Here is a 70,546-nt window from a genome sequence, read left to right on the forward strand (position 1 = left end):
TGTGTCGGAGGAGCTGCAGCTGCCCAGGACAGGAATGTGACCGAGATCCAGCTTGACCAGCCACAGGAAAAAAACATCCCAGGTGGAAAACAGCAGCCACCTGCCACCTTTGGGGATTTCTGAGGGTCATCTTCCTCTCCAGCCCTTTTGCTGAGGACCCAGCAATGCTCCATCAGTTCATCCATGAGGCGCTGCAGGGCTGCAGGCAACAGCATGGTGCCCAGAGCGAGCCCACCACGGCCAGCAGCAGGCCCTGGAAATTCATCCTGTCCCCTCAGCTCTTCTCTGTTTCTTTGCTGCAGTGTTTTTAACTCACCTGCTTCCCAGCACCATAATGCAAATAAAAAGTCCTGAAGGGAGGCCAGTGAAGCAACCCACACCCAGACTGATCAGTTCAACCTGCTTCTCTCTTGGCTTGCTTAACCACCTCTGGCATCTGTCCCCATCTCCCCTGGCCACTGAAAGCCACTGTGGAGAACACTCAGATGAGAGAGCACAGACACAGTGCCCCAGCAGAGCAAGCCAGCCAAAGCCAGGCAGAAGGTAGTTCAGTTCAGAGGTACCTCAGGAAAAACAGAAATCTCAGGAATCCCAGCAGGCTGTCCCTTGGGACTGTCCATCCTGGTGGCACATGGCCTCTGTAGAGGGGATTCCCCAAGGCACTGCAGTACAGTAGTGCAGAAGTAACAGGCAGGAGATGGCTGAAATGGGGCATGGCAGAACTGGGAAGTCCCTCTGGAAGATCACTGTGCATGGAAGTAGATAGGCTTGACTTTTCCAGACAGGATCTTGGGAACCTGCACAGAGATGATCTCAGCCATCATTTCAGGGTAGTCCACGCTCACCATGTGTGCCTTAATTAAAAGGTCAAATGTAAACTGATGCAGGTCCTTGGCAATCTGGGAAAGGAAGAAAGTTTGTTAAAGGAGAAGTCTCTGGGCAGCAAAGCCTCAGGGAAGACAGCAAGCAGGCACAGCAGGTCAGGGCTGGACCTTGCTGCAGTGGGAGCTGCCCTGCTCTGCAGCCATCGCTGCCCTGCTGGCAGCTCTCAGATGGCATCTTTGGGAATGGACCAGGGAACCAACCAGCCTGGAAGCATGGTGCCTATTTTGCCACAGTCCCTCCCACTCAGACATTACCAAGTAGCCAGGTGGGAGCTGGTCTCGTCTCCCAGGCAGCCAGCACCAGAACAAGAGGACACAGTCTCAAGCTGCGCCAGGGGAAGTTTAGGCCGGATGTTAGGAAGAAGTTCTTCCCAGCAAGAGAGATTGGCCATTGGAAGGTGCAGTCCAGGGAGGTGGTGGAGTCACCATCCCTGAAGGTGTTCAAAAAAGGACTGGATATGGCACTTGGAGCCATGGTTTAGTTGATTAGATGGTGTTGGACTCAATGATCTCAAAGGTCTTTTCCAACCTGGGTAATTCTATTCCATTCTATTCTATTCTAAAACTGGGGCTGCACAAAAGCAGCACCTTCTTACTCCTGCAGCACCTTGCCTTGCTGTCTGCAGGTGCTGCTGGCTGCACTTAGCAGGGATTACTTTTTGCTTGGAGACACTTAACTGTGTGGGCAGGGAGCTGAGGAGCGAGGCAAGGTCTAGCTCATGCTGCACCACTACAGCTTTAAGTCACAAGCAGGAAATGTGTTTTCACTGCAGTAATCAGAGAAGATTCATTTGGAGCACTGGGACTTTGAGCTGCTCTGCTAGGGCCAGTGATGGAAAAGCATCCTCTACAAAGAGCTTTTCATGGCTAAAAAAGGAAGGCCACAAGCCCCAGGAGGAGGCTGCTCACTGCGGGGACTGACAGACACAGAGAACTTTTGCTCCCTCAGCAGAGATCACGTCTGGCTTTTCTGTCACCTAATCTGGGAGCACTCTGCAACACTGTCCCTGCAGAGGTCCTCCAGCAGTTAAGAAACAAAACACAAAGAGTCAAGGAATCACCCAGCAGCCCAGGTTGGAAGGGACTTTGCAAGGCCACCCAGTCCAGCTTCTCTGGGAAGAGGAGCATGGCTGAGGCTACCCAGAGGCTGGAAAACCTCCCGTGGCAAGGGACTGCCATGACTCTGGGGAGGTGGCTCCAGTGACTGCTTGCTCTCAGTGTGGAAAGTTTGTTTCCTGTGTGAACAGACAGACATCTGAGTGTCCTCTTACAGGATGCACGGAGTCCAGGACCTTGGTGAGCTGGTAGAAGCGGCGGGAGCAGGAGGTGGGGTTCTTCCTCTTGCAAGCGATGATCCGGTCAAGCTCCTTAATGTAGTTCATTCGGAGCTCATCGAAGAGCTTCTGGTTCTTCAGGCCATCCACTGGAACTGGGTGGAAGATGGGAAGCAATCCATAAGGGTTGGCCAGAGAGCACGAAAGGAGCGTGAGGAAGGCCGAAGCAGCGGTCAGTGCGGATCTCTCGGGCCGCTGCCCATCGCTCCGATCAGCTTGCTGGTTACTGCTAACCCAAGGGCCCTTCATCAGCTCCCCAGAGGCGGTGTGCCACACAGCAGTGCTGTGCTCCTGCTCAGCAGCCAGTGCTTGGAGGTGCTCATGATGTGACAGCAGTCAGGCTGAGGAGCAGCCTCTGGCATGAGCTGCAATGGGACAAGGGCTGCATGGCACTACAGCAGGGTGGGCTGGCTAAGGGGGGCTGTGGAGGGGGGGAACCCTTGTGCTCAGCAGCTCGCTGTCTCAGCAGCTCAGGAACATCCACAGCCAACCCTTGGGGAGCAGGAGTACATGCATGGGGGAAGCACCCATGAGCTCTAGGGTGGCAGAGCATGCAGCAGCTGGAGGTGAGCTGAGGAGGGGTGTGAGTACTCACTAATACTGAAGAAGAGCAGAGCCTTCATGCAGAGGAACTCCTGGGGCGTGATCTGCAGCCAGCCGAACTCCTGCGAGAGGTGCCGCATCCTGACGCACTGGCTGTACATCCTGGACTTGTGCATCCGGTACCTGGCAGGGCAAGGCGTGGGGCAGGGAGATCAAAGCCCTGTCTGCAGGGTGTGGGGTGGGCATGCCCTGCCCGGCCCCGCAGCTCCCACCCCGCCTGGCGCATCCCCGCTGCGTGCAGGAGCGTGTGCAAGCCTCTCTGTCTGCACAGGGATGACCGCCTGGCGTCTGCAGGGCTCCCCTGAGCCTCTCTCTGCCTTCCCGGACAACCACTGCAACCATGCCCCAAACGTGGTGGCTGTGAGGGCTTCCAAGTGGCTCTCACAGGGCTGTGGGGTTGTGCACTGCTGTGCTCAGTTGTTGCCTTTAAGCTCCTCTACCTCAGTGTCAACAAACCCTCCCCACCTCTAAGCTGACAGAACCCATCAGGAACTCACAGTAAATGTCTGTTTCTGCTCACTCAAGCTGACCCACCAAGCTGTAAAGAGCAACTCCAATCCCTCAGAGAAAGGGCAGGTCTGTAAGGACCAGCCCCCCACCCCACAGCCAGCACCAGCACTTGCTGCTGCCCTGATCAAAGCTGAACCCAAAGTAAGGTTGAGGGGCAGGGAGGGAGGAGCACAAGGGGCATTACAGCTGACCTTACTGCTCCTGGGGATCACTGCAGAGTAACCAGAGGGGAAAATCAGGGCCCTCCTGTGCTCTGAAAGCAGGGTTACTTGGGCTGCACCGTACAAGCAGCTGGGAAAGCAAGCTGTGTGTCTTGCTCTCAACTCTCACCTAGCCTACCTAGCAAAGCACAGCAGAGGATTGCTGCTATTTAGCACTCACTCGTTGAAGACCAGATCCGGAGCGAAGTAAAGCATCCTGGAATTTACATTGGTGAAGGATCTCCAACCCATGGCAAAAACCATGAGGCCCATCCAGGAGTACTGGATTATGGACATCTGGTCATCCACGTGCAGGTTGCGAAATCCTATGGAGGAAGAAGGAGAGAGGGATGCCAGAGCTGAGGATTGGCTCCCTGCACTTACTGTTCTGTGCAGGCTTCAGCTCTCCTGATGTGATAAAGTGGTCCCCAGCCTAACCTCAGCTGGTCCTAAGACACTGGCATGTGGCTGGGTGACACAACCTGATGTGCTTCACAGCCTGATGTGCCATCACAAACAGCCAAACCAGAGCACTCAGCTGGGAGGGGAGAAAGGGGTTCCCCGGACACCCAGGGGGAATAATGCGAAGCACAAGCAGCAAAGTGCTCTCAAGGAAGGCAGGGACAAGTGGCAGCAAAAGGCATCTTCCCCCTGTGAGTCTCAAAGATCTTCACAGTCTGCATTTGAAGGCTTGGCTTGAGGTGAACAAGCATCACTCTGCAACAGACTGGACAAAAAGAAAAGACAAAGCAGGATGGGATTCAGTGAATTCCCTTGGGACATCCATCCAGGTAGGAGCGCTGAGCAGGTCAAGCCCCCCAGCACCAGCTCACCTGGGCACAGCTCTCACTCCTGGCACTAATCAGACACCCAGCTTGGCTGAACTCTCCTGTGCCACGTGTTCTGCAGCCACCTCCTAACTCTCAAAGCCTCTGCTGCAAAACATTCACCATTACCCTGTTCTGAGACTGGAGGTGAGCTGTGAGGATGGATTTGCTTTGTGCTGCTGACAGGGATTGATCAGCCAAAGGAGAACGGGACCCCCAGCAGCAACACTGCACTCCCCAGGCACCAGGGCAGGAACAAGCCCCCATTAACCAATTGCTGCTAGTGGTCACAGGACCACAGGATGTCAGGGGTTGGAAGGGACCCAAAGAGATCATCCAGTCCAACCCCTTTGCAAGGGCAGGACCATACAATCTAGCACAGGTCACAGAGGAACACATCCAGACAGGCCTTGAAAGCCTCCAGAGAAGGAGACTCCACAGCCTCTCTGGGCAGCCTGTTCCAGTGCTCTGTGAGCCTTACAGTAAAGAAGTTCCGCCTTGTGTTGAGGTGGAACCTCCTGTGCTGCAGCTTACATCCACTGCTCCTTGTGCTGGTGCACACAAGGAAACAAGAGGAGAATCTTCCTCTGCTCTCAACCCGTTAGGACTTCACCAAGTTTCAGCGAGGGGATTTTGTCGTCCAGCACCTCAGAGGCAGGCAGGTAACCCCAAGGCCTCATCACACAGCTCACAGGCTGCTCTGTGCCTCTGTCAGCTGCACAGGGCATTCGCCTCATGGCTGTGCCCACGATGCTGCAGACCTCTGCAGACCCACAAGCCAAACAGCCATCCCAATTAAACTCCACTCAGGGCTCCCAGATGGCGGCTCGCAGTTAAACCCCAGGCGTGTTTACAACACATCACCTCCAGCACTGTGCTGCCTCTCCAGATGCTTGCAGTTAGTCAAGTGTAGTCTGGTTTCAAGAAAATCATATGTTATTTCCACCAAATATTAAAGCAATTCCAACACCTCCAGTGGATAATTATAATCCACTGAGGCAGGCATTTGTCTCTTGCTTGGGAAGCTGTCAGCTGCAAACAAGCACGCCACTGTACCGATGACTAAACTTGCTTTGCCTTTGTACATTTGCCTTTCAGAGTTCATTAAAAAACTGAAGGCTGTGCAACAGCACTGTCCTACCAAACCCAGAGAGGTGATTCCCATCCAGGGAGGCTCTCAGATACCAGCTGAACGTGAGCCTCTGGGCAGCCAGAGAGGGACTCCTCAACAGCATGGAAGTACGGACGAGGCATCTGGGCAGCTGAAGACTTCAAACCAGAGATCAGTCACACCACCTCTGGGATGTGTCTAAGTTAGAGCTTCGTATCTCATCACACTACTGCATGCTATAAAAGCCCTTCTATTTATCCAGCAGATTTGGTCAGAGCTGAATTTACCACCAGGTAAAACCAAAGCCACTCACAATGACTGCTTGCCTGAACTTCCTCCTGCTCCATGCTTCTCTTTCCTTGCCCAGACATTCTAAAAAGCCAGGAAGAACTTGAGTTAGTTGAAGAGGAGCCATGCTCATGGCCCAGTAGTAGAGGCTTTGCAGCGAGTAGGCAGTGAGATGGTGCAGGGAACACTTCCACACTGGCAGTGAGCAACAAGGATGAAGATTTCTGTCAGTCTGCTACACTCTTTCCTCCTCAAACCCATAAGGTTGGGTTTTATTCCTTTTTAAATTGCTCTTTGAAGGAAAGACTTTTGGTGTCCTCTAAAGGAATTTACAGGCAATGCTCTACTAAAAAGCAGAGTGAACATGGAAGAGCAGATCAGACTGAAGACTGATGGCCAGAACTCCCACAGTTTGAAGGCAGCTCTCTGCAGCACACCTGACAGCACCCTGAATTGCAAGCTTGGTGAAATACAACCCTAATTCTCCCAGTGATCCACCCCTTCTTTTGCTGGGTCCAGCATCAACAGGACAAAGCCACTGGAATTACCTACAGCAGAACCTTCAGATCCCACCTGCCCCATGGTGATGCCATGAGCACCACTGTGCCCCTGCAGCCCTGCACCCAAGTCAACTCTATGGGCAGCAGGCTCTCAGCCAGGACCAGCTTTCCCTCAGCCACCATGGACCAGCTTTTTCAGCCCATCTGTGGAAGTGTTTATTGCTCCTCATCCATGCTGTGAGAAGGCCTCTGGTGAGCTCCTTCATTACCTTGTAATTACCTTCACTAGCAATAAACCAAACATTTGTGCAATGTTTATCAGTGTTTCAGGAAAGGCATTTGAACACAACAGGTTTGTTGTTGTAGGACTGGAAGTCTGCTTTCTGCTTGTCCACAAAAACAAGTTCTCTCTGTCATCTCACCTGATCCCTGGGCACCAAGTGGCTCAAACCACAAAGGGGTTTGGGGTTCTTCTGCCTCGGTGGGAGCCACGCTGCAGTCTGGCCTTGCTTCCCTGCCCAGCTCTGAGGCAGCCCTGCCCCACACACCACACACCAGTTTACCTTATGCACTGATTCCTGACAGTGTGGGGAACAAACTGGAGGCTTCTCATCTGCTGCTAGATAAAATGATGTTCACCCCAATGTAGTCTGAGTGCTGTTAACTCTAACACCTTCACTGGACTTATGTATATGGAAAAGGGAAAACACATTTTCCTTCCACTTCCCTTGAAGTGGGCAGGTTTTATGGGTTTAATCAGGCTGCTTAGTTCTGTTTTTCAGCAGCTCTCTCAGCAAACTGTGGTTACTTAATCTTTCCTTTCTGGGCAAACCACAGTTTGATTCCACCTTCTCCTACGCAGAATTTCAATTGCAGAGGGTCCAAAGGGTCACCCATCACATTCTCTCCACCAAAGAGAGGCTGCTACAGCTACTGCAGGCAAGCAGAACTCGGAAATGCTCCAACCTGATGCAGTCTCGTTTCAAGGGTATCACTGAAACCTCGCTGGAATCGCTCTTGGTGTCCAGGGGAAGTTCCATGCAGGGTGCAAGGTTAATCATCATCTATTAATCAGTATTAATCTATGGCCAGGATTCTCAGGCCGAGGCTACCTCTCTTACAGGTTGGGTTCCCCCTCCTCCCACGAGCAGCAGCCATTGGCAAGCAAAAGTTTTGCCCCTTTGCTCTGCTGTGTCCTGCCCGGCCAGGCTGCGTACACCTAGCTAAGCCAATGCTTGTGCCAGAGGTGCTCTGCTGCTGGGGGAGAGGGAAGCTGGCATAGCATTTGCATCCTCACTGCACGCCACTGAGGACCAGCAGCACTTCCAGCAGGGAGCTGAGGCCGCTGCTGGGGCAGGGCAGAGAGCAGGGTTTGCCTGCTTGGCACCAGGGACACCAGCTGAGATGCTCTGCTTCGGCTGGCAGCCTCGGGCTCTGTTCCGCCGCACGGCTGAGCCCTCTGGCCTGCTCTCACCGCTCCTCGCCAGCAATGCTGCTCATTAGCCAGCCCCAGCCTCCCAACAGAGCCTCTGAAGGGCTTTCTGTTCTGATGTAAACAACTGCATCCCACTCTTTGAAGCCGCACCACCCCTCTCCTGAGCCGCCGTGTGCCAGGCTGCCCAGCCAAGCCACGGAGCCAGGAGCTGCAAACACCTTTGCTTTGCTGAGCCAAACAGAGCTCAGATAAATTACAGACAGCAAACTGCCTCTGGCTATGGGGCAGGACTCTGCACACCTACCCAAGAAGAGAGGCGGCTGCAGCGTGCGCAGGGCAGGGCAGTGCCTGGGTACAGCCACCCGTGCTGGCGCTGCCAGCTCTGCCCATCCCTTGCCCAGCTCCTCTGGGAGCCCCAGAGCTGGCAGTAATCAGCAGTGGGTGAGATCCACCTCCCTGCTATGACAGCTGTTGTGATGGGGCTGCAGAACCACAGCCCCGAGCATCGGTACAGCAACAGCACTGCCCTTGTTTATTCCTCCACTGGAAGACATCAGCAGGGTGACTGAGTGATGGAAGTGTGGTTACTGCTGTTGATCTCCAGCACTGGCACAAGTCAGGGAACTGCTGGAGAAAGCTGGGGAAAACAAACTGGCTTTGCCTCTTACTCTGGGTGTGACATTGCTAACAGCGAGGCCAGGATCAGCTCCAGGGCTTGGGGATGGGGAGGGCAGCCAGCAGCATCCCTCCACAGATGGTGTGTCCAGACAGGGGAGCTGGGCTCAAGGATCCCAGGCCTGTTGATGATGCTGATCTGCCCCAAGAGCAAGGACTGCTCAGATCTAAGAAGATCAGCATTAATTTTCCTCCTTTGTCATTGCTGGCACTGGGGGCACCAGCCCCAGGGGAGGCAGCAGTGCAGCAGCTGGCACCACCATGCTGCCATGCACCATGGGGCTGGAGAGCAGGTACAGCATGAGAGTAAAAGCCTTTGATAAGGAGGTGGTTACAATGGAGATGGTTTTTCAAAGCACTTTCCCTTTCCATTAGCACTGCTGCTATTTTACAGCCTCAGCCCCAGACTGCCAGTGGGGTTTGGTGTTGTCTCCATGTACCTTGCTGAAGAAATCTTGATGTCTGAGGTAGATAAGGTGGAAGAGAGAGCACCTTTTGTCCCTGGTGTTACAAGGGTAAACCAGGTGAATCTCTTCTAAGAAACAGAATGGGCTGCTCTGCATTTAAGCACACTCAAAGTAGCCCCTCCAGGACCACTGAGACTTACAGGGGGCCTGCCAGAGCTCTGGGAACATCAAGCATTTGCTACAGCTCACCACTAGGTTTTGGCACACAGAGGCAAGCTTGGTTTACCTCAGTTTCCTCCTTTGCTCACACTGCCCTGCACATCGAGAGCAGGATCCCTGTGTTCAGAGGCATTTCCTGAGGAGCAGGGCCAGGGAAGCAGCTCAGTATCATCCCCATGTCCCCAGCCTCAGGGATGCTGGAAGGATCCCACTGCAGCCAGAGAGATCTCAGTCTCACTCATTCAGCTGGCAGGACCATGACATGCAACGGGCAGCCTGCTACAGCCTGCTAACCTCCAAGCCCAGACCCAAGAAGCATGTTCAGTGGAACACACACAGCACCAGAGGGTTTTCCTTTACAGCTCCTGCTAACAACATCTGGGAAGGTCTGAGAAGTTCTGCAGTTTCACAGTTCTGAATGCATCACACAGGAGCAACCTGACAGCCAGGAAAAAGCCCTTTGGGATTCCCTGTCTTTTGCTATTTTACTATCAATTTGCTTATGGAACACAAGACTGTTGAGGAATGATGTCTCTCTTCAGCTCCTTTCAGCCCACTTCCCCCTCCTCCCCCATTTTCACATCATGAAGTGGCACACTTCTGATTCTCCTGGGAAATTTACCCTTTTCACTGCTTCATGAGGGTTACTGGAGGAGGCTAATGTTTGTTTAGGAAAGACTTCTGCAGGTCTAGTAGAACAGCATAGCATAGCATAGCATAGCATAGCATAGCATAGCATAGCATAGCATAGCATAGCATAGCACAGAATACAACAGAGGAGAACAGAACAGAATAGAATAATAGAACAAACCAGGTTGGAAAAGACCTTTGAGATCATTGAGTCCAACCTATCACCCAACACCATCTAATCAACTAAACCATGGCACCAAGCACCCCATCCAGTCTCTTCCTAAACACCTCCAGTGATGGGGACTCCACCACCTCCCTGGGCAGCACATCCCAATGGTGAATGACTCTCTCAGTGAAGAACTTCCTCCTCACCTCCAGCCTAAACTTCCCCTGGCACAGCTTGAGACTGTGTCCTCTTGTTCTGGTGCTGGTTGCTAGAGAGAAGAGACCAACCCCCACCTGGCTACAACCTCCCTTCAGGTAGTTGTAAAGAGCAAGAAGGTCTCCCCTGAGCCTCCCCTTCTCCAGGCTAAGCAACCCCAGCTCCCTCAGCCGCTCCTCACAGGGCTGTGCTCCAGACCCCTCCCCAGCTTTGTTGCCCTTCTCTGGACACCTTCCAGCACCTCAACATCTTTCCTAAACTGAGGGGCCCAGAACTGGACACAGGGCTCAAGGTGTGGCCTAACCAGTGCTGAGTACAGGGGCACAATGACCTCCCTGCTCCCTGGAGTGAGAGCACAAGCCCCTGAAGCTCTGACCAGCAGCAACCCTTCCCACGTGTGGAATCAGATGCAGGGTGCCACAGCAAAGCGTGATCAGAACCCAAAGAGCAGCTTTCCACAGACTTTGTCAGCCCCTAGCCTCTTCCATCAACCAGCCACCCCAAGGAGCCAAACCTGAGCCTGCTGCAGCCCGCTTTGAGGTGCCCTGTGAAGATGCTCCCCCAAGGATCTGTGTGATGGTGGGACACAGCCACCCCCCTTGAACCCGCCCCAGGCGACGGAGGCAGAGGGGCTTCAGGGGCATGCCAGGGAAGGGATCTGTTTGTTCTCTTCCTTACCTGGCAAAGCCTTTGCCCATTTGACCACGTAGACCAGCTGCCTCTCGCCGAGCTCGTTGAGGCTGCTCAGCAGGTTGGAGAAGGAGTCTGGCTGGCTGTTGTCGTGGCCAGCACACACCACGCCGGGCTCGATGGCCTCCAGGACGTTGAGGAAGATGGGCTGGCACTCGTACCCGTCGATGCGCGTCATCACCATCTTGGGGGCTTGCTCCTCCGTGGGGCTGGAGGAGCTGGCTGCCTCCACGTCATCTGCTGTCTTCAGGTTACCCAGCTTCTTCAGCTTGCGGGCTGTGGCAAGGACAGGAGCCCGTGTGACACTTACAGACGCACTCCTGAGGTTTCCTGGCCTCCAGCCCCACCACTCTCATAAGGCAAAAGGAAGCTGATGACCAGCAGCAGCTACTCCTTCAGTGCACATCACCCAAGGAGTGCCCTGGCACTGCAGACCTCAGGTGAGGGCAGAAGGGAGCACACAGTGCCCAGGTCAATCCATTTACTCCTTCATCTTACAGGGAAAAGACCAAGCATCGTTTATGTCTCCAGCTGTGACTGGTCTCAGATTAACCCCCACTTAGAAACAGAGAGGAATGGCCAAGGAAAAAGAGAGAGACAGACTCACAGACTGCTTTAGGCTGGAAGGGACCTTTAAAGCTCACCTACTTCAGTCCCCCTGCAGGGACATCTTCAACTACAGCCATCTGCTCAGAGCTCCAACCAACCTGACCTAGAATGTTTCCAGGGATGGGGCATCTACCACCTCTCTGAGCAACCTGGGCCAGTGTCTCAACACCCTCTGCACTCCTTATACCTAGTCAAAATCTTCCTCTCTCAGTTTAAAATCATTGTGTTCAACAGGTCCTGCTAAAAACTCTGTCCCCAGCTTTCTCAGAGGCCTCCTTTAAGCACAGAAAGGCCACAAGAAGGTCTTCCTGAAGCCTTCTCTTCTCCAGGCTGAGCAACCACAACTCTCACAGCCTGTCCTCTAGCCCTGGGATTATTTCTGTGCCCTCCTCTGGATCTGCTCAAACAGGTCCCTATCTCTCCCTTGCTAAAGACTCCAGAGCCAGAGGTGACTTGATTCAAACAAGCACTCACATGCAGCTAAAAAGGGAAGTAATGCAAGCAAGTAAGCTCAGTAGATGGTCAAGTTCCAGGGGAAAAAGCCACTGCACTCAGAAGCTCAAGTGCAATTGTTCCAGCCCAGGCTGGAGTGGGAGCAGGCTGGAACCAAGAGCTGCCTTCTCCCTGCCAGGGCTCCTGCGCTGCCTGCTGCCCCGTAACCAAGCTCTCCCAGCTGGGTCACTACTAATGAAATACATCATGGAAAATACATTCTAAAGCTAATCAATGGTTGCATGGCTGTTCCCCTGGAGTGTCCTCAGCTAACCCACTGATGAGGGCAAGGCTTGAGCAGGGGTGCTCCCTGTTCTGCTGGCCAGCTTCAGGCGCAATACGCGCGGAGCGGGCTCGCGGGGCTGGGACCTCAGGCAGCCCACGCCTGCGCCCATGTCACCCTGAGGAAGTGACTCTCCTGTGCATCCAGCTCTTCATCACACAGGCTTCAACATGCACCAGGAGCTTCAGCTACGTGACTCCAGAGCTCTTCAAGAGCCAGTGCTCACCTCACCTGCCTGATGGTGTTCAGCACAAGGCAGGCTGCAGCCTTCGCCCATTATCGACTCCAAACCCCTAATTCATGGGAGGGAAAAACCCACCCTATTGTTTAATTCAATCAGAGAATGTAACATCAAACCAATTGCCCTTGGGGGTTTGGCTCCTTCATTACATGATACTTATCTCCAGTTTCCTCTCAGCTGTAATTAGAAAAACAAGCAGCAAACCCCATAAAAACGTCAAGTTAAGGCACAGCTTTGTAAATCAACCCAAAGGGTTGATCTTTAAGTAATGGACTTTGGATGATCTACTGTGTGAGCAATTAAGAGAGGCTGCTCTGCAAAAAAAAGGAGGAGGAAAGGGTAATAAAATGAGAAGAGAGCAACAAGAGAACCAGGCTGCAGTACAGGGTGATGTCCTTCAGCCAGCGCTGGCTCCAGTGCCAGCCAAACCCACGCTCTACAACACACATATGGTTTGCTTTAAATGTTCTCTTTTTTTTCCCCTGGTACTGAAATATCAGAGAGTTAGAGGATGGTTTGGGTTGGAAGGGACCTTTAAGTTCACCTACTTCCACCCCCCTGCCATGGGCAGGGACAACCTTCCACCAAGACCAGGTTTCTCAAGGCTCATCCAGCATGGCCTGAACACATCCACAGTTGGAGCCTCTCCCTGGGCAACCTGTTCCAGTGCCTCATCACCCTCATGGGGAAGAACTGCTTCCTAATTTAAATCCAGCTTCTTCCAGTTTGAAGGCATTATCCCTCCTCCTGTCATTACATGACTGTAAAAAGTCCCTCTCAAGCTGTCCTGTAGTCCCCATCAAATCATGAAAGGCTGCTACAAGGACTCCCCAGAGCCTTCTCTTCTCCCCACTCTCTCAGCCTGTCCTCACAGCAGAGGTGCTCCAGCCCTCTGATCATCTTTGTGGACTCCTCTGAGTGAAGCAAGAAGAGTGAATACTGAGTGAAGTAAGAAAAGAGCAAGCAACCAGCCACACTGGCTCTGAGACCGCAGCTGTAAACCAAAGCCAGCCATGCTGGAGGGCAGTGAAGCTGCCCCTCTCAGAGGAGTCCATGCTGTTCCACTGGTGTTACCAGGTGGAGAAAAGCCCAGAAGGAAAGAGGCACTCACTCCCAGGACTCTGTGCACACTGACTTCAGCTGCAGGCAAAACCAGAGAGCAGCTGAAACCAGACCTGATCTCTGTCCTGTTCTTCATATTTGTTATTAACTTCATAGAATCACAGAACTGTCAGCATTGGAAGGGACCTCAAGGCTCAGCCAGTTCCAACCCCACTGCCATGGGCAGAGACACCTCACACTGCAGCAGGTTACTCAGAGCCACATCCAGCCTGGCTGCAAAAACCTCCAGGGATGAGGCTGCCACCCTGGGCACCCTCATGTTGAAGAATTTCTTCCTAACATCCACTCTGAATCTACCCATTTCTAATTGTGTTCCATTCCCCCCACTCCTATCCCTCCCTGACACCCTCAAAAGTCCCTCCCCAGCTTTCTTGTAGCCTACTTCAGATACTGGAAGGCCACAGGAAGGTCTCCTTGGAGTCTTCTCTTCTGCAGACTGAACAGCCCCAGCTCCCTCAGTCTGTCCTCACAGCAGAGCAGCTCCAGCCCTCTGCTCATCCTCGTGGCCCTTCTCTGGACACCTTCCAGCACCTCCAGATCCTTCCTGTGCTAGGGGCTCCAGAACTGGACTCAGTGCTCCAGGTGGGGTCTCAGCAGAGCAGAGTAGAGGGGGTGAATCACCTCCCTTGACCTGCTGGCTCTGCTTCTCTTGCTGCAGCCCAGGATGTGATTTGCTCTCTGGGCTGCAAGTGCTCACTGATGGCTCCTGTTGAGCTTCTCCTCCACCAGCACCCCCAAGTCCTTTTCTTCAGGGCTGCTCTGAAGCCAGTCCCTGCCCAGCCTATATCAGTGCCTGGGATTGCCCTGACCCACCTGCAGGACCTTGCACTTGGTCTTGTTGAGCCTCATGAGGCTGTCATGGGCCCAGCTCTCAACATGTGGCTTGTCAAAACCAGACCCTGCCACACCACCAATCTCTTCTGGCACAACAGATTTAAGTTGATAACTATAATAGTACTGCTTCAGCAGACATCTTGAAGACCTCTGAGTCATTCTGGCCCACAGGAATTAAAACTCAATGCTGTAAAATCAGATGGTAGTGCTCAATGGTTCCCAATCACCCAGGTAACACACCTCAGGAGTAACTGCAGATGTTGGAACAACATCAGACAGCTCTGCTCCTTAGGAGGGCTCTTCACAGCCCTTCACTAGTCAATGCCTACATTCATTCCAAACAGGAGAACGAGCCAGTTCTGCCAGGAAAATCTGTGCAAAGATGGGAAGCCTGTATTGAGCACAAGGACTGATCACTGAACAGCCTGATCAAGGTCTGCTGAGTGCTCTGCAGAGCACACATCCCCTCTAAGGAGACAGACCACACACATCACATGAGCACTGTCCAGTGAGCTCCATCCTTGGCTGCCTGAACTCACACCAAAAGCTGGCAGACAGAGACAGGGAGCTGGGCTGATGGGGTGGTTCAGTGGCCACATGGCAAACAGGATACCAGGCCACAGGGAGGAGGGAAGTACTGGCCTGGAGAGCACCTTACTGCTGCCTGGAAGCACTGATGCTGCTGACACTGTGGTTAGACATTCATGCAATCACAGAATGGTCTGAGTTGGAAGGGACCTTAAAGATCATCTAATTCCAACCCCCTGCCATGTGCAGGGACACCTCCTACTAGATGAGTTTCCTCAAGGTCCCATCCAACCTGGCTTTAAACACCTCCAGGTTTAGAGCCTCCACAACTCTGGGCAACCTCTTCCAGGACCTCATGGGGAGAGTTTCCTCCTGATGTCTAATCTAAATCCAGCTCTGTCCAGCTTGAAGCCATTACCCTTCATGCTCACCATACAAAAGAGGGGATGGCAAAGTGCAGAAGCCACACCCCCACTAGAGACCTGACACATTGGGAGCAAGAAATGTTGGCAAGGTTGCCACGCAGGAGACTGAAGGGTTATGAAGCCACAGCCAACAAATATCCATGGCAGAGACAGAAAATCAATGAAAGCAGGGTTTGTTTTTTTCAGTCCAGCAAGGAAAGCTGTAATGAAGATACAGCTGCTGGAAATCGAGGGCAGACAGGGTGGGAAATAAGGCACAACCCTGAGTCTAATTAACTGCTGCAACTGCAGGGCAAAGCTGGGGTTGAGTCTCCACTGCTGGCAATGCCACATCAACACCAGAGGCTTCTGTAGGACCTGAGCTCTGCTCAGCCACAGCAGCTGGACCTCAGTCAGGACCATGCACAGATGTAGCTCATGCCTTGGGCTATCAGCAGTTACTGCAGTAGGTCTCTAGTCCTGCCAGCAATGAACTGAACTTTACATGTCAAGGAGGTTTTGCCCCCAGGAGAGGACCCACATGGAGCACAGGCATGAGCCTGAAGGTGCACAGCACAGGCTGAGGTGCTTGCTGCTCACAGTGAGAGAGCCCATGGGACCTCCTATGCCGTGGCTAAACTTCACTGGCCATAAATCCAGGGCAGATTGGCAGAAATGAGTGGTGTGCAGGGGCTGGGCTAGAGCAGGACAGAGGCACCTGGCTGCTCACAGCTGGAGCAGGATGGAGGGCTCTGGTTACCCATGGCTGGAGCAGAATGGAAGGGTCTGGTTACCCATGGCTGGAGCAGGATGGAAGGGTCTGGTTACCCATGGCTGGAGAAGGATGGAAGGGTCTGGTTACCCATGGCTGGAGCAGGATGGAAGGGTCTGGTTGCCCATGGCTGGAGCAGAATGGAAGGGTTTGGTTACCCGTGGCTGGAGCAGGATGGAAGGGTCTGGTTGCCCATGGCTGGAGCAGAATAGAAGGGTCTGGTTGCCCACAGGACAGAGGGTGCAGGTGGCCCTGTGTGCAGGGCCCTGGCAGGATCCATGCAGCAACATGTGCAGGGACATGCTACCCATACACAGGGCTGGCACAGCCACCTGTGCTCACAGGAGGAGCTGGTGTGGTGGGAGAGGCACCAGCAGGACTGAGCACACAAAGCCAGCATTATCACTTCTTCTTTTGATATATTTTTACTTTCCCCCCACCCTTTTTTCAAAAGTCTTTTCCTTCTCTGGGCCTTTTCAGTGCTGATCAGGAGAGAAGATTCTGTTTAATGGATTTCAGTGTGCAGGTCAGAGTGATCTCAATCAATAATGAAGTGCTTCGACATCTTGCCATCCTGTGCCAAAGCAGAGAGCCCTAAATAAGGGATGCAGGGTGTCACCTCCTCCTCCTCCCACCCAGCACTGAAAGCTGCAGGTCTGCTGGTCACAGGCAGCTCTATTAAAGCCTCCAAGGGACTGGTAATTAACAGGCAGTTAAAAAACAACTGTGTGGAGCCTTTTCACATGCTCTGCCTCTCTACTGTGGCAGAAATAACTGTGGACAAACTCATAGCATGCATGTTTCTAACAATTGCCTTTAAACCCACATTCAAAACAAATGTAAAACAGACCAGGCAGAACAGGTCAGGGTGACCCAAAGAGCTTAAGAGAGAAAATAAAGGGGGGGAGGGGGGGATGGGCTGGGGGCTATCAGTATTAGCATTAATTTTGTCAGTGTGTCCTGCAGAAGGTTATATTGATGGATGCCCTCTCTCACTTAAGGGAGATTCACCAGAAAGAAAAAAAGCCCTGAGAAACAAGAGCATGCTTGTTCTGGATGGCATTACCAAACCCTCCTGCTGGCTGCAGACCAGGAAGCTGGGTTTGGCTTCTCATCCCTGTCCTCCAGCTCTGGAGCCCAGCAATCCCATGGGCAGGGCGGTGGCAGCGTCCCAGTCCCAACCCTCCCAGGCAGAGAAGGGAAGGGTCCCTGAGGAGCCTCCCTCCTTCCTCGGGAAGCCATGGCTACAAACAGCCACCAGCAGCTGGCACAGGAGCTCCTGCCACATGCTGTGTGGATGGGCACAGCACCAGGACGAGCTGCTCCGCTCTCGCTCCCTCCTGGCTGGCCTGGATGACCAGGGCTGAGGGCAGAGCTGGTGCAGGAGATATTGGGAAGCTGTAACTGAGAGACCACCTGGAAACCCCAGCAAGCAAACTGCCTGCTTGGTGGCATCAGGTGGGCTGGGCACCTCTCTGGTGCTCCCAAACTGTGGTGTGCCTTCAGGTGTGCCATGCAAGCGCATCGGTGCTGTGAGCCAACAACTCACCTGAGATGCACACAGGAGCATGAGGGAAGAGCCACCACAGCCTGCCCAGGAGGCTGACCTCACCAGGCTTCAGGACTGCATTACCTTCAGAAACATTTGTCTTTCCTTCTTGCTACCAGGAGGAAAGGAGCACACTGAACACCTCTGTAGCCCCCCAAAGAATTGTGTGCCCACTGCTCAAACTGACTACCTGCTGCTGCAGAAGGGCAGAGGCTGCCCTGCCCTGCCCTGCCCTGCTCTCTGGACATGGCTGCTGGTGCCTGAGCTGTAAGAACTGTTCTGGGGAGAAAATTAAAACCACTGCTCCTCAATGAGCAATAAACCAGAAGCAGCTTGGTAGGAAGCTCTTCAAGACAACATTCCAGCAGCCCAGCAGCTCCAGGAGGCATCCAGCAGCCCCAGGAGGCGTCCAGCAGCTCCAGGAGGCGTCCAGCAGCTCCAGGAGGCGTCCAGCAGCCCCAGGAGGCGCCCAGCAGCTCCAGGAGGTGTCCAGCAGCCCCAGGAGGCACCCAGCAGCTGTGGAAGTTTTAAAACTAAACTGTTGGCACATCAAACCAGCCAGAGCTGCCCACCTCCCTTTGTGCTGTGTCTGACCATGCCTGGGGCTCTCTTCTCTGTTACCTCCCTGACTCCCCTCCACTCCACTCCACTGCCAGAAGGCTTTTCATTGAGGGTCAAGTCTGTCAGCCCCATTTTCAGAGGATTTTCTTTCTCCCTCTCACATGAAATGAACTCAAAGGTTGAGCCACTCAGTGCTCTACATTGTAGGGTTTAGACTTTGAGCAGAAAAGCTCAGGTTTTGGACAGGGACAGGCTTTGACAGAGCTGCAGGGTTTTGGAACTGAGACAAACTGTAACAGGGACCTTTACCAGGAGCAACTTCCATTCAGTGAAGAACACCACTGGGGCTGTGGCTTTCTACAGGAAGATGAAAGAGGAGTGCTCTGCTCAGAGGAGCTTTGGTGTGACTGAGAAGCCAGCTGGTCTGATTTCCTCAGATGAACAAGGTGTTCAATTAAAAACCAGAATGCTTTCCCAAAACTCAAACAAATGCTCAATGAAATTCATAGTTTTGGGATTAGAAACCTGCAAACGCCTCCTGAAGCTCTTCATGCTCCACCAGCCTCGTTTTTGCAGCCATTTGCTGACTACTAACTGGCCAAGGACATCCTTTATCTGCAGGATTAGCCCAGCTGCCCCAGACTCAGGGGACATCATCCAGACTGGAGGGACCTTGGAGCTGCCTTCCAGTACCTGAAGGAATCCTACAGAAAGGCTGCAGGGGGACTTTTACCTAAGGGTCTTGAGCAATAGGACAAGGAGGAATGGTTTTAAGCTGAGGGAGAGTAGGAATGGAATGGAATGGAATGGAATGGAATGGAATGGAATGGAATGGAATGGAATGGAATGGAATGGAATGGAATGGGATGGAACGGAATGGAATGGAATGGGATGGAATGGAATGGAATGGAACGGAACGGAATGGAACGGAATGGAATGAACCAGGTTGGAAGAGACCTTTGAGATCATCAAGTCCAACCTATCACCCAACACCATCTGATCAACTAAACTATGGCACCAAGTGCCCCATCCAGGCTCTTCCTAAACACCTCCAGGGATGGTGACTCCACCACCTCCCTGGGCAGCACATCCCAATGGCCAATCTCTCTTGCTGGGAAGAACTTCTTCCTAACATCCAGCCTAAACCTCCCCTGGCACAGCTTGAGTCTGTGTCCTCTTGTTCTGGTGCTGGTTGCCTGGGAGAAGAGCCCAACCCCCACCTGGCTACAACCTCCCTTCAGGTAGTTGTAGACAGCAAGAAGGTCTCCCCTGAGGAAGAAGTTCTGCAGTACAAGGGTGGTGAGGCTCTGGCACAGGCTGCCCAGGGAGGCTGTAGATGCCTCCTGCCTGGGGGTGTGCAAGGCCAGGGTGGAGGCAGCCTTGAGCAGCCGAGACTAGCTGAGAGGCGTCCCTGCCCAGGGAGGGGAGGCTGGAGTAGATGATCTCTGAGGTGCCCTCCAACCCAAGGCATTGTGACTCTCTGGCTCCACGGGGCTGTACCTCCAAGAGTCATGCCGGCCTCGTAGCACTTGCGCAGGCGGCACGAGGGGCAGTTTTTCCTCCGGAACTTGTCGATGGTGCAGTCGTTCCGGCTGGCACAGAGGTACTTCTGTTTACCTGCAAGAAAAGCCAGAGCAAATGGCAGATGGATAGTGGGCACCCATCAGAGAAGGTTTGGTTTCCCAGTTCAACCCCCCCCCGCCCCCCAGCAGAAGGTTTGTGTTGGAAGCTGCCATCTCCTGGGAGAACAGCACAGCAAAGGACAAGACCACAGCAGTGCTGACTTCCCAGTTCAACCCCCCCCAACAGAAGGCTTAAGCTGGAAGTTGGTGTCTTTGAGGGGAACAAAGCACAGCTCTTCCTCTGCTGCTCCAGAAGTGGCTCATCTCTAGATACACACACTGTAGGGCAGCTGGCTGCCCAAAATGCAACCCTGGTCACTGCTGTCTCACCACATCCCAGCACCTTCCTCTCCCTGCCTGCCTGCGAGCGGGCAGCAGAGCTCCTCTTCACCCACACACTGGCAGAGATCTTCAAGCACAAAACCACTCTGCACCTTGCAGCACAGCAGGGTTAGTCAACAAACAGCAATTACAAAGCAATGAAATTCGGCTGGGGTGGCTCTCCCTTTCAAATGCCACCTGTCTGTGGCTGCCTTTTGGCTGTGAGGAGCCTTCCTCTCCCGGAACACCTCCAAAACGCCTCCTGCTGTGGCATTTACCTACAGCTTACTGAACGTGGCTCCCAGACAGTGACCCTCCCTCCACGACCACGACTCTTTGCAGTGCTTCTTGGGGCTGAATTAATTGTTGTGCCACTCAGCAGTGCCCATTTGCTGCCTGCGGGTTAGAGACACAGAGGTTCGGGGGACTGTTTGCATGGGGAGCTGCTGCCTCATCAGCTCAGCTCACTGCTTGCCCTGATCCTGGGCTGCACAGAGGGCCAGCCAGGAGGGGACTGGGACCAGCAGCTCCCAGTGTGGGAGGTCCTTTGCTGTAGCCAGTTCAGGGGGGGTTGCAGAAAACCCAGAAGCTGCTGCTCACCAGGCTCACTGGTATCTCAGACTCACCTTCACTCCACACTTCAGCTCTGTTTTTCTGTCCCCTGCCTCATTTGCCAGACATGCCAAAAATGAACTTTCCTTCCTGACTCACCATTTGTTTTCTTGTCAAGCCTAAACACATTTATTGGATCAGGAGTTATCTGATGTTCTCCAGAGCATTCCAAACGAAACCAGTCTCGGTCAATACCAGAGCTGTGCACCAGCAGCCCTGCCTGAGAATCACTCTATACCCAGCCCAACCTTTATTTACCATCCTGCAAGGGTTTGCCTTCTATATTCCTTACAGGAATAGCCCCTTGGAATGACCAGAGATCATTAAAAGCAGGAGGTTGGCTATAACTGCTCAGTGTCCCAGTTTTAGCTGGAAGAGATGCATGACTGTGCAGTGATTTAGCAGTTCCCCACCTCCCATGCTCACCCCCACAACTTCTGAAGATAGCAGAACCAGAAAGAAAGACAAACTTTTAGCAACCCAGTGTCACAGACCTCGCTGGTGCCGGCTGTGGCTTCCCCACTGCCCTCCCAGCTCCAGAGAGCACTTTGTTTCCCACACCCTGGGGAGGATGGAGTCCACCTAGGGTCCCACTGCTCCTTCCTGGCTCTGCTAGCAGTGCCCAGATGGGGCTTCATTGCACTGTCAGTGCCAGCTGCAAACTCCACCACAGCTTCTCCTCACAGGGCTGCAGGAAAGGCACCGTGAAGCTCGGCATAAACCCAGCTCCTCAGTGTGCAGGCACCAGGCAACACCCAGGGGCTGCAAAAATAGCACATGCCTGAACTTCTTGGAATCCTCCCCATTAAAAGCCGATCATTACACCACCTCCAGCTGTAGCTGAGAGGACTGGAGACATAATGGGGCAAGAGAGCAGCACAGGATACCTCGCTAAACCCTTTTAACACCGTTCTCTTCAGCACCTCTTCTCCCTCCCCACCCCCTTGCTCATTACCAGCATTAAGGACACTCAGACAAGCCTCAGAAGCAGCTATTACACCAAAGCCCAGAGAGCACAAGCACCATCCTCTCTTTCAACAGTTCATTGAGAAGGATGAGTAATAAACAACTTCAGCTGAAACTGGGTTACTTGGAGCTATTTCTGTGCTATGGGAAATGAGTGTGCCCAGGCCATACTCTCTCCACTTGACCTCCTTACGTGCACGCATCAAACAAGAGTGGACGTCCTACTTTCTCAGGCATGGGCACGGGGAGCTGCCAGATGATTGTGCTCTCCTTCCTCTCCAGCTGCAGCACAGCAGTCACTAGGATGCTCCAGAGCACAGTATAAAGTGGCTGGGTTGAGACCACCAGGACCACAGGGCCAACTCTGCCTCTGTCTGAGGCTGTTGGGCTGCCGTGAGCAGAGATACCACCCCCCTCTACCCTTGGCTCCTGCTCCTTCCCTATCTCCCCTCCCTAGTCTAAACTATGGCATTTTTGCAACAATAATAGCTCAAAATCTTTAAAAAGGTCAAGTGCCTCCAGTGGCTGGCTGCAGCCAGGGAAGGCAGCACAGCCACTGCCCCAGCCCCACAAGGACGCTCCAGGGTCAGGCACAGCTTTATCTCAGTTCCTCTACCAAGAGGAGGGACGTCCCCAGCCCCCTTCTCTGCCCTGAGCTCCAGGCACTGTCCCCACATGTGGGCTCATCCCCTACCCCCCCACTGTCCCCACCAGGCACCCACAGGAGGAGAGCAAGGGGACTGGGTCCCAGCCTGGCTCAGTGAGGCAGCCATGCCGCTTCTCATCAGTTCTTCAGCTGCATCCACCACCTCTGGCACTGCTGGGGAGGAAGAGGGAGAGGAAGATCCCTGGCTGGGTGCACCCCCAGGCACAAACTGGGCACATTAGGGGAGTCTCTGAGACAACATCACCTCCCTGCCGAGGGGCTGGGATGAGCACAAGGCTTTAAGCTGCAGTCCCCAACTCACCCCCACAGTGATTGTGCTGAAACATCAAAGCCTGCTTCCTGGTTCACCAAAGAAACTCTCAGGGGCAGGGATGGAGTTTCTGTTAACTCTACATGCAGAGCCTGGCTGCCAGCCATTGATGCAAAGGGGAACACATGGCCATGCAATGCTTCTGCTCAGAACGAGAACGAGTCACTTGCTCACCTCATCCAAAATCCACACAGAGGTTCCCCTGGAGAAACCTGGCACCCTCATCACTGCCATCCCCAGCTGTAGACATGGTTTGTGAAGCAAACCCATCACCTGGGAGAAGGACCTCATCGTGTCACTGCCCCAGGGAAGCCAAACCACCCTGAGCCACCTGTGCTCACCACATCAGCCACCCAGACCCACAGCAGCCAGGACACTCGTCACCTCCAGCAGCCACTGACACACTGCCAGGCCAGCTGGCTCTGGTGGATGCTGCAGCAAGAGCAGCTCCTCTGCTCCATCCATGTTGGTGTAGTGTCCCTTCCCTCCAAGCTAGAGGCATGCACTGTGTAACACAGAGGAGAGGATAGGATAGGATAGGATAGGATAGGATAGGATAGGATAGGATAGGATAGGATAGGATAGGATAGAAGCAGAAGAGAAGTAGAAGTAGAAGATAAGTAGAAGTGGAAAGTAGAAGGTAGAAGAGAAGTAGAAGGTAGAAGAGAAGTAGAAGTAGAAAGTAGAAGATAAGTAGAAAGTAGAAGAGAAGTAGAAAGTAGAGGAGAAGTAGAAAGTAGAAGTAGAAAGTAGAAGTAGAAAGTAGAAGTAAAAAGTAGAAGTAGAAAGTAGAAGGTAGAAGTAGAAAGTAGAAGTAGAAGAGACCAGGTTGGAAAAGACCTTTGAGATCATTGAGTCCAACCTAGCATCCAACACCATCTAATCAACTAAACCATGTGCCACCTCAGTACAAACACACAAATGTCTGTGCCATCTGAGCATAGGGACACAAGCAGCTGTGCCACCTAGGCACCAGCACAGACTTGCAGAGAAGAAGGGGCCCCTGGCCCCAGAGAGCAAGGAAAGGTGGCTGGGATACAGCTGAGTTCCATTTGTCTTAAGTAACTTCTCCCATACAGAGATTTGATTTTCATTTCAGAATAACTCAGTCTCTTCATCTTGGCACAAGATGAGACCTTGGCAAGGAGCTGCTCTTTATGCAGAGATAAATGAGCTGAGTTTGCCTTTCCTCTGCCTTTGCTTTGGTTTAACACTGGAATGATTTCTGTTCTCCTTTTCTATCCTGCAAACAACTGAGACCCTCTCCTGTGTTGCTCCACACCAGAGGCTCCAACTTTGCAAACCTATAGGCACAGGTCTCAGCTTTGGACTTCCAGTCCTGCTTTGCCCAGTGGCCCTGCTCTCTGCAAAGCCAATCACCCTGCTGTCCTTACAAGAGGGCCATTGGCAAGGCAGCAGCCTCAGATCTAATTACCCACTTGGTGTTGCATGCCTGGAGCAGACACCCCTCCTCCAGTGCTTGACTTCTGTGTTAGTGAGAAGTGGAAGTCAGAAGGTCCTCAGCACTCCTCTGCTATTTCCAAGCAGCCCAGGATCCCCAGAGATCAGCCTAGACCTGGCAGGCTGCTGCAGGTCCCAGCTCAGCTGCTGTGGTAGTGCCCTTCAACCAAGTCCTCCTGCTCAGCCCCTGGGACTGTGACAGGAGTCAGGAGCAGAAGGAAGAGCAGCTCTGCAGTCTCAACTGAGAGCAAAGATTTATGGAGAAAGCTCCATTGCTCAATCCCAAGGAGCTATTTGACTAACAGCCTGTTGGCACACAACTTGCTGTGCCCAGAGCAACTTTCTCTTCCAAAATGCAATCTATGCAAATGTCTGGAGGAAGATTTAGCACTGTGGATGTGAAAACCCACTAAATGCCTTTTGAAAGAGAGATCCACCCTTGTACTTCAGGGCATGAAGCAAATTCTGACTGTGGGGGCTGAGAGCAGGGTTTCTGAGAAGGTGAATCCCCAGGGTCTTGCATAACCAAAGGGGTTCCAGCGCTCCTCTGCAAAAACTCTGGTCCCCATCCCTTCCACCAGCTGGGCTGGGGCAAGAGCTGAGCCTGTGAGTTTGGTGCTGGGAACACTCCAAAGTTCCCACTCTTTGTTCCTGTCAGAAAAAAAACCCTAAGAGGGCACAGCTGCAAAGTTCTCAGGAGCCAACACTAAGCCTCTATTAATAAACCATCTTTGCAAAGTAGTTTCCTTAGTAGCCACCAGCATTTAGCAGGAGATGAAAGAAAACAGATGAAAGAACCCAGCCCCAGAGACACAGCGCAGGCTCCAGCAGCAGCTTCCTCCTCAGGGCAGGGATCTCAGCAGCCCAGTGGCCAGGAGGGCTGGGAAGGAGGGTAGCTCTAAGGGAAGGGCAGGGGAAAGCTCTCCAGGGAAGCAGAAATAAGAAAACATGAGCAGCCAGAGACATGCAGGCATGGAAGTTACAGATGATGGCAAACTAAGAGCATGGGCAGGTAGCACCTCTGTACAGGAGGTACCCATGAGGGTAGGGGAACACTGGGACAGGTTGCCCAGGGAGGTGTTTGAGGCCCCATCCCTGGAGATATTCAAGGTGAGGCTCAGCTGGGCTCTGGGCAACTTGCTCTAGTTGAGGATGTCCCTGCTGACTGCAGTGGGGGGGTGGGATGAGATGACTTATTGATTCTATGACCTTTGGAGGTCCCTTCCAACCAGCACCATTCTATGCTTCTATGACACATTCCAGCAAGAAGCCTGGAGCAAGCCAAGGCTAAACAATGAGCTTTAAAATTAGACAACTGTTGGACTGTGCAAATTGAAAAGGCTTTAAAGATGCTGAAATCCCCCAGGCAGAAACGTTTTTAATTGCTCATCTCTCTGGCAACAAGACAAAACTGCAAACTCTTTACCTCCTGAGCCTGCCTGAAGTCAAACTGTCTGCTTCAGAGCCCAGCCAGTGTCATGTCCAACTGTTTGCTGACTGATGGCTTGCTGAGCATGGGCTGAGGCAGTGAGCAGCTGCCCATCAGCAGCACAGCACAGGCAGTTGCTACCCCTCCAGGCAGCCAGCAAGGCAGGTGCTGACAGACCAGGCTTGGGGAGCTGAGCTGGGGGTGCCAAGGGGAGAGGAAAGCAATCCCACCTAGCTGGCAGCACAGAAGACAGGCAGCAGGCTGTGCCAGGAGGGTCTCAGCTTCCACAGAATTACAGAATGTTCAGAGATCATCCAGTCCAAGCCCCCTGCCAAAGGAGGATCACCCAGGGCAGGCTGCACAGGAACACATCCAGGCAGGTTTTGAAAGCCTCCACAGAAGGAGGCTCCACAGCCTCTCTGGGCAGCCTGCTCCACTGCTCCAGCAGCCTCCCCATAAAGAAGTGTCTCCTCATGTTGAGATGGAACCTCCTCCAGCCTGTAACCTTTGTCCCTTGTCCTATCACTGGGTACCACCCACAAGAGAGCATCACCTTCAGATATTGATACACTGAGCAGATCCCCTCTCAGCCTTCTCTTCCCCAGACTAAACAGCCCCAGGTCCCTCAGCCTTTCTTCACAGGAGAGATGTTCAAGCTTCTCAACCCAAAACCCCCACCCCAAATAGAAAACACTCAAGTCTGTCAAACATTTAATCAGAGCAGGAGTTATCTGCTGGAAACCACAGAAATCCCTCAGCATGCTTCCAAAGGGGAGAAGAATCAATGGCTAACTTGATTTTCAGTAAGTCTTTTCCCTTTCTTAGCCCTTCCAAGGCAGGGCATGTCTATAAAACCTTCTCAAAACAGCCCTGAGTCACTGCCAAGTAAATTCAGTATCATATTAGGCAAAGAATAAGAGAAAAGTGAAAGCTTTGTGTCCAGCTGCTCCCTCCGAGGTGATCTGTTTGTGCTGCTCCTCAGCTCCCTGTCCACTGCAGCTGCTGCCCAACAGAGGCAGCCAGTTCACACCAGTCAAGGGAAGGTAACAAGAGTAGAAGAAAAGGTTGCTCTGCTCCCTGGGGAAGCTTTCTGATCAGCTGATGTGAAGAGTCTCCAAAGGTGACCTCAGGTTTTGCAGAGAAGCACTTTATGGACTTTCAAACATGAGAACAGCCTGAAATATCAGCTTGCCATACTGCTCCTCAGCTTGACCAGGGAAAGGTCTCGCTGGAAACCCACCAAGAGGCAGAGCAGTAATCATCACCTAGCACTGCCCTGCATTCAGTATTTATAAAGGACTATGATTTATTGCCTCTTCCCCAAAATAGCCTCTGTCCCTGTCCCTCAGGGTAACATAAGGTGAAACCTCAGCACCAGGCAAGTCCACCCTGCTGCTGCTGCTGCTGCTGCTCCTCACCGCAGGCACATTTTCACCACTCGCTCCTCCAAGGGAGAGGCAAAGGGCTGCTGCTGCCTGAGCCTAACACAACCAAACACCTCCAACCCTCTGCCACACTTTGAGGCTTAACAGCTGAGAGGAGGCATCAATACCACTTAAATTAACACAGTGAGGAGCGGGAACACCACTGGGGCACATGATGAAGGGCAGCGCGAGCAGCCCGGGCTGCCTCGTCTCCCCAGCAGCCACTCACCCACTCACCACGCTGGACAGAGCCAGTGGCATCACCTCAGGACCTACCACTAGATACAGAGCATTTAATCAGCAGTTTGTCTGACAGAGAGAGCCAAGATCCACTTACTATGAATCAACAATAACTTGCTGACTTAAATAAGCATCTGTTATTTACCCTGGCTGCACAAGCCCCATCCCTCTGGCCTCACTCAGCCCTGCTGCACACCAGAGACAGGTCTGTAAATGATTTACTTGGGAAAAACAAACCAAGCTTATTAGCTATTAATACTACCTGACTGCCCTATCGTGGCACCAGGATGCTGTGGTCCTGTGGCACAACATCAATTCTTCCTTGAAATGTTGCTGCCAGCTCCACTCCTGGCATGCACAATGAGAGGGGGGAAAAATCCAGCCTGAGAATGTGCAGGATGCTGCTAGAGTTAATCAAGAAAGTGCTGGAGCTCACCTAGAAAGTGCTGGGATTAATCTAGAACGTGCCTGGGGTCATCTAGAAAGTGCCAGAGTTGACCTAGAAAGTGCTAGGGTTAAGCTAGTGTGTGTCAAAATTGGCCCAGAAAGTGCCAGAACTGATCTAGAAAGTGCCAGGGTTAAGCTAGTGTGTGTCAAAATTGGCCCAGAAAGTGCCAGAACTGATCTAGAAAGTGCCAGGGTTAAGCTAGTGTGTGTCAAAATTGACCTAGGAAGTACCAGAATTGCTCCAGAAAGTGCCAGGGTTACTCTAGAGAGCTGCAGAATCAATCTAGAGCATGCCAGGGTTAATATAGAGCGTGACAAAATCAATCTAGAAAGTGCCAGGGTCAAGCTAGAGAGCACCAGATTTAATCCAGACCCTGCCAGAGTTTACACAGAGAATGACAAAATCAATCTAGAAAGTGCCAGGGTCAAGCTAGAGAGAACCAGAATTAATCTAGACCCTGCTAGGGTTAATCCAGAGAGCACCACACTTAATCCTGAGGCAGTACTCTGACACTGGCAGCTGAGTCTGGGACCTCTGACCAAGGCACGACAGGGGAAGGTCACAGTAAGACAAGACAGAGCCAGAAGCCTTCTCCATCATCCTTCACCACTGGCCACCAGGAGGGACCATGGTGTCTGCCTCTCCAGGCAGGCCACAGCCTGTGGCAGCAATTGTCAACAGTGTGCCCTGAATAAACGATGTCACTCAGGTTTGCACTGGTTCATTGCTCCAGTCAGATGCATGCTTCATTACCAGACAGTCAGGTTTCCTCAACAGAGACTCTCACTCTGCTGCCAAGGAATCACCACCCTTAACTGCAGACCTTGCTGACCCACAGCCCAGTCTGCTGGGCTCTGTCCTGCCACATGCTAATTCCCAAGATGGTGCAAAGACCTTGATGTTGACAGCTAACATCTAGGCTCAACACTTACATCTGCAGAGCCTCAAACTACAGAGCTGTAGATGGAGAAGTTGCTTTCTCAAGGGCTGGAGAGAAGGGTCATGGACACTGAGGTCAGAGCATGGCTCTCAATGGACAGCCAGTTCAGCTGGTTTGCAGGCATTGAGAGCAGTGACCCTCTGAATGGGATGCAAGAGAAGAAAGGCATCTCCTCAATGTGGAGTTGTGGGTCTGAGGTCACAGGAGGGCTGGGAATCAAGAGGAGAGGCAGGAACTGACCACTCCAAGGCCTCACTGGGTCACTAAGACAATCAGGCATTGCCAAGGACTGTGTTTTGGCAAACTGGTTTGGCTGCTTTTTGAGGGCAATCTGTCATGTGGAATGCCAAAGACAGGACAAAGAAATCAACCTGCCCTTGAATCCTCTCCTTAGAAACCCACCACGTTTTGCCCCACCTCTTCTGCCTCAGCCCCCTTGGCTTGGCAGCTCCCTGAAGCAGGGCTGCTTCACCTCTTCCAACAAGAGCAAAGCACATCCTGATGTTGCAGATGCCTTCAGCACTGAGATGTTAATGGCTGGACTGCCACAGGACCTGTGGCAGCAGGATTTGACTCTGGCTGCTTTGGAAGTCAGCAGCTGGAGGTGGGAGTGGTTTCCCCTCCTCTCCCTGCATGCATTACCTTCAGCAGCCCGCTTGAAGAAGACTTTGCAGCTACCACAAGTGAGGGCTCCATAGTGGCACCCAGATGCTTCATCTCCACAGATCAGGCAAGTCTTTTGAGGTGGAAAGTAATAGTCAATGGGCAAGACATGCTCCCGGCCAGCCTCCAACCTGCAGCAGAAAACAGAGAGGGAAGAAGAGCAAAAGGGTCAGCAGATGTGGTTAGCACAAGTGGGTGAGGAGCTGGCAGAACATTCATGGCAAACCCCAGCATCTTGGTGATGGGACAAACCAAGCTCTGATCAGCAAACAGTGACTGAGCCAAGCCTCACTCTGCTCAGACAGAAGACCAAGCTGGGATAGCGCTCCTGACACGGCACCTAGACACAAGGGGTGACAATGCGTGACAGGCTTGGTGACAGCACAGCCTGGGAGCAGAAGACGACTCAGACTGGCTGTTGATGGAATTTTGGCTTCTAAATCAAAACCCAGCCTTGCTTGTTCATCAAGCACCATCATCCCACTACACTGAGGCCACTGTCACTTTACTACAGGATCAATCCATCCCTTTGATTCTTAAGTTAAACAAATTGAGTTCTCCTGAACTCTCAAAACTCTCTTAAGCTATTATTTCCTTCCTTCCTTTCTACCTATTTTCCCCTTCCAAGACCCAGCAACAGCTGGATGGAAGCTTCTTCTCAGATGCCTTACTCATCCACATGACTACTAAATCCAGCCAGAAGCCCCTGGTGAAAACATAAAGCATTTGCTGTGCATGTGTCCCAGCAATCCCATGGCTGAAGGCACTGCCTTTGCTTCTCCCAGTGACAGGGAGCACGCTGGGACAGTGCCACCGAGGTCCCTGCCCTGGGAGATGTGTCCCATGGGCAGTGCACAGCCCTGCCAACCACAGAAGAGTGAAAACAAGCCTCAGAGTTAAAGTTGCAGGGTCTGCCAGATAAGGATGACTGAATGCTGGAAGTGGGTCAGTGCAGATCATGGAGCTTTAACCTTTTCCATTTGCCAGCTCAGCACTCAGAAAAACTTGTTCAGGGGGTTCACTCTGGGTAGCTGGAAGCAGGAATGGGGATGGAAACCCTCTGGAAGCAGGGGCAGAGTGTGAGCTCCACGAAGCTCTGGGGCCACCTTTGCCTGTTGCTGCTTTCCTCAACCTCCAGGTTTGACATAACCACTTCCAAGCTCCGCTGGGGAGGCAGGAGGAGCCTCCTGCAAGCCTGGCACACCCCATGCAGGTGCTAAGCATAAGAAGATGCAGCAGTTGTGGGGTGCTCAGGAGGCAGAGGTCCACCCCTCCACCCCTCCTGTCTCTCCCCAACCAGCAGAGCCTGCAGCCCACTTGGGACTGCGTCCCGAGGAGCCAGCACCCCGGGGGAGAATGTCACCCCTGCATGCCAGGCTGACATTGTGCCAACCACCCACATTAACCCCAGCACTGAGACGCTCTGAGAGCCAGCCCTCCTCTCCAGCTGCACCCTCCTCACGCTTCCCTCCACCCATCTGCCCCAATCCTTCCTCCCTGGTCGGTGCCCATCCTGCCACCTCCCTCCCGCCACAGGCAGCCACAGGCCTGTCTGATCAGATCTGTGGAGGAGCTGCTTTTGGGGAAGGGAGGGCAGCAAGGGTGGCACTTCTCAGAATCCCCAGGCAGCACAGATCCAGGCAGCACGAGGAGCAATAAGCAGCATTTCAAGTTCTTTGGTAAGCTCTGCTCTTTGTCAAAGCACCAGATGGGGCAATTAGCTTCTAACAGTCAGCAGCAGGTCACTGCAACTTTTTGGTCCAAATTAGATCTGCTTTTGGTTTCTGGTACTGCTCTGAATGCTTGCAGGTGAGCTCTTAGAAAGTAAATTATATTAAAAGCAAATGTGACAATTGTGGGACTTCTAGGGAAAAAAAAAGGGGGGGGGGGGGGAGGGAAAAAGAAAGAGTGTTTATACTCAGAAAAGCCTCATTTGGGATCAGGAGTAAAGCCAAAGTCCACTGAAACAGAGAACAGCTCTGGGAGAGGTGGCAGCCAGAACCCACACTGTGAATCTTCTGCAAGGTCTGGCAGCTCCTAGGATAAGGGGTCAAAGACAGACCCCAGGGGGCAAGGGTCCTCTACCCCAAGAGGCCAGCACCTCTTCTCCCCTGGGTGCACAGGCAGCTCTGCTCAGCCGGCTACGACACACACCAGAGGATATCTGAACACCAAGAGAGCAGCTGGCAACATCAAGGTTTAACTAAGTGAAGGTCTGTGTGCTGTCTGTGCTAGCCACGAGCTTTCCCATTGGGGTTTCCATGCTACCATGCCAGGTATGGCTGCCTGCACTTGCCAGGCTGTGACTGCTGCAGGCACCTGGGCAGTTAGCTCCCACACCATCCTTCACCTCTCCCAGCTCCTCTCCCCCACGTCCCTTCACTGCTTCCAGGCAGAGGAACAGGCTGCCCAGAAAAGCTGTGGAGATTCCAAACCTGTAAGTGTTTAAAGCCAGGTTGGATGGGCCTGGAGAAACTTGGGAGGTGTCCCTGCCCATGGTTTGAACTAGATGATCTTTAAGGTCCCTTCCAACCCAAACCATTCTACAGTTCTGTGAGTCTGTGTTGCTGGGATGCCTCATGCCAAGCAAAGCCTAACTGTCATCAGAGCACCAGTCTGCTTTTCACACAGGTCAGGGCTGCCCTGGCTTTTCTAAGCCACTCACACCTTGAGAGTAAAGCATGAGATGGGACAATTCCTGGTGAGATCAAAACCCAGGCTCACCTCTCTGCTCTCACCTTGCTGTCAGTTGCAGCCTTCAGTTCCTGACATGAGAGCTATGCAGGTCCCACCTAAACTGCAGGTTAGTAACTGGAGCAGGATTTCTAATCTCTCTTCTTAAGGCAAGAAACATTCTGAATGATTTCTCATCTTTTCAGCAGCAGCAATTGGCATCAATGACTCATCTGTAGGTGCTGCTCAACCACTCTTCCCAGACAATCTCACATTCCAAGGCTCTTCTTGAATCACTGATTAAGGGGAGGAGATGCAGTCTGCTGCAATCTATCTGCCACGGCTAAGCCCTGATGGAGCACACAGCTCCCTGTACTGCCCTCCCCACCACCCTGCCCATCCTCCCAGTGCCATCCCACTGAGAGCTGGGGTCTGAGAGCTGGGGTAGAGCAGGCACTGCTAAGAAACAGCCAGCAGCAGATATGAAAGCATGGCTAGAAATGCTTCAGTTATCCCACAGCTCCCTAGGTCCCAGCAGAACCAGACCTCCAGACCCTAACCACCTCTCACATTTTTTCTCCTCTCTGTGTGATCAGAAAGCCAAAAAAAGGTTTGATTTATCTTTTTTTCCCCCCATAGGACTTCCCACGCTGTGCTTTCCCTTCTCTTTGCACTGTTTCATGCTGGAAATAAACACAAGTGGCTCTTGCAGCAGCAGAGAGCCTGTTGTGAGGAGAGAAGCAGGACCTCCAGAAGACCTTGGAGTGGTTTTGAGGCTTAATTATTTAAAGTTGCAAAGCAGCTTAGCAATGAATGCTGCAGTGGCATTTAAATAGCTGTTTGTCCAGCAGAAGAGTTGAGCAAGTGCAGACAGACCTCCAGGCAGGTCTGTCTCAGTGCACCACACACGTGCTCCTACCAGGGGCTGAGCAGGTACATCTTCTCCCTGCAAATCCCTTTGTGCTCTGCCAGTGTCCACTCCTAGGTGGAAATCAGGAGGAGCTGGTGGACTCTAGAGCTTAATCCTGACTGTAGGACAGGCTCATCCCAGCTCTAACACCTTTGGGGCTTGCACTGAGCAGGATTCAGCACCTGAGCCCTGCTAGGTCAGGACAGGGACAGGGCAGGACTGGGCACAGGCTGAGCCCTGAGCACCAGCATCATTTCCAGCTCCTTTCTGCACCTTCTCCAGCAGCAGCTGCTGCCCACAGAGCTCAAGGATTTGCCCAGGTTTTGAAAGGACTTCAACTTGCCTCTTGGTTTGAATCTTTAGAGGGGAAATTGTGAGAAAAACACAGCTGAAAGCATGGGCAGCTGGGAGTGTGCTGCAATAATGGGACCCTTAACCATCCATCTTCTGCCTTCCAAGAGACCTTTCAAGGGCTTTCTCAAAATCTCTAGGTAAGAGCACTGCAAAAGATGGCTAAGAGTGGCTGCAGGGACCTGGGGACTGGCAGTGCCCTGGGCAGAGCCCCTGACACCCCCCTGGCCCAGCCACCAGCGGCGACTGCAGCTCCTGCACAGGGGACTGGAGGGGACTAAGTGGTGCTTGCAGCTCCTGTGCCAGAGCCAGGAAGGTGGCTCTGCAGCAGGCTCATGGTGGGCTGCCCAAAAGCTTGCCCCGAGGGGAAGTTTGCACTCTGGTGCTACCTGCCGCCTGCACCCACCCCACAGGTCTGACAACAGCAGCAGCCAGCACCTTCTGGGGGGCTCGGGGGGACGTGCCCACCTCATGCACAAAATATGGCAAGTGTCACCATGCCTCAGGAAGCCAAAGCAGGGAGATAGCCCGGCGCAGGCAGACACAACTGGAGCAGCAGTGACGTCGGGCAGAGATTCCAGCCCCGGCACACAGCTCGAAGGCCAAGGTCAGCGCAGCTCGCCGAGGAGCACGGCGCTTTCCAGGGGGAGAACAAACAACTGCAGCACCTCCCTGCTGGCTGGCTGCAGGAAGAATTTCACTGTCCTTTCAGGAGGCTTCTTGAAGAAAATTGAGCTTCCTGAGCTCCTGCCAGCTGCAGATATTTCTGTGGAGCAGGAGGAAGAAAGGTCTTCCTTCTGTGCCTCCTGTGCGAGGCAGGCACTTGGCTGTCACTGGCCGATCCCACCGAGCAGCCCAGATCACAACACACCCAGGGAACCAAGGGCAAGCAGGGGTAAGAGGCAAGGCAACCACTTCTCAGCCCACAGAGAGAGTAACCATCTCAGCAGCAGATGGCACACACTGCCCAAAAGGAGCCAAGGTGCAACTGCCCGTCCCCCACCCCACCACCCCAAGAAGTTCTGAGCCCAGAGGCAGACCATGCAAGGCTATGGAGCCAACAGAATAGAATAGAATAGAATAGAATAGAATAGAATAGAATAATAGAATAAGCCAGGTTGGAAAAGACCTTTGAGATCATCAAGTCCAACCTATCACCCAACACCATCTAAGCAACCAAACCATGGCCCCAAGCACCCCATTCAGGCTCTTCCTAAACACCTCCAGGGATGATGACTCCATCACCTCCCTGGGCAGCACATTCCAATGGTCAACAACTCTCTCTGGGAAGAACTTTCTCCTCACCTCCAGCTTAAACTTCCCCTGGCACAGCTTGAGACTGTGTCCTCTTGTTCTGGTGCTGGTGGCCTGGGAGAAGAGCCCAACCCCCACCTGGCTACAACCTCCCTTCAGGTAGTTGTAGACAGCAAGAAGGTCTCCCCTGAGCCTCCTCTTCTCCAGGCTAAGCAACCCCAGCTCCCTCAGCCTCTCCTCCCAGGGCTGTGCTCCAGACCCCTCCCCAGCTTTGTTGCCCTTCCCTGGACACCTTCCAGCACCTCAGCATCTTTCCTAAACTGAGGGGCCCAGAACTGGACACAAAGGTGCAGCCAGGGTGCAACTGTCCCCCACCACCACCCACACACACAGAGAAGTTTCAAGCCCAGAGGCAGACCATGCAGGGCTATGGAGCCAAGGTACAACTGTCCCCCCCCCCCACCACCACCACCCCCAGAAGTTCTGAGCCCAGAGGCAGAGCACGCAAGGCTGTGTGCTGCTTTCCCTGCGTGGTGTCTGCAGCCCCCACACGGAGCCTACCTGCTCCAGCGAGGCAGTCTGGTTAAGCACTTCACCCATGCTAGCTGAGCACGATGCATGTTCCTCACACTCCCTCTGTTTTCCATCAGTCTGACAGAACTGAACAAACACAATTTCCACCTCCTTCCCTCTCAAGGCTGACATTTTCCACGGCAGAATCGCTCTGGCAGCACAGCCCACCAGGCTGAACAGAGCATGGCAGCCTGGCTCCAGGCTGGGCCGGCACAAGCGCCGTGTGCCATGAGCTCACTGCAGGAACTGCTTGGGGACAATGCCTGCGCCAGAGGGCTTGGAACCCACTTTGAGATTAAGCTGCCTTCTCCAGAAGCATGCCTGCTAAAGCTGAGTGCTGGGTTTGCAAGCACAGGGACTCAGCTGGCCTTTGAAGACCCCCTACCAAGATCTGCCTGCTCACCCCCAGCGGCTGTCAGGCAGCCCAGCTCATGCCAGGCTTAGCTGAGAAGCCCCAGGGCAGAGAGCTTTGGTCACACACCTTGTGCTTCAGAGAAGGTGCCTGGTGGTTTTGCACCTTATCAAAGGTGCTTCACTTAAAAATCTGCCTGGCCATAGTGCTGGAGAAGATGCTAAGCCATGAAGTGAGTGAGCACTTGCACACAAAGAATCCTGCCTGGTCAGCCTAAGTACTGTGCATTTCTGAGATGCTGTGGAATAGCAAATGCTGCCTTTAAAGTGGCATCTTCTGTGCCTGACAGTTTCAAACACAATATTAAAGTAGCTGGCTGCCTGCCAGTGGAGTTGGGTGGCTGCTGCCTGGACAGAGGTCTGTGACTCACGCTGAGGTGCCAGCCCCACGTTTAGCCAAGAGCACGACTGCTCACATCAGGCATGCTTCCCCTGCCCTGCTGCTGCCACTGGCTTCAGCCAGAGCTGAACTGAACTTTCCCTCAGCAGCCACTAAGCCACACTGATGCAGATAACAAGACACTTTGAAGCATCCCATCTGTTAAAATGCTTGGAGCAGTTTAATCTCTGAGCACGCAGCCTTGTGCGCCGAATTCATTTCCTTCTTTCCTTTCTTTTTTTTTTTTCTCCTAAATAGCCTTGAATGTGTTTCCAAACTGGCCATGCCTTTTTTCCCTGCCTAACTGCTGGAGGCAGAGAGGCCTCGATAGCATCTCTGGGAGGGCAGAGCACAGCAGGAACAGGAGGGACAGCCTGTGGTAAACACATCTGGGAACGGGATCTGCGCCGCGGATGACAACGGCTTTTCCAAACATCCCTGGCATGGAGGGCAGGCACAACCAGCAGGCCCTCAGGAGAAGGTCCTCCCACCAGCAGCTCCCAGGAGCGATGGTTGGGGCTTCTCCAGCTGAGACAAGGGCAGCAGGCGCCAGAGATGGCAGCAGGGAGGGCAGCAGGCAGCAGGCAGGGCAGCAGGCAGCAGGGAGGGCAGCAGGCAGGGCAGCAGGCAGCGCAGCAGGCAGCGCAGCAGGCAGCAGCTCACAAGCTGTCTCCCAGCCCAAGGGCCACAAATAGCTTCCACAAGCACAGCTGCAGGAATCTGTTCTTACATCTCCCCAACTAAAATGAGTTTTTCTTTTCAAGTGCTCTGTTTACTTGTTTTGACAGGGTGTTGCTTTCACACACTGGGTCCCGGTCACATCCAAAGCCCCACCTCTGGCAGCCCGGGCTCAGCAAGCCCATGGTTCTTTGTCCTTTGGCTGGAAAGGAGCTGGAGCTGCACCAACACGTGGCTGCCCTTAGTCCCAACACCCTGGGAACAGTCCCAACTGGCCACCCCAGCCAGCCAAGCCACTGCTGCACATCTGCTGGGGGGTGGCCAGAAGAGGCTATGCCATAACCCAACCCACTGGGGACTCTCCTGACTTTAACAACCACCACAGGCTCTGTCCTTCCAGTCACCCTGAGGAAAGCAGCAGAAAATGAGGTTGCAAAGGTGTGAGGAGGTAGGTATGCTGTCCTGGGGTGCAAGTCACACTGCAGCCTCTGCAGCAGGCTGCTGCCTGCATTTTGGATGCAGCACAAGACCAAAACTTCTGCCTCAAAACCCGAGCTCCAAGCTGGGAGCTCAGAGATCAGCTTACATAAATCAGCTCAGAGCAGATCAAACACTTGATTTCCCCAGAGGGAGAAGGTATCTGTGGAGAGGGATGGCACAAATGGATTGCAAGGTTACTCATGATGGGAACTCACCTGATTATGAAGCATGTAGGGGACAAAAAAACACAGGAGAGGAGTAATGCAAGCAAGCTTCAGCCCTGATGAGCACCCCAAGGCCATCAGGGCTGTACACCACATCATCCTGGTGACAGCAGTCACCTGGAGCCTCCAAGGACAAGACCTTGGTGTCCTGGGTGCACAGGGAGCCATACTTATTTCCCAAGGAAACAGCCTGTCCTGACTAATGTTGTTTTAACTGGGTTTACCCCCCAGCATAACCTTCCACCCTCAAATCCATCTCTGCTGCTGACAACAAGAAAATGTGCCTGCAAAGAAGATCACAAATAATGAGATGCTCTGGATCCCCCTGTTTCATGTTCCAGGAGATGCTGCCAGAGAGGGAGCACAGGCTCCTTGAAAGCACCCTGGCTGCTCATGTGCTTGGCAGGGCACAGCAGGCTGGCAGTGCTGAGTACTGACTGCCTGCTTTTACAGGAAGCTCTCCCTCCTCACAAGCTGAGCACAGGGAGACTAAATTAAGCATCAGGAGAGGTGATGGGAGTGCCTTGGTGGCTTTTCACACCAGTCACATTGCAGTGCCCATCTCCACAGAATGGTTTGGGTTGGAAGGGACCTCCAAAGCTCATCCAGTCCAACCCCTCTGCAGTCAGCAGGGACATCCTCCACTAGAGCAGGATGCTCAGAGCCTTGGGAGCCTGACCAAAAACAGCTCCAGGGATGGGACTTCAACCACTTCCCTGGGCAACCTGTTCCAGTGTTCCACCACCCTCATAGTAAAGAACTTCTTCCTGATACCCAGTCTAAATCTGCTCTTCTCTAGTTTGAAGCCATTGCCCCTTGTCCTGTCACTGCAGGCCTCTGTACACAGTCTCTCTCCATCCTTCTTACAGCCCCCTTCCATCAGGTCCATGTCCTTCCTATGTTGAGAGCTCCAGACCTGCACACAGTACTGCAGGTGAGGTCTCACCAGAGCAAAGTGGTAGAATCACCTCTCTGGATCTGCTGGCAACACATCTTTTGATGCAGCCCAGGATATGATTTGCCTTCTGGGCTGCAAGCTCACACTGCCTGCTCATGTCCTGCCCCCTTCAGGTACTGGCAGGCTGCTAATAGGTCTCCCCAGAGCCTTCTCTTCTCCAAGCTGAACAACCCCAGCTCCCTCTGCTTGTCTTTGTAGCAGAGGTGCTCCCTCTCAAGATCTCTGATCCCCTCAGCCAGGGCCACCTCTCAGCAGCCCACATGTACCAGGGCTGGGAAGGGGACTGAAGGCTTTCCAGACCCATGGTTGGCCATGCCACAAGCACAGCTTGGAGCCATCAGAAAGAAGGGCAAAGCCACTCCCTCCACGTGCCCTTCAGATGCAGATCAATGTTCTCTTTGTGTTTGCTGCACACAGATCTTCATGCCAGTGCCACTTTGACACATCAGACAAGTAGTACCTGCTGCTGCTCACAAAGCCTCTGAGGGACAAGTCCTGCTCTGAGACTTCTCTTCTCCCAGGAAGGACACAGGGTAAGGGCAGGCTTTGCAGAGGCAGAGTGGTCAGCCAGCACAACCAGACCTGTGTCAGAGCACCCCCACATGAACCCAGTATTCGATCTCCACAACTCATTTGGCCAATCTCCAAAGTCCTGTCGTACCTGGAATGAAGACAACAGCTGCTGGAGGGGCAGCTGATCTGGTGTGCACAGCCTGATGTCAATGCTGCTCACCTCTGCCTCTCTCCCACCCACAGACACCTCCTTCACAGCCTGGCAGCATTCACCAGCCTTGGCTTTTCGACACAGGGCAGGAAACCTCAGGGCCTGCATCCCCTCAGGTGCTGTCACCCCAAGCCCCATGGGCAGCAGAACCAGGCAGCCAACACTTGGGCACCCCAAGCATCAAAACTCCCCAAGACCCCTCCAGGGTCACCTCAAGCTGTGTTGTCTCTTTGCCAGAGCTGGTCAGACCCCTCCAGCCATTCCTCAGCAGGGACCTAAGGGGCTGGAGAAGGGTGCTGCTGCACAGGGCTCCCGTCAGGGTCCTCAAGAACCTTCAGCAAACTCCACAGATCTGATAAGAAACCCAAGGTGGGCTGACCAACATCAGCATCACAGAGAACATCAAATGTCAGCATAACTTAACTAGGCAATGAGGATCCCTCCACTTAAACCATCAAGTTCCAGCTTGTCTGTTGCAGGATTTCCCTGAAGAACACATCCAGCATCATCCCTACCTTCACACTTCCTCTCTGCCATGTGCAGAGTGTGTTGATGTTCCACAGGGCCAGGCTGGTGGCTCTGCAGAGGATGTGACAGCTCCCTTCATTAGCAGGAGCCTTCTCCTCTAGCAAATACCTTCTCTTCTTAAAAGCAATTCCATAGTTTGTCCTGACTCTTGCTTTTCCACTCTGTAGGTTAGGAAATGCTGCATGACATATTTCTGATTGATTAGCTGCTGGGTTAATATTTGAGTTGGGACAAGTTCCAACCAAAGGGATCCATCAACTCAAGGGAAATGTGGCCATTTCAGGTCTTCTGGTAAGTCAGCAGAACACTTATCAAAGCTGACCTTATTTCAAAGCAGTTCTCTATCAAAACCAAGCCAGGCTTGTTAGTGAGCTGCAGACTTGCTGGCTGGCCTCCCCCTAAAGGCTCTCCACAATTTTTCTAGCTGCTGGGTTCCATGCCTCATTCTCTGCATGGGCTGGAAGAAAACTTCCCACATTTTCTGGCTTTGTCAGCCCTGAGGAGATCTCAGCTGGGGCCTTTGAGCTGAGCTGGCTGCAGAAATTGGATTTGCTCTGCTTTCCAGAGCTGCTTTAGCCATACAGCGGGTTGCTGGTGCTGGCTCCTGCTGGGAGCTCAGCGTCCTCCAAGATGCCAGCAAAAGCCATGAACCTCCCACTATCATATTTCACTGGCCTCCCCTGAGTTTCCCAGGCTCTAGTAAACACAGGCTTCCACATTCTTCCTTGATGAGAAAGTGAGACTGTGACTCCACACCTTGTCCCGCTTGCAACACATCCTCAGCAGCCTTCTTCTTGCTTGTGGACAATGAACTGCCCCAGCAGCTCTGCAGCCAGAGCTGGCACCTGCCTCTGATCCTCTGGAAGCCCATGTGATGAGCTTTCCAGTTTCTGGGCCCCTCAATTTAAGAAGGACATTGAGACACTTGAACCTGTCCAGAGAAGGGCAACAAAGCTGGGCAGGGGTCTGGAGCACAGCCCTGTGAGGAGAGGCTGAGGGAGCTGGGGTTGCTTAGCCTGCAGAAGAGGAGGCTCAGGGGAGACCTTCTTGCTCTCTACAACTACCTGAAGGGAGGTTGTAGCCAGGTGGGGGTTGGTCTCTTCTCCCAGGCAACCAGCACCATAACAAGAGGGCACAGTCCCAAGCTGTGCCAGGGGAGGTTTAGGCTGGAGGTGAGGAGAAAGTTCTTCCCAGAGAGAGTTGTTGGCCACTGGAATGTGCTGCCCAGGGAGGTGGTGGAGTCCCCATCCCTGGAGGTGTTTAAGAGGGGATTGGACGTGGCACTTGGTGCCATGGTTTAGTAGTCATGAGGTGTTGGGTGACAGGTTGGACTTGATGATCCTTGAGGTCTTTTCCAACCTTATTGATTCTATGATGATCCCACTCTCCAGTTACTCCCCCAGAAAACAAGTCAGAGCAAGAGGGGCTGCAGAGCAGAGCCCTCCCTGCCACGCTTGCACCTCACGGCGGGCACGGCGGGACGGCTCCCAGCTGCACTGCTGAGGGCTGTCAGCATTCATTCCCAGCCTGGGATATTTAAAACACATCACATTTTCCCCAGTTCATCTGCCAGTGGAGTTATTGCTAAGGAAACCAGTGCCACAAATCCTGCTTTTTTTCTTTCTCTGTTGGATGAAGCAGGAGTTGAAGAGGGGCTGAGAGCAGGGACTGGAGGGATCCGGCATGGAAACAGACGACCACAAACACCACTTGCATTGGAGGCACCCACCAGGGGGAGGCATGTCAGGCTGGCCAGAGCTGCTAGCACGGGCAGCAGGGCAAAAGGAAGCACTGCTGCCTTCCAGAGAGCTCCTGCTCCTGCCTCGCTGCTGCCAGGCAGGCCACCACTCTCCTCCTCCTCCTCCCAGCAAAAAGAGGGAAGAGAGGAAGGAACAGCAGCACACAGCCCAGGGAGCAGCCCTCAGCCTGCAGCATCTGTCTTGCCAAGCTGGGATGCTGAGGCTCACTGTGGTAGCCATGCATGTCCAGCTGTGCCAGCTCCAGCCCCAGGAGCCTCTGGGGGGGTTTTAGGGCTGGGACCTTCAGCCAGTGCTGTAATTTATTGGCAGAATTGCTTTATTTTGAGACTTGTTTATCCCAAGAGCAAACCTTTGCAAAGGCACAGCAGCAGGGGCATGCAAATGTCTGGGAACAGGTATAAGCTCTGTCTACAGAATTCTCTCCAGCTCAGCTGGCAAACCACCTTTTTTCTAGAGGAGACTTAAACAACTTACACAACAAGAAGCATCTCCCCATGCCCTCAGAGCAGCTCATGCTTTGAGTCATCTCATGAAGAGTAAACAGGCCAATTATAACAAAGGTTTCACATATCTCTGGTCCTCTTGGCACTCTCAGCCCTGATCTTGGCCACAGAGGAAGCAGAGAGGCGAATTCCTCAGCATCCCTCAGCAACCAGCTAATGTCCAGCCAGGTCCTCCTACTCCATGGCCTTGCCTTCCCAGCAGCTGCCCCACAGCTATGCACATCCATGGCCCACAGCTGCCCATATCTGCCCACATCAGCTGGTGCCAGCAGGACTGCAGCAGCTCAGCGAGGCCAAGCTGGCAGGGATGAGCTGCAGGCTGTGCTGGTCCAATCCCCAGTGGCCTGCCCAGGGCATCCCAGCCTGGCATGGCCCTGGAAATGGTGCCTTGATGCCAGCATGCTTTCAGTGACACAAGGTAGAGCCAGCCAGACCTGTGGGTTTGGGGGCTGAAACAATTTATTGGGAAATACAGAGGGCAGAACCCCGTAGCAGCAGCAGCAGCTGGCTGAACCCAGGGGATCTGCAGTCATGGGAAGCACCCCCAGGACCACAGAAACCTGCAGATGGGGCAGTCCCCTTGAGCAGCCACGGCCTGAGAGAGCCAAGGTGCCTTTGCTACCACTTAGGAGCCCAGCACCCTGTCTGCTTTGCCTCTGCCTCGCTCCTCCGAGTGGGCAAAGAACGAAAGCAGCCAGGAATGGTTTTCTTTTAAGCCTGCCTGCAAACCAAAACACAGATGCCACATCTAATTTTAGGCCTCCTAGCCTTGAGAGTGTTCTCTCAGCTCTCTCTCAAGCCAGCAGCACGATAGTCATCGTGGGACAAAGCTGCCGGTGTGGCCGGGCACCTGCCACGTCCCAGGTCTTGGAAAGCTGGAGTGTGCATGGGGGCAGAGCCCCATCCTCTCCTTCAGTCAAGGGCAAAGAGGTATCTGCTGCCCCCATGGGACCCCACAGAGCCCCCTCCATTAACTGGAAACTGCAGAGGGACCAGCCCACCACCCTGCTAACCTCAGGCTGCCACCTTCTCCCTGCTGGGATGAGCAACTGTTCCAACTCAGGTCATAATGGAAATGTTTTAGCACCAACATGGCCCAACAGAGTGGGGGCTGGACAAAAGGACACCCCCCACATCCTCACCCCAGCCCCTCTCAGCTGCTGCCCCCAGCCCAGCCTCATCCCACCATCAGCACAGTGACAGGGGGTGGCTGCTCCATCCCACAAGCCCCTAGCACTGCCCCACTGTGCTCCCCCTTCCAAGCTACTCCCCAAAACAGCCAGGAACCAAGGACCCAGCATTTGGCAGAGGCTGTGCTGTAAACAAGAGAGGGAAGAAAATCCCCACGCTGCTATTTTTCTTCTAACCATTTAAGGATGTTCCTGGGGACTTGAGAGCAGATCAGGAAGTAACAGATTGATTTGCAAGTGGAAGATCACATTATCAGGGAAAGCCTTTCTGCTCTGATCACAGGAGAACAGATAAAGGCAGAGCAAAGACCTGAAAGCCAGAAAAATAAACCCATGTGTGAGGATGACCTCACACGTTCTGAAGTGTAGGAGCACACAGGGAGACAAAGCCCAGAGCCACCCAAGGAGGGGACACAGCCCCTCTGAGACCCACAGCTCCAACCTTTGGACCCCAGCCACCCAGAGCTGCCCTCCTAAATGGAGCTGGCACTCCCAGACAGCAGGAGAAGGGCTAGGAGGTGACCCTGAGGACTCCTTCTCAAGCAGGTGTGGCAGCAGGGAGAAGTGATGCCCACTCCATACCTGATCCCACACAGAGGCTTGCAGAGCCCCGGCCAGCCTGGGGGCCCTGGGAGCAGCTCTCCCCACACAGACAGCACGGTGCAAAGAGCCCACTTCTCTGCAAGGCAGGGTCTGCAGAGGGACTGCTGCGGGCACCAAGGCAGGGGATGGAGGAACACTCACCCCACAGCCAGGTGCTGCCGTGTTCCCGGGCAGGAGGAGCCGTGTGCCCACAAATACACACACACACATCCAAGAAAAACCCTCCCAACAGTATTTGCAGGCAGCCTTCCATTGTTCCAGTTAATGCACCTGCTTGCCAGCCAGATGAAAGCAATTAACCTCATCTGCACACAAATTACTTTTCTCCTTTTCTCTCCTTTGTCAGAGGAAAGAGGGAGCTGAGGAGATGCTCGTTCAGATCCTCCCCGGCGGCCCTTTGGAAGCTGAGTGGATGCTGCTGCTCCTGCTCCAGCTGGGTGGGGAGGAGGAGGAGGCAGAGGCAGAAGCCTTCTCTCCAAAAGGACCGATACAAACACTTGTGCCTGGACTCTCTTCCCAGCACAGGCCAAGGTCAAAGCATTTTTTTCCCCTCTGCCGTTTCTAACCAGCAAAGAAGGAAGGCAGTGCAGCTAAAACATGTAACAGCAGAACTGCTGAAGGGCTGCTGGAAGAAACACAGCAGAAGGAGCAGGGAAGGATCATCTTGGGAAAGACAAGAAGCAGCTCTCAAGGCCTTCCCCAGGCAGTGAGAGAACGTGGGGGAGAGGCAGCAAAGTTCAGGGTTTTCTCACCTCCTCCTGGGAACTGAGCATGTCCCAGGGACTCTGTAAGATGTATTCTAGGAAATCTGCAGCCTCCCCCCTGGCATTTGTGGGCACTGCTCCCGAGGGCAGCAGTTCCAGGAACACTCAGTGAGACGGTGGTCTGGCAGCAGGGGGGAAGATTTTGTGAGGCACTTTTTCCCCCAGGGGCTCTTCCCAAAGCCGCCAGCTGCAGCCAGCCCCAGTTGCCTGTCCCAGCAGGAGCCACGTGGAGGGAGAGGGCACCCAGCAGCCTGCACCCAGCCAGCCACCCTCAGATGATCCGCCAGCACGCCCAGACCCACAGGCTCCAGCGAGAGCTTAACCCCAGCTTTGCAGGCAGTGCTGGCACCCCAGAGCAGGCACCCAGCATTCAGGGACATCCTTGCCCGCACCACCTGTCAGAGGCACCTGCCTACAGCCACTAAAGGAGCCGAAGATGAATCATTGCAGCCCTGGCCACGAGCAGCAGCAGGGACACCTCACGGTGTGCTCTCCACACCCTGCACAGCTCCACTCGCCGCGGGCTCTGCCAGCCTGGGAGCGCAGCAAGCACGTCCTGGAGGCACTCCAGCTCCCTGGGGTGCAGACCCAACGAACTCCACCGTGGCTACACACAGGAAAACGTGCCTGGCTGCTCTCCCCAGCTGACTCACAGCATGGCTCCCTGCAGCATGTCCTCACAGCAAGGGATGCTCCATACGAACACTGTTAGCGCCCCAAAGCTGCTGGCTCTGCAGGTCAGAGACTCATAGAACCAGAGAACTGTTTTGCTTGGAAAAGACCTCAAAGATCATTGAGCCCACCCATCAACCCACCATGGCCACCAAACCATGTCCCCAAGAGCCACAGCTACACGTTGTTTGAACACCTCCAGGGACAGTGACTCCACCACCTCCCTGGGCAGCCTGTTCCAATGCCTGACCACTCTCAGGAAAGAAATTTTTCCTCATGTCCAATCTCCACTCAGCTGGGATCTCCCCACTCAGCCAGGATCTCCCCATTCAGCCAGGGCCAATGGTAAATGATGGCACAGCAGGCCACTAACCACCTCCTCTTGGATTATAGGGCTTCATTCTGCTCCCCATTCCCGTCTTCTAGTCCATTCCAGTCTTACTACTGAAGATTGAGGCAAAGAAGGTGTTAAATAGCTCAGCTTTTACCACTATGTTCCCCCTGCATCCAAGAAAGGACAGAAATTTGCCTTAGTCCTCCTTCTGTTGCTGCTATGTTTGTTCTCTTCATAGAATCACAGAATCAGTAAGGTCGGAAAAGACCTCAGAGACCATCAAGTCCAACCTGTCACCCAACACCTCATGACTGCTAAACCATGGCACCAAGTGCCACATCCAATCCCTTTCTGAACACCTCCAAAAAGGTGAAGCCAAATAAACTTCCAGTTGGGCTGGACCGAAGACAAAGCCCTATTTAAGAGACATCTTTTGCTCCCAGAGCTCTTTTGGAAGTGGCAGCTACTTTGCCTGCAATCCTGAGGAGCTCAACATGGTCCATGGCATCACACAGCCCTTTGGCGGTGCAATGGAGGCACCTGACCAAGCCCTCCAGCAGTACCATGCCCTTATCCACTGCTTATCACAGGGAGGGCTGCTAGCTGTTTATCACAGTCTGCTCCATCCCACTTCTTCACTGCACAGGAGACCTGAAGAGAGCTCTGGGTGTCATCCACGCTGTGCATGGATGCCTGGAGCCCGGGCAGCATCCAATCGCCGTCCCAGTGGGATGGGTGCCAGCTGCCAGGGAAAGGGCAGCAGCTATAAATACTGTGGAGCTGGGCTACATTTTGAAGATGATTTCCAGTACTGTGAAATTGCTTAATCTGTGGTCTGTCCCAACACATGATTCTCACCACTCCTGAGGATGTGTCAGCACTTGACTTTGCTTGCTCTCATTATTTAAGAAGGTCTCCCCGGACAGGGGGCTGGGGAGTTTCAAACTGCAGAGGAGATGGATGACCTTGCTCTGCCTGGCTCCTGCTCACACTGCATTAAACAGGAAAATAGCAGCAGCAGCAAATGAGCAGCACAAGCTGAGCAGCCCGAGCTGAGCAGCCTGAGCTGAGCAGCCCGAACTGAGCAGCCCGAGCTGAGCAGCCCGAGCTGAGCAGCCCGAGCAGTCTGAGCTGTGCAGCCCAAGCTGAGCAGCCCTAACAGCCCAAGCCAAGCCTGTCCTGCCCATCTGCCCCAAACCATGAAGCCACCCAGGGAGCAAAGAAGCTCCTACCAGGGTCCTCTGAGGTGAGATGCTGCCCTCCCATAACCCCTCTCCTGCAAACACTGTCCTGGTGCCTGGGAGCTGGATGGGGTCAGACATCCCTGAGGACAGCAGTGGTGTCTGACAAAGCAAATGGGGCTATTTACAGAGCATAAAGTCCAGGGCACAAGAAGGAGACTCTCCCAAAAGCAAGCACAAAATCTACCCCAGACCTCAGGAGCCCAGCTCTGATGGCTGCCAGGGCCCATGGCACTGAGGGACTCTTCCCACAGCCACCAGCTCCTGACAAACCTCCTCTCCCCCCATCTACACAGGAGGAATAATACCTACTCTGCACAGTTGCCTGGAGGCTGAAGGAACTGCTGCTCTTAAGTGCTTCAAAAAGAAGAGTGCCATAAAAGCTCAAAGTACTATCACTGGTAGCATTTTCATTACTGCTAGAAGATACATTGAACTTCACTTCAAAATACCCAGGAGAAGAACTGGGGTTGTAATCATGACTCGGGAAGCAGAATGAAACACAGACCCACAGCACAATGCCAGCCAACACTGCCTGCTGCAGGCACCTTGCCCAGGTGAGCACAGCACCTCACCTCCCAAGGGCCACAGGGCTGCCCTCCTTTGCTTTGCTCTATATCCAGAAGAGGTGGGAGGAGGATGAAGGTGTAGCTGGTTGTGGGCGAGCAGCACCGGGCAGATCAGAGGAGCAGACAAAACCAGTAGAGGACACAGTGAAAGGGAACATGGATGAAGCACCTCCATCACAAGCCTTTGCCATGACAACTGGGTCAGTTCCTTTTCATTTTAATGAGCTCCCTCAGAGGACTATTCTTGTTGTAAAATAAAGCAAGTTCTGGTCCAGACAATGCACACTGACTGTCGATACCAGGGCTGCCAGACCGCCCCAGTTAAAATCCCAGAGCCACCACACTGCTTTCCTCCCTTCCCAGGACAACAGAGCCTGGCCTCTCTGCAGCCTTCAGCCCCAAGAGGCCAGCTCAGGGCTGGACAAGGTCACTGCAGCTCAAGAGCCAGGAAGGCTCATCCATACCAATGCAGACAGGTTCCCTGTACAACACACCCAAACCCACAGATAATTGCCAGTTACCTGCCACAGACCCCTAAAGAAGTCCAGAGATCCCCCAGGGAAGGGCTCTGAGCTGGTTACCAGTCCCTCCAAGTCCATGCTGCTGTGCTTACTCCCCACACAGAAGATTTATAGTGACCAGAGAGGATCTTCCAGGTACTCCCTGCTGGTATCTGTGCCAGCCTGTGTGGGAGGAAGAGAAGATCCAGCTGAAGCAGAGACTCACAAGAGACGCTGCCAGCCACCTCCTACAGCTGCAGGTGTGCCCCACAGAGGCCAGTGAGAGCCACTCTGGAGCTACCTCCAAAGCCCTGGTGGCTCTGAGAAGTTGCAGTGTCACAGATTGGTTTGCAGTCCAGCTGGGAAAAGAAGAGGAAGACAGCTGGCAGAGGCAGGACGGCAGGTCGGCACTAGCCAGCTATTAAGAGACGACAAGCCTGCATCTGCCTCTTACTTGGCTACTGGGCATAAATGCTCCACTAAAATGGGGGACAGGACATCTGCCCCTCATGCACGCTGTCTCCTGGATCTCCTGAGGATAAGAAAGAGCTGAGAAGAACCCAGCATCCACACAGAAACCCTGATGGGGATGCATTCCTCCAAGTATGGAGCAGGACAGGGTTCATCCGAGGAGAGAGGAAATCACCCTGGCCAACGCTCACCTTGTACCTAATGACCACAGCAAAGGAAGACACCCACACCCTCTGTCACCAACTGGATGTGGCATCAATGAGCAGCCTCTTCCCAGCTGACATAGGTCAGTTGGTTTGCCCAGGATGACTTCTCAGGGTCTGCTCTGGACTGGCTTCTGGTGCAGGGGTCTCTTCTGCAGAACCAGAGAACACATGTGCAGAACACATTCTTCACACCAGGAAACGTTCAGAAGAGCTGAGGAGCAAGTGGGCACTGCTGCCTGAAGCTCCCACTCTCTGTTTCTCAGGGAAGTGGTGCTGATAGCAAAGTGATGAAGATGGGGCAGCTGTCCCACGTGTGTGCTTCAGCAGAGACCTGAACGCTGCAGCACTTGCAGAAGAAGGAAAAATCATTTCAAATATGCAAAATCCACTGCAGGAGGAGGAACAGGCCATGCTCAGAAGCCCTTCAGGCAGCTGAGCTCACCTGAAGCCTCCTGCTTAGCATTGCCTCCTGCCTTATGATGCTGTGCTGAGACTTTTCCACTTGCAGATGTGCTCAAGATTGCAGCCAACACTCTGAAAATGGCAGAGGGGAGCAGAGGGGTGGTAGAGCAAAACAAACACAGCTGACACCTCTCGAGGCTTCTGGATCATCTTGTGATACACCAAACCCCTCCTTTAAAAACCCACATTAGGAACAGGTTCTTTACTATGAGGGCAGTGGAACACTGGACCAGGTTGCCCAGGGAGGTGATGAGGCTCCATCCCTGGAGATACTCAAGGTGGCTGAGGCTCCATCCCTGGAGATACTCAAGGTGGTTGAGGCCTCCATCCCTGGAGATACTCAAGGTGGCTGAGGCTCCATCCCTGGAGATACTCAGGGTGGTTGAGGCCTCCATCCCTGGAGATACTCAAGGTGAGGCTCGACAGGGCTCTGGGCAACCTGATCTAGTGGAGGATGTCCCTGCTGACTGCAGAGGGGTTGGACCAGATGACCTTTGAAGGTCCCTTCCAACCCAGCCCATTCTGTGATTCTATGTATGAGGAGGTGCAAGGCTTACTGGGCCAGGGCAGGGGGGCTGAGCACCATGCAGCCAGGACTTGTCCCACCCAATACCATGTCCCCACGGGCTGTGACCATCACATGGTATGACCTCCTGCTGGCATGACATCAGCATGGTATTGAATATTCATCATCAGATCCTACTCATAGGCCTATGAGGAGGAGCTTCGCTTTCCTACCTATGTTTCACTGTCAGCCCCACCAGCACTGCACAGAGCTTTGGGATCTGCCAGAACAGCTCAGCAAAGCAAAAGGCTTTTACTAGAAGTAGTACAAAGTCTCCCACAGAGCTGTTTGCTTGTTTGGGTGTGGGTTGTTTTTTTCCCCCCAGAAAACTCTCATTTTAAATGTTCCAGGGGATGATAGGATGTTTTTCTTTTCTATTTAGCTTGGTAACTCCAGCCTCCAGCCCCAAGCAGCAAGTCTCCATCTCAAGAGAATCTGAGAAGCGGCCCCACGGCCAGGCAGAGCGAGCACACCATGTACAGACTGAAAGCCAGTTCAAGTGACAACTGCCAGGACAGAAATGGCACACGAAGGCAGTGTTTTGAAACCAGCAATTAGCAAAATGTGAATGGAGTTGAGTGGTGAGATGGAAGTGTAATGAATATGAATGGCAGGAAACTACCAAGGGCTGAGCTGCTGCTCTCTAATACAAATTATTTTTAACTCTGCGAAATGAAATCGCTTTCAGCACACCAAACAAAAACGTTTCCACGAGGACTACAATGATTTCCAGTGGTTTAGGACCTAGCTGTGGAATGTCTGTCCTGCAGCAATTGCTGACATCTCCAGCCTGCCTCCTAGTTCGAGGAGCATGCCTCTTTTTCCCACCCCCCCCATCGCAAGCAGACTCCAACTTGTGACCAGCTCTGCTTTCCACTGAGCTTTCCCCTTGAGCTGCCTGCCTGCAATGTGCTCTGGAAGCCTTTATCTCCCATGTGCCTGGGTGCTGCCATGCCAAAGTGCCACCCCCTCCCCCCTCCTTGGAATGGGCACAGAGCAAACTGTTGTCTTGTTCCTGAGCAGAGCGTGGCCTTGGAGGCTCCTCGGAGCGGAGGTGAGGGGAGTTGTGCACCAGGCAGAGGGGCTGCTTGGGCAGCAGATGGCATTCAGCAAACACAGCCTCGATACAGTGTTTCTGCTCTAATTCCTGCCAGGATTGTCCCACACCTTCCTCCTCCTAAAGCCAGGGCTGGAGGCAGAGATTTCCAGGAATCGGCAGCTTCTCACCCCAGGGACGTGCTGGCACAGTCCCAACATCAGCACTCACAAAGCCACCCGAGCTCCCAGGCTGCTCAGAACGGCACAGCCCCTGCCCCGTGCTCACACCACCTACCCCACGGTGCCTGCAGGTGCTCTCAGCAGCTTGGAGACAGATCCCCACTGAGCACGGCTGTGCTGCCAGGAGCACCACCAACCTCCTGCTCAGCGTGTGGTGGCAGCCCCAGGGGAGTCATGGCTCAAGGCACAGGGGGGATCCTGTCTGGGGGGCTCATGCTCATCCCCACGGGTGTGATCCTGCCCCAGGGGCTGATGCCCATCCTGCAGAGGCCCTCCAAGAAGGAATCGTGGCTGGAAAGGCTCAGGTGTGCATCAGGATGGCTTTCTTTCAGATACAGCAGTGTGCAAAGCCACAGGTTCCTACAGAGACTACAAAGCACCCTACATCTCTCCTGCACAACCAGTCTAGTGAAATACATTGCACTTGTGATCTCAGAAAAAGCAGCAAATCACAACTGGTCTGTAATAAGCTCTCTTTGGTCAGAATCAAGCTGTCAGAAGAGGAAAAGCAAAGGGTTATCCTACAGACTGGCTGGGAGCAGCACTGCAAAGCACAGCTATCATCTGCATAACAAATGCAAGCAGCAGGGGAAAACAACCTGTGAAAGCTGTACAAGTAGAATAGCTGTCATGGGCAAATCCTTCACAGCTTCCTGCTCTGAAGCCCTTGGGCAGGGTACACAAAATGCCTCTAGAGCTCAGACCCACCAATGCTCTTAAAGCCTTTTATGCATTTCTTCTTTGGTGAAGTGTAATGAATTCTCAGGCACAGTCTTCTGTGCCCAGCATTATGCAGGGCTTATTCTTTCCTTGCAACTAGCACTTAAAAGAAATTGGGGGAGTGATACAATCACTGTTGATATCCAGCATGAGACTTTGAAAGCAGTTTCCCCAGGGTTTAAGAGCTCGGCATGGAGAGAAGAGGATGGGAAAGCACAGAAGAGGATGGGACAAAATCTGCTCTGCAACAGGGTGAGGAGCAAAGTTGGCTTGTTTTGTAAGAGCAGAGAGGCAGGCTCCACACAAACACCTCACATGTGTATGTGCCCTCCACAGCCTGTCCCTCAACAGAGTGATGATGCATCTCTTCTTCTCATGGCAAAGGAACAGCAGGAGAGTCAGCAAGAGAGGGAGGAACCTCTGAGGAGGGAGGAGAAAAGGAAACCATTTTATCACACTTGGAATATGCTGCAGAAATACTAAGAAACCCCAGAACCAAAATCATTTGAGTGGAAGGAGCAAGTTGGCAAAGAAAGAACACTGGAAACAGTTATTGTTCCTTCACAGATGTAAACCTCACGTTAATGGCAAAGGACAGGGCTGTGCCAGCCCCTTGGCTAGAGCATTCAGCACCTCTAGCACCCCACCAGGGCCCCTGCACTGGCAAGCACAAGCCCGGGTGAGGATGGAGAGTACCAACACATTTCTAACACCCATGGGCTCAGCCCAGTTAATGTAAGGACCATGATCCTTCCAGTCTGTTCTCTGGGAGATTCTGGGCATCTCCAAAAGAAAACAGCCAGTCTCTCCCTGCCTGAGACCACCAGGACCCAGGCTCCTGATGCTGGTTTTGGTGTGCAGCCAGCATCAAGTCAAAGAGCCTGTCTTTAGAAAGGGCCCACTCACTGCCCTCACACAGTTGTGGGCTGAGTCTCAGTAGCTTGCTGTGGGGAAGGAGAGTCTCAGTTACCAACGAGCACAAAGCAAATGCTAACTGATGGGAGAGATAAACAGCACCTCCAAAACGAGGTGAAAAGAAGGGAAATAGCTAAGCAAGGAAGAAAATGAATAAGCCTAGGCTTGCATGTTGCTGTTGTGCAGACAGCAGCTCTCAGGAGCAGCAAAAAAAGAGCCACATCTGCTGGGCTCCCAACACGGTGGCAGGGCAGCTGGCAGTGCCCATTGCTGCCACTCTCCTGGTCGTGAGGGGCTCGCTGCACCCACTGCTGTTCTGCAGGAGCAAGGCTTGGAGCAGAACCCGAACATCCTGGCTGCTTCAGTTAACCAGCCTCAGCATATCACTTGTTTCACAACCTTAACTGAGGCAGTGACAGATAAGCATCTCATCACAGCCTGGTAGCATGCCAGCACTCACTTGAAGGAGTCTCAGGTTCTCTAAACCAGACCCAGGAGTAGTGCAGGACTGGCTGTTTGGCCTGTGTGTAAAAGCAGCCTTCCTGTGCCTCTCAGCAGGGACAAGAAGTGGAAGGTGATGAGGAAAATTTTGGTTTTATGCTTTCTCTTCTTTTTTTTCCCCATCAGGAACCATCAAAAAGCTTGAACACATCAGTGATGTCCCCAAGATTTGCCTACATGGATCCATACCACAGCTGCAGACCACGAGTGCCTATTATGAAGCTGGCCAGAGGGACAGGCTTCAGAGGGAGCATTCTTCAGGCATGGCTCATCTTCAAAAGAAGTTATTTACATAAAATCTCTGCTCACCCGAGCAGAAAGGTCACAGGTGGGAGAGTCATCCCCTTCCCAAGGGCTTTTAAGTACCCCCAGGGAACAGCTGAGGGTCCTCCAGACCCCCTGAGGAACAGGACGCCAATGCAGGGCTAGGTATCGGTGGCCAGACACAGGCTGGGAGCGAGGCCAGCCCAGGGAACGGCCTCTCACTTTGTCTCATTGATCCTTCCATCAGAATCTTACCTCCTCCTGCAGCAGGCAGCAATTATTACAGGTGTTATCTGTGAGCAGTACCACAAACACTGAGCTGGCCACCAGAAGATTAGACAGCCATTACACCAGGTGATGCATAAACACAGGGCACTGGCCCAAGCTGGTTTCAGCCCAAGCAGATACAGGAATCCACAGGCAGGTGTGACCAGCAAACACAAGGGGTACCAAACAGAACTGCAGCAGCAGCAAACACCACTTAAAAAAACCATCTGAAACCACACAGATAGTTTTTTTCTAAGCAAATTACTCCTTAAATGCATGTCTCACTTTTGTTTCCATCACTTCAGTAACAGCTCTGTCGTTGATTGCATTTTAGCTGAGAGCAAACAGCCCCACACCACCCACCCCTGTGCCCTGTCCTGATCTTAAAAGGCAGTGTGAGGCCAGAACTTTGGGTTTATTCTATCAACACTGCATCTCACTCTTAAATCAGGTTGTTGTTCAGTCCCCTCAAAGACTGCTGGTAATAACTATGCACTGCCAGAGGACAAAGCTAAAGAGCTATGAGTCCACAGGGTAACAAAAGCTGGGATTAATTCGCTAATTATACATAAGCATTGCAGACTCAGTCAGGTACTGGATCGATGCTTCCAATCAAACCAGATCGTGTTAACACCCACTGTGTTTCCTGTGGCATGCTTCAGAGCCTCCAAACCCAGACAAATCTCCTTCTCCACACAAGCAAAAGGGGCAGGCAGCAGGCATGGGTCTGCACTGCTCCCTGTGCAACCTCGTGCCTGGAGACCACCAACCCTTCCATGGCAAGGAGGGCTCCAGTCAGGAGCACTTTATTTCAGTCCTGTCAGGGCTGCTGGTTTCTGAGGCAGCACCAGAACTGTGGTTTAAAAGCTCTGTGCTGTATCCCAGACCGAGGTGGAAGCCAGCACCCCATTTTCCATTAACAATTTCTCAACCAACCAGCTCCCCTCTTGCAGGGCTTCAGAGCCAAGCTCCTCTGTTGGGACCCCCAAAATCCAAACCAATAGTTGCTCTTTAAAAGAGCAAATGTAAACGACTCCCACAAATACTAAGACACTGTTCGTATTTCAGAGCCATAGACGAGGGGGGAGTGTATCTCTAACTTAAAAAATGCCTCCCTACACCTGCCCCAGGCTGCAGCAGGGCAGGGCTGGGGTTCACCTGGGAGGAGAGAGATGCACAAAGCAAGATCGTTCAAAACCAGAAGGAACACAATGCACACAATGCTTCTTGCTACTCTTCAAAGGAGACTGGGCTGCAGCTGCCGTTGCTGGCAGTGTCAAGGCGCTGGGATCTCCCAAGGCAGGTAACGCCGCCGCAGTGAGCCCCAGCACTGCCCTCTGCCCTCTTAAAGAGACCCCACTGCCCGAGGTGAAGCGGGTAAAGCTTTCTGTGCAATGCCAGGCAGGACAGGAATCTAAACCTAGCACTTACAGCTAGCAGTGCAATACAGGTCCGAATCAGATAGTCCCTCTGCGAGGGAGCTTGACTACAAAGCCCCTGTCCCTTTCTCCTCGCAGGCGCTGCTGTCTGGGCAGCTGCTGCACGATCCACTGCCATCAGCTCCGGCTGCAGCAGAGGCTGCTCGCTGCACGGGCACTGCTGCATGCCCGGTAGAAACTGAAAAGCCATGCCAAACGATAGGCAGGACATCGTGAAGTTAATGCAGACTTTGCTACAACGACACCTAAATCTGGCAGCAGTTAACCCATGAAGCTTCAGCCAGACCACAGAGAAGGGTTCTGCTTTCCTTACAGCGCTTTAAGATCACATCCAACACTGCCGTCATGCCCTAGCAGCAGCTGCTGTACCAGTGAGGAGTTCATGGGACAAGATAAGAGCCCTGTAAAAGCTCTCTGGGCTAGCTCCAACACTGCTGATCCCTGCCTCAGCCGGCCCGTGGGAGCCCAGGCCCCCTCAGAAGCTGGGGATGTGGGGGACATGCACACTTCGTGCTGAATGGAGCCAAGGGAAAGAGGAGGATACGGCACCTGAGGCACTCTTAACAAGCGGCCCAGGCAGAGACGGAGTCACCATCCCTGGAGGGCTTTAAAAGCTGTGCAAATGCTCAGGGACATGAGCTAGTGGTGACCTTGCAGTGCTGGGTCAGCAGTTGGACTCAACGATCTTAAAATGTCTCTTCCAAAACGACTATATGATTTCCCACCAGAATAAGGGCGATGACAATTATCTCCAAGGCAGGACTCAGGCAAAGTCTACCTGCTGCCCTGGCTTAGCCCACTCAACAGCCTCTGCCCACCACCTAAACCCAAACCTGCCCTCCTCCCTGCAACACTCCTTGTCTGTGTGCAGTTCTATTGCACGGGCTTCACAGACAAACCAACCGTGGCAAGGCTGAGCCTTGTGATACCAAACCCTGCAACATCCACTGACAGCATCTGGACAGCTGAACTTTTCCAACTTTACTCAATCCTGCTCACTTTGCACTGATCTGGGCACCAGAGGAGCAGACACAGGGTATAGGACTCCTGCCACCCACACAACACTTCCAGCTGGTCTTTCTGATCTGTTCTTTCACCCCTTGTCTTGGTTTTGTTGAGTTTTTTTCTCACTGAGTCCTCAACTTCTCTGTAAAATCCCCAAGTAAATTATTGTGTGGATGACAATTACTACACTGCCCGAATAAAGCTGTGAGCATTTCAAAGCAACAAAGCAAGCACAGAAGCACGAGTTACCCTGTTCTAATTTAAAGGGAAAATACAATTGCTCATTTACTCCCCCAGACAGAAGACCTCAAGGTGAGCACACGGAGATGAACCTCCACCGACGCAGACCCGAGGTGAAGCCACACCAACAACCTGTGGCCGAGGCTGCCCCGAGCCCAGCATTAAATCCTTCTGCAGCAGTTTCTGTCGGCTGCAGTGATTCCTTCCCACAGTATTGTGATGATACAGTGTGCCCCTGTTTAGATGGTGTACACCTCCTTCACAGGCAGCAATCTGCTTTTCTGAGGTTAGTCCCCTATGACAAAAATACTTTTGATCGAGCATTTCTTTTCACAAACCTTTCCCCCTCTGCTGTGTCCCTAAATACTCGTCTGCCTCTAGTTTTACACATTTTCTGATGCTGAGCTCCAAGGCACACTCAGCGTTTCTCTGCCTACACATTCATCAGGTTTAGCCTGTTCAGCACAGCTCACTCACTGTTCGCCTGGTGCAGGGAGAATCTCAACTCCATCCAAGATCAGTCCGTGCCCCAAGTGCAGCGTCCCGACTCCTGCACCCTGACTGCAGCCTCCAGCAGCGAGGAAGTAAATCAAGCCGGGGCCAGTTAGGACACAGATACCGGGGGGGCGGGGGGGACAGCAGCGGGAAGTGGGGGGTGAGGGTTGCCAGCAGGATGCGTGGTGTAGGATGCAAGGTGCACGCAGGACACAAGGTGCTGGTGCCGACAGAACGCAGGATGCCGGTGCCGGATGAGCAGTGCAGGATACGTGGTGATGTGCGGTGCAGGATGCAGGGTGCCGGCGGGATGCGCGGTGCGGGATGCAGGGTGCAGCTGCTGGCGGGACTGGAGTACTCACCGAACATCGCCGTACGCGCCGGGGTAACCCTCGGTCCAGGGTCCCAGCTCACTCTTGATGCAGGCGGCGGGGGCGGCGAAGGGCGGCCGGCCCGCCGGGTACCAGGCGTCGGCGGGGAAGTCGGCGCTGTCGGCGGGCGGTCCGCGCCCGCAGGCGAAGGGCCCAGCGGGCGGCTCGGCGCAGGGCCCATAGAGCTGCCCCTCTTCGGCGAAGAGAGTGGGCCAGGGACCCACGGGACCCGGCGGGGTCAGCTCGGCGCCGTAGCGGCACGGCACGGGCCAGCCGCCGCCCGCCGCCGGCCCCGGCGGGCTCTCCAGCTTGATGCGGGCGGGCGGCGAAGCCAGGCTGAAGGCGGCGGGGGGCGGCCGCGCCGCGGGCCCCGGAGACCCGCGGTAGAACCCCGTCCCGGTGGGGGAGTCGACGGCCAGGGCGGCCTCGGGTCCCGCGAAGGCAGGCGGCGGCTCGGGCGGGTCCCCGGCGGGAGGGCGCGGGGCACGGGGCGGCGGCCCGGCGGGCAGCGCGAACATGCAGTCCTCCCGGGGCAGCGGCAGCGGGGAGGGCAGTGGCTCGGCCGGCGCCTCCAGCGTCTCCAGCGCCAAGCCCATGGAGGCAGACACGGCGCGGCAGAGCTGTTTAGCGCTCTCGCCCAGCGGGTCCTCCCCGGGCGCCGGCTCGGGCTCGGCAGGCGGCGGCGGCAGCGGCGGCGGCAGCAGGGGCGGCATCGCTCCCGCCTCGCATAGTAGCTCCCTCAGCTCACCGGCTCCGGGGAAGGGCGAACCCATGACACGACCGCCAGCCGGCAGCGCCTTCCCGGCGCCGCGGGGCTCCGGTGCGGAAGGGCAGGCGGGCGAGCCCGGCGGACGGGGGCTTGGCGGGCAGGGCGCGCACGCCGGCGGCTGCAGGCTGCCCGGTGGCTCCTCCGAAGGCTCCTGGAAAGCCTCGCAGACGCTCTGGAAAAAGGTCTGAAAAGCCCCGCGGAAGCTCCTGCCCCCTGCCCGTGGGTAGACGCGGCCGACCCCCAGCTGCACCTCCATGCCAGCCGAGCGCGGAGCCGCGATAGCGGCAGGCGAGGCGGAGAGCCCCGGGAGGCCACCCCCTGGCTGGTCTCGACGTCCGGGTTAGCGGCAGCGCGGCGCCGGGGCGGCCATCCCCGCCGGAACGACGGGCGGGATGCGAGGAGCGCGCAACAGGCAGAAAAAGTTGCTGCCGTGGGAGCGGGAGGCTGCCTGCGGTCCGTGTGAGCGGCGGGCGGGCGCCGAGGGAAGGAGGTGCGGCGGCGAAGCCCGCCCCGTGCCGCCGGCGCGATCCCGCCGCTGCTCTGCAGAGATTAATCCGGTACCGCGGAGAAGAAGAAAGCGGCGCCCGGCCGCCCCTCGGCTCGGCTCCCTCTCCGGCGGCGGGGGCGGTGAGCGGAGCCCCGGGGGCGGCTTCGGAGCAGTGGAGCCGCAGCGCCGCCGCCGGTCTCCGCCGTAATTTCTGGACTCGGTGCCTTCTCGGAATCGGTCCCGCGGGCGGAGCGGGACGGGACGCGACAGGACAGGTCCGGCGGAGCACAGCGCCCGTCACGGCGGCCTCTGGGCGAGAGCCGGGGAGGGGGCGCGACAGTGCCGGTCAACCCGGGACTGAAACTATGCAGCCTCTCCCCATCCCACTCCCTCCACCGCCCTGGCCGTGGCCCTGACCGGCTTCTCTCTGTCCTCCGCGCTCGCAGCCTCAGAGTGCACCCCGCTGGGCGGAATTCAGTAAAGGAACGCTCCTTTCGCAGGGGCTTGTGTGATCCTCACAACCCCAACTCTTACCGAGGGCACTCAGCCGCTCTCTCCTCACCAAGACGGAGAGTTTGCCCCCTCCTTCCTCTGTTCCACATAGCCCCATAATCCCCACCAGCACCAAACGGTAGCTCGATGCATCTTACGCTAGCCACCTCTCCGGTTGCACACAAGGTTCAGCAAGACCTGTCCAGCAGACAAAATTATTGTAGGACCTACCATAAACATGACTTGAGCTCCCCTTACTGGTCCTAAATAACAGTCCCAAAGCAGCAGTTCCTGGTAGGCACCATTCCCAGGCAACCTGGTAATGGAATCAGTCACCGGAGAGAGGTTTAAACAAGCCCATTAATTTCAACTCCTCTGGAGACAAGGGGAAAGAAGTAATAATTTGTTGCAAATGGAGAAGCGAAGCCAGTTGGAAACCCAAAGAATCGTGTCCAGTCTTTTCCAAGCAGCTTTACAAGCCATAGAAGATAAAAATAATTGTAAAAAACCCCCAAAACCTAAGTACAGCCAAGCAAAATTTGGCAGCTTCCCCCAGAATGTCTGAAGGTCAGAGAACTGCCAGGGCAGGCAGAGGGCTGCTGTGGAAGGTGTGGATGGCAGCAATGCCACTCCACCATCTCCAACCCCCCTGTGAGCTGCTGTCTGTGGGGCAGGATAACAATGGGCAGGGCTGGTATCTGACCATGTCTGGTTCTTCCCAGCTGTTGGTGAGGAAAAGCATTTATGGAGAAACAGTGTTGGCTTTTGGTATGGCTGAAATGCCAGCCTGGGGTTTAATGCAGCCCCTACAGTACTGAAGCAGCAGAGCTAGCACCTGAAAAAACAAGAGATCCTGTACAACACCTGCAGAGTGGTTCTTCAAACACTCACAGAGACAGAGAAGCATTTTGGTTGGAAGAGATCTTTAAGATCATTTGAGTCCAGCAGTCAACCCAGCACTGCCAGGGTTGACCAAACCATGTCCTTCAGCACCACATCTACATGACTTTGAAACTCCTCTAGGGATGGGGATTCCATCACTGCTCTGGGCAGCCTGTTCCAGGCCTTGACAACCCTTCCAAGGAAAAAAATGTTCCTTGTGTCCAACCTAAACCTCCCCTGATGCAACCTGAAGCCATTACCTCTTGTGCTATCACTTATTCCTTGGGAGAAGAGACCAACCTCCACCTCACTCCAACCTCCTTTCAGGTAGTTGTAGAGAGCAAGAAGATCTCCCCTCAGCATCCTTCTTTCCAGGCCAATCAATCCCAGTTCCCTCAACCATTCCTCAGAAGATGTGTGCTGTAGGCTTTTCACCATCTTTGTTGCCTGCCTTTGGACACACTTCATCACTTCAGTGTCCTTCTTGTAGAGAGAGGAGGGTTCAGCAATCCCCTCATGGACAGCATCGACAGTATGGCCAAGGCTTTGTGTGGGCTTTCTCCACATATTGTCCAGAAGCCTCAGCTCCAAAGTAACTACAAGCTGCAGTTCCTGGAAAGAGGGAAGGGAATGACAGGAGAGGGTCAGAGAGGTGTGTTGGTGAGAGGTGAAGAAACACTTAGGAACAGGAAGAATGTTTGTGTGGCCAAGTGGTAACCAGGTTACAAATTGTTCATCATGTACCCACGTGGGGAAAGGCCTACAGGTAGGATGCTTTTCCTGGGCTTGGGAGAGAAGTATCTGCTGCAGAAGGTCATGTGCATTGCTTTTCAAAAAGCTGAGGTAAAGCCTTCATTGGATTTTATGAAAGATTCTCTTCCAACCTGGTCTATTCTATTCTATTCTATTCTATTCTATTCTATTCTATTAGTGCCAGAGTTCAAAGAATCTCTTTCCCCTCCCCTTTGTTTCTTGCACACAGATGTGTGTAGAACTTACTCCTCCTACCAGCTGTGCAGGACTCACAGCCTGGCTGCTCTGCACCATGAAATGATGGCAAAAGTCTAGAGGCTTATCATCAAGAAAAAAAAACTCAGCACAAAATTCCATCAAGAAATGTATTGCAAAAAGCTGAGGACCTCAGCACAAGTCCGAGCTTTCCTGCTCAGTCAGTCTTTTCTGCCTGAGATTGGGCATACCTGGGCTGTCATGTGTGTTTCCTGGCTCCCTGGCGTGTGAGCTGGCTCTGTTACTGCCACTCCTGGTACTCTCCTGGCCTCCCCCTATCTCTGCCACGTCTGCAGGTGCTGGATTTTCCCAGCATCTGAAGCTTGCTGCCAAGGTTTGCGAGATGCTGATCACAACTGACTCATAAAGACTGACTGCAAAATGCTTTCTGTTCTTCTCAGTTTTCAGAGCCAACACTTTGCTTTTGACTGATTGTCTGTGTGGCTAAGATGTACTAGTTTAGAAGCAATTTTGTGATTAGATCTTCACATCAGTTTGGGAAAGCTGCTCTGTTTTCTTTTCTTCTCTTCCCCCCCCCCTTCCCTCTTCTTTTTATCCCCCCCCCCTTTTAATTTCTTCCCTGAAAAGCACCCAATGAGTGTTTTATTGTCCCATTGCTCTCAAAAATGATTAAATGTTGGTGGCTTTTCTGGGTGTGTATGGTTCTGGGTACATGTGCTGGGTTTTCACAGGCTTTGTGGTTTTTAATCTTTGCACTTGGTGGACAAGACAAATCAGCCCTGCCAATGAATGCACTGAGTGCTTTACTTGCAGTTACTGTCTTACAAATACCAAAACATAACTTTCTTCAGTGTTTCCAAGTTCTTTTACTTGTTTCATTACAGTTGAGCTAAATCCTTTCTGTTAAACTGTTTTCTGCAGTTCACAAATCACCCACAACCTCAGCTGACACCTGGAACCCCCAGAGCTGTGACAAATTGAACAGGCACAGAGTCAGAGAGTCATAGAATGGTTTGGGTTGGAAGGGACCTCCAAAGCTCATTTAGTCAACCCACCTGCAGTCAGCAGGGACATCCTCCACTAGAGCAGGTTGCTCAGAGCCTTGTGAGCCTGACCTTGAATAGCTCAAGGGATTTGGCCTCAAGTACCTCCCTGAGCAACCTGTTGCAGTGTTCCACTATCCTCGTGGTAAATAACTTGTTCCTAACATCCAAACTAAATCTCCTCTGATTTCAAACCATTGCTTCTCATCCTATCCCTGCAGGCCTTTGCAAACAGTCCCTCTGCAGCCTTCTTGTAGCCCCCTTCAGGTACTGGCAGGCTGCTATTAGGTCTCCCTGGAGCCTTCTCTTCTCCAGGCTGAACAACTTCAGCTCCCTCAGCCTGTCCTCATAGTAGAGGTGCTCCAATCCCCTGCTCATTTTTGTGGCTCTCCTCTGCACACATCCATCAGGTCCTTGTCCTTCCTGTGTTGAGGGCTCCAGAGCTGGACACAGCACTGCAGGTGAGGTCTTCCCAGAGCAGAGCAAAGTGGCAGAATCACCTCTCTCCATCTGCTGGCCACACTGCCTATGATGGAGCCTAGGCTGCCATTGTCCTTGTGGGCTGCAAGCACACACTGTTGGCTCATGTCCAGCTTCTCATCCACCAGCATCCCCCAAGTCATTTTCTGCAGGGCTGCTCTCAATTTCATCATCCCCCAGCCTGTACTGATATCTAGGATTGCCCTGACCTAGGACAGATCTGGCAAACTCTATGCAAGGTGTATTTTCTCTGTGAGATAAGCTGTAGATTGGATGATCAAATTTAGAATAGAACAGAATAGAATAAATAGAATAGAATAGAATAGAACAGAATAGAGTAGAATAGAACAGAACAGAATAGAGTAGAACAGAATAGAATAGAATAGAATAGAATAGAGTAGAATAGAACAGAACAGAATAGAACAGAACAGAATAGAATAGAATAGAACAGAATAGAGTAGAATAGAACAGAATAGACTAGACTAGACTAGACTAGACTAGACTAGAATAGAATAGAATAGAATAGAATAGAATAGGACCAGACCAGACCAGGTTGGAAGAGACCTTTGAGATCATCAAGTCCAACCTATCACCCAACACCATCTAATCAACTAAACCATGGCACCAAGCACCCCAGCAACTCTCTTCCTAAACACCTCCAGGGATGGTGACTCTACCACCTTCCTGGGCAGCACATTCCAAGGCCAATCTCTCTTTCTATGAAGAACTTCTTCCAGCCTAAACCTCCCCTGGTGCAGCTTGAGACTGTGTCCTCTCGTTCTGGTGCTGGCTGCCTGGGGGGACACAGTCTCAAAGTGCACCAGGGGAGGTGGAAAACAAGGCATAGCATGAGCCTACCTGTGCCAGAGAGATGCCTTTCTCCTGAGCCTGTGCTTCTCTTTGGAGCTAAGTGGCAGCCCACGTTCTGAATGTTTGCTTGGACCCTGTGCACAGCTGTCAGTGCTCGAGGATAAGGTGTCCGTGCAGCTGACAGCTTTTTATTGCTGAAGGCAGGCTGAAGGTATTTTGTTTTGCTTTGCTGTCTCACAAATTCTGAAGCCTTCTCTTCCAGTGTTCCAGCAGGGCTTGGGTTTATGTGATAAGTCTGAGCATAAGAATTCTGTTATGTAAATAACATTAAAATCAGCAATTCAGGATTCCAGTCTGAAAGCACTGCAGGTCACAGCAGGTCATGCTTGCAGACAGAGCAGCTCTTTGCACAGCTTAAAAGCAAAGGTTCCTGGATAGTGGCACTGTCCCTGTGTGGGACTGAGAGAGTTGGGGCTGTTCAGTCTGGAGAAGAGAAGGTTCCGAGGAGACCTAATTGTGGCCTTCCAGTATCTGAAGGGGGCTACAAGAAAGCTGGGGAGGGACTTTTTAGCATGTCAGGGAGAGACAGGACAAAGGGGAATGGAACAAAACCAGACGTGGGTAGATTCAGATTGGACGTTAGGAAGAAGTTCTTCATTATGAGGGTGGTGAGAGCCTGGCACAGGTTGCCCAGGGAGGTGGTGGAAGCCTCATCCCTGGAGGTGTTTGCAGCCAGGCTGGAGGTGGCTGTGAGCAACCTGATCGAGTGTGAGGTGTCCCTGCCCATGGCAGGGAGGTTGGAACTGGCTGATCCTTGAGGTGCCTTCCAGCCCTGACAGTTGTATGATTCTATGACTGAGCTGTGTCCACAGCTGCCAGGGCTGCTAGCAGCAGGCCACACACCAGGCTGCCCTCTCTCCACAGCCACTTGTTTTTGTAATGGGGTAACGCATCATTTAGATGGAAAATTAGCCCTGAGTGGAAACATATTCTTTCACAAACCATGTTCATTCTAAGGGAGGTACATGTGGCTTTCATTGTGAAGTAATGACTCAAAATAAAATCTGCTTATCTGAGTATTTGGTAGCAAATGTTCCTTCAGGTTATCACAGCTCCGGGAGTAGGAGGAAGGTGTTGCTAAATCACATTCCTCACCTCAGCCCAGGGAGCTGGCAGTGTCTTTGGTGTGTGCCAGGTGAGTAGGTGGTGAGAAGCCACGGGCCTGTGGGTCCAGCACAGCTCCGTGCCAGCAACCTGCCAAGGGTCTTCAGGGCCTGGCTGCCTCTGCCAGGCTCTGCCCTCGGTTCCTCAGCCACCTCTGCCAGGCTCTGCCCTCAGCTCCCCAGCCACCTCTGCCAGGCTCTGCCCTCAGTTCCTCAGCCACCTCTGCCAGGCTCTGCCCTCATTTCCCTAGCCATCTCTGCCAGGCTCTGCCCTCAGCTCCCTGGCTGCCTCTGCCAGGCTCTGCCCTCATTTCCCTAGCCATCTCTGCCAGGCTCTGCCCTCAGCTCCCTGGCTGCCTCTGCCAGGCTCTGCCCTGGTCCAGCACTGCACAGATCTGCTCCTTAGGGTTCCTTTTCCATTGGCTCAGGAGGAACACAGCCATGAGCTGGTTCTGTTGTCCCACGCAGCTGAGCAGCACATCAACAGGGCAATAGTTGGCATTCAGAGAGGTGTGGATTAGTACAGTGGGGCAAGGAGAGCAGGAATAGAGCTAAAGGCCAAGTGGTGAAAATAAAATATGTCAAGTGCATGAAATGATGTTAAGAGAAGCATCACCCTGTCCTTCACCTGATGAGTAATTACTGATAGAAACTAAATGCATGCAGAATAATTGCTTTTTGAAATGGAGACCCTAGATTCATCTCTAAATTTCATACCTTTCATAGAAATGAAGTAAGTTAAAGTTGAAGCCATCACATTATTCTCTGCATTTGCTTCCAGGATCACAGAGACATTTTTGCCCTTGGCCTGGTGGAGGTCACTGCCTGAGCACTTCAAAACTGCTGTTCATTGCATAGCTAAACCATCCATGCCAAGTCTTATTGAGGATCAGAGGCAATTGTTCATTTCAGTTCCTTCCACTTAGCCAGTTCAGTAACAAAGCTGGGAAAGGCAGGAAGCCCCTTCTCTTTCTGTCCCATGATCAAAGTGAGATGAGGGCTGAATGGATGAGGTCTGATCCTTCTAACCTCATGAAGGAGGCTGAGACCATGTGCAGTTGGTTGCACATGGAGAGCTTCCCAAGGTAAGTCAGAGCAGGATGCAGGGGGTGTTCAAATTTGGGGTAACCTCTGACTGGCCTTGGGGAGATACACACTTCAGTTACACAGGCAATGCAATTTGAGTGTATGCCTAAGATGTGGAGGAAAACTGTGTGGAAGCAGAGCGGGGTTAACCTTCATTCAAGGAAGGTTCAGACCTGCAGCCTTTAGAAATTTCCTCTCTCTGATCAAATAGGTAGAAAACTGTCAGAAAACTTTGCTTTTCCCATTATTCCTGTGGCTTCCCCATGTGTGAGCATCAAAAGGCTCTACAAGCCTTTTCAAAGCAAGCCTGGCTGCAGATGTGGGTAGAGGAGGTAGGTAGTGGTACCGCTACTGGTCCCAGTTTCCCACCTGGGGAAGAGCAAGGGGGCTGTGCAGCAGCATGGCCTGGTGGGATCAGACAGTGAGTCAGTGGCAGGGCTGGGAGCAGCACTCACAGCTTTCTTCTCTTTCTGTGCTCTGATCCAGACTTCCCCCCCACCCCTCCATGTGTGGCTCTTTGCACATTAGTCATAGTTAGAAAAGTTATCATCTCTTTGGTTACTTAGTAATTTCTTCTCCCCCAGTCAGTCCTGGAGACAGCTCGTTTGATAAACAGAGGATTCTTCCAGCTGACACAACAGCCAGGTTAGAAAGATTCCAGCTTGCTCTTCTCCCAGATTCCCAGCCTTCAGTGAGAGAGAAGGGAAGTGGCATTCGAAAGCCTGCCTGTCTCTCTCTAGCACTGCTGTCTCCAGCTCTGTCAGCCTCTCTGCTTTCCAGAAGGCATAGAAGAAACCTGGGCTGCTGGCAGAGGAGGCAAACAAAACATCCTGAGAGAACAGCATGGAAAAGGTCTTGTTCCCTGGTCCTCCTGCTTTAGGCCCCAGGCATTATGTTGGAGATGACCTGTTCTCAATCTGAATTTGTGAAGGCTTTGCCTTTTATTTCCCAGTCTCTTGACAGCAAATATTGAGGCGACTTGTATCTGTTGGTAAATATTTTTTAAAGGGTGGATCTTAAAGCCCCCTGCAGCTATTTCTGAGGGACCTTCACCATCCTCTGATCCATGGATGTCACTGAGAGTTTTGTTTCTCAGCTCAGAGAGAGCCAATGGAGGTGCATGAGGGGGAGACCAAACAGAAGAAGGATGGGCTTGGTTCTGTGGTACTGACCAGGCATTATGTCTGACATCAGCAGCAGCAGAATGAGAGCTGGTCAGGGCAGGGGACGGTGCTGAAGAGCAAAAACACTTCCACATGTTTCCCTCTTCAAATATATAAATAGTCCCACTGAAATCTAGGAAATACTCATGTGCTTAATGCTAAGTATTTGCCTAAGTGCTCTCCTGGATCCCTACCAGAATGCTTATTTATGAAGTGCTGTCAAACACACTGGACACCAAGAAAATACTTTTTTTCTGATAAAATCCTTTGGCTCAGGATATCCTACGTGACTGCTCCCAATTTTTCAGAGAGATGGGGGAGATGCCATTAAAACTCTCTCCCTCTCTCTCTCTCTCAACTCCAAATTAATAGCTGTTCCTTTGTTTCCATTCCTGAAAAGCTTCCAAAGGCAGGTGATCTCAAAGAGAACAAATCTACAGCCATTGAGAGCTCAAATGTTATCTTACTCCCGCGGAGCTTGCCAGCAGCAGAATCAATCACTTTCTGCCACTGATCTCTAGTGAAATGAGGCTGATAACACACAGTTCAACAGTTTTGCTTCCCCTCATCTGAGGCAGGCTGCAGACACATTAGCCAGTTGCCTACGGCATTATCTTGACTGCACCTCTTCTTTTGTGCTGTCCCAGCCCTGCGGTGATTTAACTTCCTTATAATGGAGCTGCAGAAAAGCTGCTCCGTTGACGTCCGGTGAATGCTGACACAATGAAGTCCTTCCCAGGACTGTTTAAAATACTGGCACAAGTTTAAAAGCATCTAGGGACTAAACAGTGTCCTGCTGTCCAGCTGGGGCAGAGGAATCGGCTAAAGGCCCTCCACCCTCGAGTGTGTGTGTTGAACTGGTTACTGCTCCCACCTAACTACGGCAGGGAAGCAAAGACTCCATGGCAGTGAAGGACACATAGTTTGGGGGAAAGAAGCATCCAAGCAGGTGTGAGACATCTTATTTGTAGCTCTTCTGGCTGCAGTCAGGAAGCACGGTGTGGGCTGATGGGTCGCCAGGCCCCAGAGAGCTGGTGCAGCCCCAGGGACCTGCCACCATCAGCCCTTGCAGGCGGTGACAACGCAGGAGGCTGAGGGAAACCAAGCCTCATCGCTTCCACCCCCCACAGCTTCTCCTCATGACTGGATCGAACCTGCTACTCTTAGGTTGCCTCAAGCAGCAGAGAGGTAGCACATTCCTTAAAGTGTGAAGTGTTTTGGGGGTCATCTGTGTCCAGCCTGGGCTGCTAGCTGTGCCCTGCCTCGTCAGACGTGTGAGCGCACGTGGGTGGCTCAAGAGGCTTTAAAAATCGCCCTTGCAGATGGGTGCAGAAAATGTTTTCACTTTCAACTATTTTAATCCTGAGCAGTAAGACTGTCTCCCATCTCTAGTTGCCCAATATGTTGTGTCTTTCTGATTTGGGATTACAAGTTGCTGTGGTCTCCTGTACCTCTCTCCCTGACATCCAAAGTTTGCGCTGCTTTGACCCAAGAAAGCCCAAACCTGGTGCGCTCCTGGCACTGCCTTCAGTGAGAGGCTCCTGCTCTGCCCAGCAGTCACCCTGCATGCCACTGAGGGAGAGGATTGATTGAGCATTGTTTCCTCTTGAGAAGAAAGCACTTAGAAGAAGATGAGTTTGATCAGTTCCTGGCATGCAGTAGGATCCACTCTTGCCCGAGAGCAGCATCAGGCCAGCTCCAGGTTGCTCAGCAACGGGCAGCATCCCTGCACAGAAAGCAGCAGCCCTGCATGCTGGCTTTCCCTGTACAGAAAGCAGCAGCCCTGTGTGCTGGCTTTCAGATGTCTTTGTTCACACATCATGAAACAAATCTTGCTTTAAATACAGGGCTGAGCAAAAGTCTTAGGTAATATTTCTGGAGCAGTTACAACCACCAGAAATGTTATTCTTCTCTTTGCCCAAACTCATCCCTGTCACCTCCAAATGATCCCTGAGGTATTTTTCCTTCTCCCAGGCTGAAGACAGATTTTCAGAACAGCCTGTTCATGCACCTTAACAAAGTGGCTGAGGTGCTTGGCCCCTGTGATCCCAGGCAATAGCAATAGTGGCCAGAACATTAAGAAACTCCATTCCTAATCAAACCCACATTTGTACCATTAATGCTCTCTTGCCCAATTGCATTCTGGGCAGAGGCTGACATTCCTCAGGGAGCTGGGGAAGTGATAGATGGAGGTAAAACATTGTGACTTCCCAGTTCCTATATGAAATCTGACTCAAGGCAGCAAGGCTGGCAGATCCATTTTCCCAGTGTACAGCTGGGAGGACCCTGGGATAAGGCTGCTTCCATAACTGGACAGGGGTGACCACCTAAGGTGAGATACCAGAGGCTGATGGAGATTCCTTGGCTCTACTGAAGTCCACAGGTGCTTTGCTGCTGCCTTCAGCAGGCCACCATTTCATCCAGGCTTAAATATGTAGTTGGTGTTAGGTAGTTGCTGCTTCTTTGAATGCTCTGAGGAGCTCCTGGAAGAGCTCCATCAAAACACTGTCCTTTACCTGAAGTTTCTCTCATTACTGGTCCTTGCCAGCTCTTCTCCAGTATGTGCAGGAGGTTGGTTTAAGCTCTTATTTCCAGCACTGCCATTGAAATTGCCAGAGACTAACAGAGAGCTGTGTACATGTCATATCACCTGTCTCCACTGACCAGGACTGGATGATCAGTATCCCAGTGGACAGCTTTCACCTGCAGGTTTGACAGGAAAAGAGCACATCATGCTCATGTACAAAGGGAGCTCTCCCTGGGCCACCCTCTGCACTGATGCCACAGAAATCACCTGCTGTAGGTAGCAACCTCCTTGAAGTACCTATTGGTCTCAGGTCTTACTTCCTCACATTTGCTGTAGCATAAGAACCACCAGATTGCACCAGGCTGACCCACCTCAAACGGAGTGAGGGTCCACATCTTAATGACTGGAGCTGAATTCTTCCTGTGCTGCACAGCAGATTCTGCAGTCTGCAGCCTAGGTGTCCCGAGCTGATAGCACAGACAGAGTGGAGACATCTAGGAATGGCACAGACCAGTGAGGGCAGGTGCAGGTAGAGATAGATTGTCATAGAAAGGTATAATAGATTTTGTGCTGCTAATGCTTTAAATCCCTATGTGGGTAGCACAGTGTCTCCAAAGTGGCTCCAGTGAATCAAAATAGAGAACTCTTCTGCTGTGGTAGGCTGAAGTGACCAGGACAGAGGGAAAACAACATCCTACCCTTAACAAAGGTGAGGGTCATTTCAAGCAAGCTGGGAGGCTGGATGGGTTTCTGTTCACCAAGAGCTCTCCTGCAGTACAAAAGAAACCTGCTGGTGAAACAGGTCATTTGCTTCCTGCTGCCCTTCAATTGGTAATGAACCGTTTGGGCTGATAGTACATAAAACCTGCTAGTGACATCATTCCAAGGCAGCAAATCTTGGCATAAGGAGGCAACAGAGACTTCCAACCCTCCTGCATCCTGAGCAGTATGTCCAGAGTACTGCTCTGGTGGTGAGAGAGCTCCCATGCTTATTTCTTAGGCTTTGTCTTTGCTGCTCCAGTTCCAGCCTTAACAGCACACAAAGGTGCACACGTGGACACACAGACAGGCACACAGTCACATGCTGGAGCTCTTTCAGCCCCTGTGAATGACAGGAACCCAGAGAATGAAGCTCTATGCATGCATATTCATTACAGGAGGCAGTTGGAGCAGACAAAGCACTTTGTTTCCCGGTTGCTATTTGTCAGCACATTTCACACTGCCTGTACAGAACATGTCTAAATCAGAGGACTTGGCAGCACCTTCATCTCTTGGCCCTAGCTGCCCTCTTTAACAACATCTTAACCCCACAGCAGGACAGGGCTGGTGCACTCAGTGCACCCCTGGAAGCATCCCTTTGCTCTGGAAAGGTCTCTTGGGTGCAGGAACCCAGCAGAGCTCTGCCACACCTCAGACAGGTTCCTGCTCTGAGCCAGCAGAAGCTGCAATGCCAGGCACTGCCAGGCCCAGCTGCCTTGTGCTGCACAGAGCCACACACAGCACAGGAGCTGCTTGACTGGCAGAATCTCTCTCCTATGAAGACAGACTGAGAGAACTGGTGCCATTTAGTCTGGAGAAGGGAGGGCTGAGAGGGGATCTTACCAATGTCTACAAATATCTGAGGGGTGGGTGTCAAGATGCAGCTGCCAGGCTCTTTTTGTGGTGCCCAGTGACAGGACAAGGACCAACAGGTACAAGCTGGAACACAGCAGCTGCTGCCTCAACATGAGGAGACACTTCTTTATAGTGTGGGTGACAGAGCCCTGGAACAGGCTGCCCAGAGAGGTTGTGGAGTCCCCTCTGGAGGACTTCAAAGCCCACTCATTCTGCTTTGGCAGGGATTTGGGGCTCAGTGACCCCTGGAGTTCCCTTCAGCCTCTAACATCCTGTGATTCTGTGAAGTGTGCAACCAAGAGTTGCTCTCAGAAATGCTTGAAAAGCACTTTATTAGGCTTTAAAATGTGAGTTCTGAGGAAAGGCTTTAACAGTCAAAAAGAACAAGTT

The 70,546-nt window shown here is 53.0% G+C and overlaps 1 protein-coding gene across 1 annotated transcript; it reads right to left on the minus strand.

Moving 5' to 3' along the window:
- Positions 1-236: 236 nt before the first annotated feature.
- Positions 237-57,696, minus strand: AR (androgen receptor). The gene is made up of 8 exons (XM_009907364.2): positions 56,663-57,696; positions 29,173-29,324; positions 19,591-19,707; positions 10,684-10,971; positions 3,713-3,857; positions 2,814-2,944; positions 2,156-2,313; positions 237-899 (listed from the first exon to the last, which is right to left on the minus strand). Exons 1-8 carry the CDS (start codon positions 57,694-57,696, stop codon positions 744-746), a joined length of 2,181 nt encoding a protein of 726 aa, XP_009905666.2. The 3' UTR covers positions 237-743.
- Between the last annotated feature and the right edge of the window lie 12,850 nt (positions 57,697-70,546).

The sequence above is a fragment of the Dryobates pubescens genome, chromosome 18 (genome assembly GCF_014839835.1).
Source record: "Dryobates pubescens isolate bDryPub1 chromosome 18, bDryPub1.pri, whole genome shotgun sequence".
Classification (NCBI taxonomy): Eukaryota; Metazoa; Chordata; class Aves; order Piciformes; family Picidae; genus Dryobates; species Dryobates pubescens.

Bases quoted from the DNA above. Each gene is read 5' to 3' on its own strand.
- AR (XM_009907364.2), bottom strand. From the start codon at position 57,696: ATGGAGGTGCAGCTGGGGGTCGGCCGCGTCTACCCACGGGCAGGGGGC. The intron at 19,708-29,172 runs GTAATGCATGCA...CTTTTCTTGCAG, and splicing joins CTTCAAGCGGGCTGCTGAAG to GTAAACAGAAGTACCTCTGT. The intron at 2,945-3,712 runs GTGAGTGCTAAA...TTGCCCTGCCAG, and splicing joins CCGGATCTGGTCTTCAACGA to GTACCGGATGCACAAGTCCA.